General features: G+C 37.1%; 3 protein-coding genes across 3 annotated transcripts; 2 read left to right on the plus strand and 1 right to left on the minus strand.

Moving 5' to 3' along the window:
- The first annotated feature begins 15,022 nt into the window (after positions 1-15,022).
- Positions 15,023-15,556, plus strand: LOC138899344 (uncharacterized). Its single transcript, XM_070185510.1, has 2 exons — positions 15,023-15,138; positions 15,322-15,556. Exons 1-2 carry the CDS (start codon positions 15,023-15,025, stop codon positions 15,554-15,556), a joined length of 351 nt encoding a protein of 116 aa, XP_070041611.1.
- Positions 15,557-28,081: 12,525 nt separating this feature from the next.
- LOC104087396 (ethylene-responsive transcription factor ERF098-like) lies at positions 28,082-28,522 on the minus strand. The gene has a single exon (XM_033653727.2). It carries the CDS (start codon positions 28,520-28,522, stop codon positions 28,082-28,084), a length of 441 nt encoding a protein of 146 aa, XP_033509618.1.
- Positions 28,523-71,166: 42,644 nt separating this feature from the next.
- On the plus strand, positions 71,167-71,664 carry LOC138899345 (secreted RxLR effector protein 161-like). Its single transcript, XM_070185511.1, has one exon. It carries the CDS (start codon positions 71,167-71,169, stop codon positions 71,662-71,664), a length of 498 nt encoding a protein of 165 aa, XP_070041612.1.
- Positions 71,665-72,089: the final 425 nt, after the last annotated feature.

Here is a 72,089-nt window from a genome sequence, read left to right on the forward strand (position 1 = left end):
TAGGTTGGGACAGTCTGTGCATCACGATCGCGTGGCATTGTTTGCGACCGCGTAGGGGAAAATGGAGAGGAAGTTGGGCCACGCGTTTGCTCTATACGATTGCGTGAAGAGGGATGCGATCGCATAGAGTTGGAACCTTGTGCATCGCGATCGCGTAGGGTTATTTTCTGGGCAGAAAAATTTGTGCTACACGATCGTGTGAGGAAGTTCGCGATCGCGTAGAAGGAATCACTGGTCAGAGAGTTTAAGTTCTGAAAATGGGACCATTTTTAACGATTTGGAGCTCGGATTTGGATGATATTTGGGAGATTTTCAGAGAAAACAACAGGGTAAGTGTTCTTAACTCAATATTGGTTAAATTACCCGAATTCATCAATGTTTTTATCATTTAATTGGTGAATTGAGTTAGAAAAGTTTGAAAACCCTCTTGGATAGATTTGAGGATTTGAGAGCCGAATTGTTATCGGAATTTAGTAATTTTGGTATGGGTAGACTCGTGGTTGAGTGGACGTTCATATTTCATAACTTTCGTCAGATTCCGAGACGTGGGCCCCACAGACAAATTTTTAAGTAATTTCGAAATTTTTATTGAAAATGTAATATTTTCTTATAGAATTCCTATAATTTTTAGTGATTGTATCGAATTATTTTGGCTAGATTCGAGCCAGACAGAGTTGGATAATCATGGAAAAGGCCTTCTAGTGGATTAAATTGGAGCAAGACGAGGTAAGTCTCTTGTCTAATCTTGTGAGGGGGAAATTACCCCATAGGTAATTAAAGTAATAATTATTGCTAATTGTGGGGGCTACGTATGCACGAGGTCATGAGAGTCTGTGCGTAACTACTATTAATGCTAAAGTTCGGGTAGTTTAGGACTTAAAGCATAAATTACTTGTGTAAATTTTATTCTTTGTTTAATTAATATTATATATATATATATATATATATATATATATATATATATATATATATTATGAATTGTTAGATAAAAATATTAAAGGATGGAAATCTCATATACTTGATTTTCTGTTTATATTAATTAATTGTTAAAAGAAATTGTTCTTCCTCCCGAATTTATCTTATAATAAATATACTTTCCTTCCAGAGGTACATAAGAAATTGTCCTCCTTTCTTGTGGAGTGGGCCGAACGCCTCGGCAGGATAAATGCATCTATGGACCGCGCCGCACGTCCCTCGGCAATGTACACGATACTCTGGATCGGGCCGTACGACCTCGACAAAAATCGGGCCTAATAATAATAATAATTATACGATACTTTGATAGTTTATTTCAGCTTGTGAAGCTAATTGATATATTAAAAATCTTTGGAATTTGAAGAATTATTATCTCTGCTTGTTAAGGAATTATTGTTATTTCTGTAAATGAGGCTAATTGATAAATTGGAAATTTATTGGAATTGAAGGATTTTAATTAATATATTGAGAATTGTTGCATTTGAAGGTATTTAATTATTTCTACTGGTTAAATAAATTATTGTTATATTATGTGAATCATGCTAATTTAGATATTCTAGTTTTATTTCAAATATTATTATTGACCCATAGTGAGTGTCAAAGTCGGTCATCGCGTCTCTACCACTTCGAGATTAGGCTTGATACTTACTGGGTACGCGTTATTTACGTACTCATACTACCCTTATTGCACTTTTGTGCAGGACCTGAGGCAAGTACTAGTGGGGGACCTATCGTCTTGCACCCACGTTATCCAGAGGTATAGTTGTGAGCTGCCTCTCTGTGCCGTTCTCCAGCTACCAGTGCCTCTTCTTACATTTACATTCTGTCTATTTTATTTTAGACAGTATTTCGAGTTTTGTATAATCTAATAGATGCTCATACACTTGTGACACCAAGTCTTGGCACACACATTGTTAGAATTTGGAATTTGTATTATTTTCTTGAATTAAAATTAATCGATATCTTTTCTATTCTCTTTAATATTGCTGGTAAACGAATAAAATTACTTAGAAATTTTTTCTGAAAATAATTGATATATATTTAACTTATTAGTTGGCTTGCCTAGCTGTAGTGTTGGGCGCCATCACGACCTATAGGTGAAATTGGGTCGTGATAGACCAGGGAGTTGATTTTTTTATATCCGGATTGAAATCCGATTCTAGAAATTGGAATAGCTCCGTTTTGTCATTTATGACTTGTATGCAAAATTTGAGGTAAATCGAACTTGATTTGATAGGTTTTGGCATCGATCGTAGAAGTTGGAATTTCCTTAGTTTTAATAGGCTTGAATTGGAGTGCGATTCGTGTTTTTGATGATGTTTGATGTGATTTGAGGGCTCGACTAAGTTCGTATCGTGTTTTAGGACTTGTTGGTACATTCGGACGGAGTTCCGAGTGGTTCGAATGAGTTCCAAGGTGAGTTTTGAGCGAGTCTGGGAATTTCGGCACTCTGACGATGTTATGGAACAGTTAAAGTGCGGAGGGAACATTTTAGAGTGCAGAAGTGCGACCGCAAGCTCCCAAAGTGCTGGGGAAGTAGGAATTGTGCGGACCGCAGTTGAAATTGAACGGTGCGGCCACATAAAGGTGAGTTCGCAGGTTCGTTCGTTCGTCTTTGGAAGCTTATATCTTTTAATGTATAATGCATTTGGAGATGATTCAAACAAGAAGGTTGTAGCCCTTTGAATCTAGTCTCCAGAAAGATATAGCATAAATCATTTGAATATTCATACAGAAAGTTATGAGTATTTTACTGAAACCTGGTAGTGCAGTCACTGTGAAGTGCGGCCGCAGAACTTGGAAATATGCGGACAACATTTGAAAATATGCGGACCGCACATTGGGAGATTGGACGTAGTACTATATAACCGAGGGTTAGGTTATTAGTTCACATTTGGACGTTGGGAGCTCGGTTTGTGACGATGTTTCGTGGAGTTTTCAAGACATTCATCGGGGTAAGAGATTCTAACTCAGATTTGGTTAATATACATGAATATATCATTGTTTTCATCATTAAATTAGTATTTTGAGATGGAAATTTGGGGGAAATTGTAGAAATTTCATAAAAAAAACTTTGGGGATTTGAATATCGATTCGAAGTCGGATTTGAGTGAAACTAGTATGGTTGGACTCATAATTGAATGGGTTGTGGGATTTTATGAGTTTTGTCAAATTTCGAGATGTGGGCCCCACAGACGATATTTGAGTTAAATTTCAGTTTTTTTGGAAAAATTTATATTTTCATATGGAATTGATTCCTATAATTAGTATTGACTGAAACAAATTAATTGTGGCTAGATACGAGGCTTTCGGAGACCAATTCTCGAGTCAACGACATAGTGGAGTAAGAAATTACACGGTTTGAGGTAAGTAACATTTCTAAACTTAGTTCTGAGGGTATGAATCCCCGAATTTGGTGTTATATAAATTGTTTGGAGGTGATACACACGATGAGTGATGAGTGTGTGGACGTGCACCATAGAAATTGTGATTTGAATAAATCCTGTGAAGTTGTAAAATTAAAGAATCATGTTATTATCTCAACAATTTCAATGTGTTAGCAACATTGAGCTGAGGCTCTTATTATAGATCATGTTTAGGCTACGTGCCGATTTTTTGGGACCCATAAAGTCGTGTTGCTGTTGAATTAATTATTTTAAAAATGTACATTTCACACTCAATCATATTCGTCCATTGTGAGGATATTTATTGGATCCAGTTGCGCGCTGTAGCAGGACATATTGACATTATATATATTATTATCATTATGGGATCGGGCTGCACGCCGCAGCAAGCCTTATAGGCTTTATTATTATGGGATCGGACTGCACGCCACAGCAGGCCTTATAGGCTTTATTGTTCTGGATCGGGGATGCCCGCCTGCAGCAGGTCTTATAGACTTTATTGTTCTGGATCGGGGCTGCCCGCCTGCAGCAGGCCTTATAGGCTTTATTACTATACGGAATAAGACTGTCCACCTGCAGTAGGCCATATTGGCTTTATATCACGCTTGGGCTGAAGGAGCCCCTCTGGAGTCTGTATACACCCCCAATGAGTGTAGATGATTATATATTCGGGATGGACTTCCCAGGGCACGGACTTGCCTTACTTATTGGTATTGTGATGAATTTTTTCCTGGACATGGATCTTGTCCGTATCATTTAGATTTAGGGAATAAATTACCCACGACTGGATTGGCCTTATACGGTACTGAGTGACCGACTGTCAGTCGATGTGTATATATATACGGGATGGAATATCGCTGGGCTAGATTGGCTGAATGATTTGTGACCAGTATTACATGAGGTCTTTCTACTCAGATGACATATTCCTCATATCATGCAGTGCTGATCTATTTCACTTGTATTGAGTTTAACTGTTGAACTTGAAAGCATGCATATATTTTGGTACCATTATTTATACTAGATTGTACCTGCGGAGCTCATCACTACTTTCAACCCAGAGGTTATTCTTGTTACTTATTGAGTTTGTTGTACTCATACTACACTCTGCACCTCGTGTGCAGATCCAGGTACTTTCGGATACGGCAGTTGCCAGATTTGAGGATTTATCTGTTGGAGACTATCAAGGTAGTTGCTTGGCATCCGCAGACCTTGACTCTCTTTCCTTTTAGTTATTGTACTGTTCTATATTTTCAGACAGTGTTCGTATCAGTTAGACTTGGTTATTATTTAGATGCTCATGTACTCAGTGACACCGGGTTTAGGGAGTGTATTTTACATTAGTATGTGGGATTTTTCTATTAAATTTATATATTATGTTTTCAAACTTAAAAGAAATTATGACTTATTAAGGTTGTCGGCTTGATAGTATTGAAATAGGCGCCATCACGACAAGTGGATTTGGGTCGTGATAAGTTGGTATTAGAGCCTAGGTTACATAGGTCTCACGAGTCATTAGGAGGTTTAGTAGAGTCTTGCGGATCGGTACAGAGACGTCTGTACTTATCTTCGAGAGGCTGCCGAATCCTTAGGAAAATTTCACTCTCTTCTATTCTATCTTGCGGAATTGATTCAGCTTGAAACATAACTCTTTGAATTCCTTCCACGCATTCGTCTGTGCATGTGAGCTTTCAGTATCAACTGTGCATCGCTGGCTTGTGATTCCATGAATGAGGTTCGAGATGTGTATTCTATACTTTGGTGATGGACCAGTCTAGAGGACTTGAGGCCAGGTTTAGAACGCAGCTTAGACTCGGTAATTTCGGTTGTGAGAACTTGTAAATTTTGACTCATATGTCTAGTAGTGTGCCCACAATAAGCATTTGTGGCTTGATGATCGGTTAAATTTCTATATTATAAGTATGATGTGATTGCGGATGTGTTAATATGGTTTAAATGTGACGAGAAGTGTTTTCCTTTTGATGAAAAAAAAGGTGCTTGGTGTCTGTCTTGATTTGATGTATAGTCTCGAGTATGAATATGTTGAGGGTTCTTTCACGTTGTTAAATTGTGGGACAAATTAAATTCTCATGTCTTGTTAATGAGTTTGGACTCAGAAAGATTAAGTGATTGCGTAGTAATTATGGCTGCGAAAGGGTATAACAAGATGCCAATTTGAGGCTAAGCAGGTGGGTTATCTCCCGCGGAGTAATCTACGTAGGTGTGTTCCTTATAATGTTGGGTGGAGAGTTTCTTTTCTACCAGCGGAGTGTATGTGTTGAGATTTGAATTTGAATCTGGTTAAGAAAGTTGACTTGACTTCACGAGAATGAAGGCGAGCATAGTAGATGAATTGAAGTATTTTATTATTTGTGTTACCTAAGCTTGTGAAAAATTTTCATTGAACTGACTGCGGTATTATGGCAGTAATAGAGTATGGGTATTGGGAGTTATCAAGTGTTTTAATTTATGGCTTTGAGCCAAGTGGGGGAGCCTGCTATTGACAATTCAATTTCATGGCTATATGTTAAATTTTAGTTTTGGTCTGAGGCATACTTGTGGATTAGTTATGACTTGCATAGGTTGAGATCAAGGATGACTCGAGTACTGAAATTCCAAAATACGGGTTATATTGCGCTTTGTGAGTATATGAAAATCATGGGATGAGTGAATTGTTATTTGTGAAGGATGTAGTGCGCACAGAGTATGAATTTGATATGTGGTGTTAAGGCAGGGTTACCTCTTTGAGTGTTGTTGTACTAATGGGGTACGTGTCTTTCAGCCCGTTTGGGCGGTGTAATTTAGATTTAAGCAAAGTGGGTGACTCCAGAGAAGGTTATATGGGTTCGAGATTTATATATAGCAATCAAGAATTTTTTTGGATTTTTGTATGGATAGAATCTGAGATTTACATTTAATGGTGCCGGGACTTGTGGCAATTCTGTACGACTATGGATTCTACATTTTAGTATAAGAAAGGTAAGAAGAATAATTTTAAATCCACATAAGGTATTTTCAGAGTGAGTGTTACGGTTGTGGTATTTATGGAGGTGCTTAAGATAAATACAATGGATTATGGGCTTTAGGCCGGCGTGGTTTTATGTTAGGATGTTTTGTAGTGAGCTTTGGGTAACGATCGTGCAGTTCTGACAAGGAGAAGTGTCAACTTGAGGGTAATTCAGAAGAAACTCGAAGTAAATAGGACAACTGGGTAGTATGCTAGACCAATATAGTAATGGTATGCTCGGTTCTTTTGGGTAATTATGATGTGGAGTCTTTACAGATGTTTTGGTGGCAATATTCTTGGGTTTGGTGACCTGCGTGGCTTGTTCGAGTTAGAGGAATTCTGTTCTGATAGCTTGGTTATGTGCAAATGGATTTCAAAGTGTTCTTGATGGTTTCTACCATGGTTCGAACTAGATATTTTCTACCGATGTGGGGGACATGTTGTGTATTGTGATTTCCTCCTAGATGAGAGCAAATGAAAGGTTTCTAACTAACCGGGTATGTAATTTGCCAGTGACTCAGAGTTGATAATGAGATTCTCGTGCTTTTCACATGATTGCATGATAGATGCGGTGTGTTGTGCAAGATTAAAATCTACATGTATAGGGTGGCAGTTCAGTCTTGAAGGGAAGGTCCCGAATTTTGGACAACATGGTCAGTTTCAGATATTTAGATGAATGTTATAACTGCTCGGTAATTCCTGAGAAGAGTGCGTATGTCAGAAGGCGCATTGTGTTTTGACTTATATATGTTCATTGGTATTGCAGTACTCACCTAGTTGATAGACTGCTAATATTCAAATTATTACTATATGGCACGGAAGAAATATGGAAATATTCCTAGTGGGATGATCATGCATGAAGTATGTAATAGTCATTCGAGTGCTGGATTTGTGATCAGTTACGATGGTTCATGTGTTCTATAAATTTGGGGGGACTCAGAGTTCCCAAAGGCAAATTGTTTCAGGGTTGCGACCTGTTTGAGGCGAGTATTTTATTTAAACTCAGTGGAGGCACTAATTACGTTAATTATTTGTGATAGTTGGGCACTACGAGTGAGTACATATGTGAGGTTTGAGCCATGTGCGGGCATCAGGGTAAGTATTCATACTCGAAAGAATACTTAGACAAAGATATGCCTAGTGTTGACTGTTAAGCATAAGGTTATTGCATTTCTTGTATTCGTACCTTTGTCGAGAACTATATGGGCTACACTTGAGGTTACAAAGAGGCTAATTCCCTAAATAAATTGGGGCAGTTACTATTTCTGTGTTAACTTGCCGATTTGAGTAGTGATAGCACACTTTGCACCTACTTAATCTATGGCGTGTTATTTAAACCAGTCCAGGAGCATGAGAATCGTAATTTATTTATCATATACATGTGTACTTATATTATTGCTCATGTATGATATGCTTGGACTGGAGTCCTGTGACCATGCCAAGCGGATTATATTATTGGCACGTGAGTTGTCCTTGCAGATCTATATATTGATATTATTGGCACGTGAGTTGTCCATGTGGGTCCAGATATTGATACTATAACTCGTGCGTTGTCCGTGCCAGTGATGTTAATGTGAGCTCTAGAAGAGTTGGTTACTGTTATTAAATTCGTGTGTCTTGGTTCTACTATATATAATGAGCTTATAGCATTGAAGTTATGGTGGTGCTTGTTGAACTTGCAATACGGTTCTCTTCTTTGAGACATTTTCCATTTTTGGGTACACGGATTTCGCAGTTGTGGCTTGAGTTATATTGGTGTGGCATGTTTGTGGGATAGTTGTGTTTAATAATATAAGGTCATTGGACCTAGAATGGTTACTATCAGGTTTGATTACGGTATATTCGGAAGGATAATATTGAATGTCGACTTAGAAAGTGATTATGGTTCTGGTTGGGGCGAGAGAGCTCCATGACTTGTTGATCTGATAAGGGGTCATGAGATTCCGCGTGTTTCTTTCATTATCAGCAGTGTACGAAGGTTTTGGAACGAGGTTTTGTTTGATATGAGGTTTAATACTAGTACCAGGCTGGTTTTGAGTAGTTATTGTGATCGGGAATAGTGCTGTGAGTATGCGAGTTGTGTAGTATGTTATGTGATGAGATGAGTAGTTATGTTTTGGTTATGGCTTGATACAACTTGTTCAAACTTATAGAGTGTGTAGATGTGAGACACGAGTCTTGTAAGAAATTTTGGATATTGGAAATTGGGTTCTAAGTTTTACGGACTAAGGTTAATGTAGTGATCTTCAATTGTGTTGTCTTGTCAGGTCTATGGAATAGGGTGGCGTGGGATCACCCCCGGATATGTGCGTGGTAAGGTGGGATAGTGAACTGATGGCTTGGAAACAATTCTCACCACGTTCGAGGACAAACGTATGTTTAAGTGGGTGAGAATGTAACAACCCGACCGGTCGTTTTGAGTATTTATGCTCGTTTCAACTATTTTAAGTCTTGAATAGCTTCATACAATGTATTATGACTTGTGTGAATTCTCAGTTTGCTTTTTCAGGTGTTTCAGAATTTGTTCGGAAGAATGATTTTTTATGTTAAAGCTTTGAGTGGAAGAGTCGACCAAGTTTGAGTTTTAGTATTCGACCTCGGATTGGAGTTTTGATGATTCCAATAGCCCCGTATGATGATTTTGGACTTAAGAGAGTGTCCGAAAAATTATTTTGAAGTCCGTAGTTGAATTTGGCTTGAAATGGCTAAAATAGAAAGTTAAGTTTGGAAGTTTGACCGAGGAGTTGACTTTTTAATATCGGGGTCGAAATCTGATTCTAGAAATTGGAATAGCTCTGTTATGTCATTTATGACTTGTGTGCAAAATTTGAGGTTAATCGGACTTGATTTGATAGGTTTCGGCATCGATCGTAGAAATTGGAATTTCCTTAGTTTTAATAGGCTTGAATTGGAGTGCGATTCGTATTTTTGATGTTGTTTGATATGATTTGAGGGCCCGACTAAGTTCGTATCGTGTTTTTAGGACTTGTTGGTACATTCAAACGGAGTTCCGAGTGGCTCGAATAAGTTCCCGGGTAAGTTTTGAGCGAGTCCTGGCATTTCGGCACTCTAACGATGTTGTGGAACAGTTGAAGTGCGGAGAGCATATTTTAGAGTGCAGAAGTGCGGCCTCAAACTCCCAAAGTGTTGGGGCAGTAGGAATTGTGCAGACCACACTTGAAGATGTGCGGACTGCAATTGAAATTGTGCGGTCTGCATAATTCTTCTCGCGGTCGCAGAAAGGTAATTTCGTAGGTTCGCTAGTCAAACTTCGGAAGCGTATATCTTTTAATTTACAAGGAATTTGGAGATGATTAAAAAACTAAAGTTGTATCCCTTTTAACTAGTCTCTAGAAATATATAGCATTAATCATTTGGATATTTGTTCAGAAAGTTATTGGCATTTTACATAAGCCTGGTAGTGCACAGTCACTGTGAAGTGCGGCTGCAGAACTTGAAAATGTGCGGACAACACTTGAAACTGTACGGACCGCACATTGGGAGTTCAGACTTGGTACTATATAACCGAGGGTAAGGGTATTACTTCACATTTGGGGTAAGTGATTCTAACTCAGATTTGGTTAATATACATGAATATATCATTATTTTCATCATTCAATTAGTATTTTGAGATGGAAATTTGGGAAAAATTGTAGAAATTTCATAAAATAAATTTTGGGGATTTGAATGTTGATTTGAAGTCGGATTTGAGTGAAACTAGTATGGTTGGACTCGTAATTAAATGAGTTATGGGATTTCATGTTTTTGTCGGATTCCGAGACTTGGGAGTTGGGTCCCACAAATGATTTTTGAGTTAAATTTCAGATTTTTGTGAAAAAGATTATATTTTCATATAGAATTGATTCCTATAATTTGTATTGACTGAAACAGATTAATTGTTGCTAGATACGAGGCTTTCAGAGATCAATTCTCCAGGCAAGGGCATAGCGGAGTAAGAAATTACACGGTTTGAGATAAGTAACATTTCTAAACTTGGTTCTGAGGGTATGAATTTTCGAATTTGGTGTTATATAAATTGGTTGGAGGTGACGCACACGATAGGTGATGAACGTGTTGTGAGCACCTAATCTTTGCCCCACATAGGAAATTACTCCTAAAAATAATCCAAAAATAATTTTTATTATTTTTATGAATTTTAAGAGTTTTTCTTTATTTGTTTTACATTTGTTCGCATTGTTTATGCATGTTAGGAATATCATAAATCATAAAAAATGTTCAAATCTTAATTTCATTGCATTTTAGATTTTAAATTGCATTTTTAGGACTTAGTTACATATTAAGTGCATAATTAATACATGAAATCAAAAAAAAAAATGCATATCAATCACTCTTGCTTTGTTTTTGCATTTTTTTATTCAATTAGTTAAATAGGTCATTTTTGCAAAATCAATTTGAAATTGGGTGTTTTAATTAATGGTTTAGTTTTGAAATACAAAGAAAGAAGGAAATGTGGATGTTTGTTCTTCATTACAACTGGGCCAGGCATTTGCATCAGCCCAATTCTCGCCCCAAAAATCATCCTCCAGCCCAAGCCCATTCACCAAAAACCCTCACAATTCCATACACAAAAAGGGCAGCCTTGCCATCTCTTTCTTCAGAGAACGGACGAGCCCCCATCCCCCCTTCCTCTCAAAAACGGTAGAGATTCCCCCATAGAAGAACCCTAGCTGTCACCTTACAAACCCCTTCTTCTCAAAAACCCAATTCCACACTTTCCTTCTTTTCGCTCCCTTCCTATTCTTTGAATCTATCTTTATCATCTTTTTCGATTAGCCATTCGACTTTGATCAAGCCCTTTTGAATCTTGGCTCTCGACTCGCGCTGCCTCTCTGACTTTGACCAATTGGAAAACGATGTTGAATTTGCTGAACAACCCCATTTTTCTGAAGATATTAAGCCCTTTATTGGTATTTTGCCTTTCAATGTTGACAGTGCTGCTCTTGCTGGCCTTTTCAAACGTGCTGGAAATGTCGAAATGGTTGAGCTGACTTTCAAGGTTAAATTGAGTTTTAAAGGGGTTGTTTGTTGCTGTTGCGTTGCAACTTTGTAGAGGCTATTTGTTGATCTGCTTCATTGTTTGATGTTCAAGTCATAGCTGAGTTTCTACATTCTTCTTGGTCAGACCTTGTTTGATTATTAAGTGCTTGTTTTTCTACTCATTAGGTATGTGAACATTCCCCTATTTTCACTTGTTTGAACTTATGAACGAAATTTGGTTTGCCCGTATTGCATTTATTTTGTTCACTTAGATTCTGATTGTAATGATTTCTTATGAACTAAATATATCTAGGATGAGTTGATATAATGCTAAAAACATAATGTGAAATTTAAGTAGTGAAAAAAAAATATTAATTGTAAAGAGTAATTCCATGGTTTAAAATTAACTGTTTAAATTCTAAATTTTTCTTTTGTTATGTGAAAGTTTGGGTCCGCAAGGATAATCCAGTGGCTACTCTCGCGCAAATTAAATAGGCCCTGCGGCATACTGCCCAGCAGTTTTAAGGCCATAATGGACATGTCCCTTATTTTCGACTTCGATTTTAATTTGTTGAAATCCATAACTGGGATATTTAAGTGCTTATGACTATTTCATCTTGCGGTAATTCAAATGTGTGGATTCTAACAAAGTTTCCCAACAACGATTCAGTGAATTGATCAACATCGTAAAATGCTTTATACGCATTCTAATCTCTTTTCGTGATTGTGTACACGTTCACGAGACATAATTATTGATTTTCAAAATAAATCAAAGTACACGTTCACGCGACTTTGGTCAAACATTCTTAATAATTAATAAAGCGTGATTAATTGTGTACACGTACGTGTGCCATGATTCTTGACATGCCAAATGAGACGAGTACACGTACGCGTGACTCTCTTTCAAGATAATTCCATAATCCAATAATCAGGTAGTTAGAAGCGGCAAAAGGTAAAATACATATAAGTTCTAAAACACATATTTAAACAATAAACTAAGACATGTATGATTAAAAGTGACCCTGCTAAAACCATGGAACCTGGGAATGCCTAACACCTTCTCCCAGGTTAACAGAATTCCTTACCTAGTCTTCTAGTTTTGCAGTCTTTAAACAGAGTCAAATTTCCTCGATTTGGAATTTGAAATAAACCGCTGACTTGGTACACCATAAATTATCCCAAGTGGTGACTCTGAAATTGAATAAAGTAATCTCATTTCGATTAGTGTTACTTAAATTGGAAAAACTCCCTATCCCCTCGGAAAAAAGGAGGTGTGACAGCTCTGGCGACTCTGTTGGGGACAAGAACCCAGAACCTCTAGTTCAGGGTTCAAAATTCGAGTTTGTTAATGTGATATATACTTGGATTTATTGTTTATTGATATTACTATATTTCTGGGCCTAATGTGCTAATTGTCGCTCATTTACCGCTTTGATATTATTTGAATTGTATTAAAATGTCTTCTTAAGCCTCCCTTCTAAGTCTTCTAAAAATATGGTGCACACGTACGCGTGGCCCAATTTTCTGTTAGAGGTCATACCAAATAGAACGAGGCTGGATCAGCAACTAGGCCGGGTATACTTTCGTGCTCCCGATACGTTGCCCCCAGCTCGACTTGAGTTGTCCGTTTGGATAAGCCATGTCTAGAACACACCCCCATGTCGGATCCCTAGTAGGAACATTTATTTGCATCATGTGCATTTGACTTTGGGGACTCAACATAGGAGTTGGGTCCGTCTAGGACAGGTGTACCTAAAATAAAAGACCATCCTGATGCATCTTACGTGCTATTTGTGCATTTATCTGTTTCAGCTTGCATGTTGATCGACTAAGGAAAGAAAATCAATAAAAAAAACCAAGACTGAGGTAGGAGAGAAAATTCATCCGGTTCTGAAAACCCTGGTATTTGGAAACGACTTGAAACCCTGCCGAAAGTTTTATAAAACAAAAAAGAAGATGAAAAATAAATTTCAAAATGAGTAAATATCATGTTCTCCCAGTTATATCAAAATTTTCGAACTACGCAGGTCTGATTCTCACCGGATGTGAAATACGTAGGCAAATCTCATCGGTTCGGGCCCTAATTTTTAAAAATTCAAAAATATTTTTCTTTAATTCTTTCTTTAGAAGTCTTTTCTTAGAAATATAAAAAAACATAAACCCAAAGTATTTTTCTTTCTTTTTTAGAAGTTTTTCATTCGAGAAAAAACAAACAAATCAAATCAGAATCCAAAATAATATTTTCTACCTTTTATTTCTAGAAGTCTCTTTCCCAAATAATTCAAATAAAAAAAATCAAAAATCCAAAAAATATTTTTCTTTCTTCTTTAGAAGTCTTTCTTTTCAAAATTCTCAACAAAAAAAAAAAAGCAAATCAAATTCCAAAAAATATTTTCTTCCTTCTTTATAAGTCTCTATTTCGAAAATTCAAAAGACAAAAAAATAAATTCAAAATCCAAAAAAAAGAGTTAGTTTATTTCCTTTATTCCTAATCTTCCTGAACTACATAATGATCTGAATCATGCGGCATCATGATACGTAGGCAATCCCCATATGATTCAATCATATCCATAAAATTAATTGAGTGAAAATAAAAAAAAGAAAGGAAAAGAAAAATTAAGTGAAAAATAAAGAAAAGAGTGACAAAAACAAAATGAGGAAAAGAGAGTGCCAAAAATAAAAGAGCGACAGATACAAAATGAGAAAATCAAGAGCGATTTAAGGGAGGCAGAAATGAAAGAAAAAAGGTACAAAGTGAAAAGGGGTTAGTTAATGCCGGGATGAAACATGCAATCGTTTAAACACATGGTAGGAGCGTTTAACTATTTAAGTGCATTGCATCCCAACGTGCGATTTTCTATTTGTTAAGCGTCTCAAAACTAACAAGGTTGTTGGATGTCCAAATAGCCAGGTTCAGTTCAAGTGGTTAGTTTGTTGGTATTCTAGCGAGTCATCCATACAACACCAAGTCAAAGCATAAGGCAATCATGACTAGCAAAGAATTGGGCACAGGAGTTGTTGACCCCTCGAGAGAGATTGTGGAGTCGGAATCTGAATTGAAAGAGGAGGTCCAAAGGTTGAAACAACAGATGGCGAAAATGTATCAGGCTTGGATCGGGGGGTATCCTCCACGCTCATTTCCCGCTAACTACACTGAAAACCCTGCCTTTATCCCACCACTGTCACAAGCTCAGGTTCCCACTGCCGGTGATCTTTCCCCTCAACTTGAACCAGGCTTTACCCCTTACCACAACTACCCTAGCACCTCGTCTCAACCTTTCCATGCTCCACCAGCCAAAACAACCTCACACCCTACTCCAACATCCACTCATGTCTTTGTAGCCCCTCCACAATCTACCATCCATCAATCTTCTAGTGCACTAGCGTTCAAAGTTCCAGATGCCCAATACTATGCTCTAGAACCAACCCTCAAGGACCCAGATCCTTATTGTTACACCCCTCACTTATAGCCTCCTGTTGAAATCGAGAAACCATCTAAGAATGTGGAGCAAGATGAGATATTCAGGAAGGTGAAGAGCTTAGAGAAATCTTTGAGGAACATGCAAGGTATAGGAAGCCAAGTAAGTGTGGCTTACAAGGACTTGTGCTTGTTGACGTCCAACTGCCCACCGAGTTCAAAATGCCGAGAGGTTATGACGGACTTGGAGATCCCGTGGCCCATTTGAGAGGTTATTGTAGTAAGATGAGAGGCATTGGTGGGAAGGATGAGTTGTTGATGAACCAATTTCAGCCAGAGTTTGAGTGGGGCAACCTTGGAATGGTACACCCGCCAAGATACTAACAGGTGGTATACATGGGACGATGTGGCTTAGGCCTTTGTCGACATTTTTAGTACAATATAGACATTGTCCCGGATCGCCTATCCCTGACCAATATAGAAAATAAACCTAATGAAAGCTTTTGGGAATACTGGTTCAGATTGAGAGAACAAGTTGCCCAAGTCAATCCGCCGATGAAAGAAGACGAGATGATTGAGTACTTTCTTCAAGCTCAAGAGTCTACTTACTTTGAGCATTTGATCTCAGTCGTGGGTAAGCCTTTTAATGATGTGGTAAAAATGGCAGGAATGGTAGAAGATGGGTTGAAGTCAAGCAAGATCATGAGCTATTCTACCTTAAAAGCCACAACACAAGCAATTCAGAACGACACATGAAGCTTGCTGGGTCAGAAGAAAAAAGATGATGTTGCCATGGTTGTCTCAGGATTACGACATCGCTCAAAGGGTTCGCCTCACCAATATACTCAGCCTTGACCCCAACCCCAACCTCAAACCTATCCCCGAGCTCCATATGATCCTAGCCAGTATTATCCTCTGTATAATGTCCAGTCATTTGTTCAACTACTGGGTCACTCCTTATGGCGAGCACCAGCATCGCAAAATACTTGTTCGCCTTCACAATATTTCCGAGCACCCAATAACCCTAGAAAATAGGGGCATGGAGGGGAACAAAGACAAAGAGATATTTTCATGCCAATCGGGGAATCCTACACAAGCTTGTTTGAAAAGTTAAAACATTCTGGCCTGATTGAGCCGCTCCTAGGCTATGCCCCGGACCCGTATGCAAAAGGTTTTGATCCTACTGTACGGTTCATGTACCATTCTAATGTCCAAGGGCATAGCATTGAAGATTATCGTGCTTTGAAAAGGGAAATAGAAAGAATGATTCAAGAAGGGATAATTGTTATCCAAGACAGTGACACCCAGAATATGGCGCAGAATCCTTTACATGCATATGATGATGCACACTTTGTGGGGATGATGCACGGTGACACGGAGTATGAGAATCCTCTCGGGAACTTGCTGACTAAAGTTAATAATTTTGAAATTGGAGAAGGCCCTGGTGATTCTAATGAGCAAATTTGTGGCTAAGTGTTAAGCTTAGCAATGGAAAGGTCATTCTCTTCTCACTAGGAAGGAATCTTGGTAGTTTGTTTTGATGTTTTTTCTATTATGTAGGTTATTTCAGGGTTGTGATCCATATTTTATTTGTTTTATTGAGTCAAACCCTTCTATCCCTCTATTTGCGTGAGTCTTGTCTGTATGTTCTGTTGTTATTTTCATTATCCGGGTTATTTTAGGGTTGTAACTCGGATTTTAGGTTGTTTGGCTTGTTGTTAAACCCTTTCATCCTTTACTCAGTGAAATACAGTTTGTCCTTTTATGTCATTCTGTGCTTAGTTCTTTTCCCGCTAGTTCTAGTGACATGACATACATGTAGAGTCTTTAGCAAGATCTTGAAAGCCAGTCTAATCATAGAATAATGAAACATAATTTTGAATATGATAAAAAGATACATTTGAGGAAACAATTACAGATTCACGCATTCTAAGATAACCTTAAGCTTGAATTGAGTGAAATTGAGACAGTTAGTCTGGGAAATCAAGAGGTGGATAAGAGCATACAACAAAGAAATGTCTCTCAAGCAGTTTAAGACAGATCAGTCAGTGATGAAATGCATCCTTCCACATCAAGATAAGGTTGAGTCAAGTCTGCTTTGAACTGGCAAAGGTCATTCATTGGGACGAAGGTATTGCCCATTGGCATTTTTTGTTTGTGTTGATGCCATCAATAGATACTATATATGATTTCTTTGCTCATCTTCAATTGCATGTTTGTACTTGGTATTTTTAAAGTTTGGAATGATGAAGGCATTTTATTATGCTACGCCAAACACTTTTATCCTTTGCTACCCCTTTTGTGCCTTATTAATTTTCTTTCATACCCTTTTTTGGAATCAGAAGTAGAGTTAGAAAATAGAAAAGAAAAAGAAAAGAAGAAAAAAAAAAGAAGAAGAGAAAAATAGAAAAAAAAATAAAAAATAAAAATAAAATAAGCAACAAAAACAAAACAACTCTTAGTTTGTAACTACGTTCAACCTGATTCCTTTTAAGGATACGTAGACAGCCTTACTCCGAGGTTCGGTCCCATCAAAATAAAAATTCAAAATTTCCCAGACTCAAATAAACTGGGGCAGAGGTTTTAGTTTTGTAAATAGATCTGATTTCAAAAGTTGTAAGTTAAAACCCCTTTCATTTTAGTTATTTTGAGCCTTTATATCATCCTTTATTTTTAACCCTATCCAAAGCCTGCATTACGGTCCAAAGAAAGACCTTGCGACCAATCTTTGAGGATACCAAATCAAGTGTGTGGTAAAAGTATGATCTTCTTGTATCATGGGTAATACCGTGTTCTCAGCACAAAGAGAGAAAACAATAAAATGAGAGAGTCTTATCGGTGAAAACCCTCATGGGCACTATAAGGCGACAATGAGTTGAGAAAAAGAAAAAAATGAGAGATGCTTGATGGTGAAAACCCTTCAGGGCACTACAAGTCGGCTGAGGGTCGTGAATCATATAGGACAATTGGAGCACTAAAGCCCAATCTCACAGCTTAGAGGTATAAAAAGAGTTGAAGATTAGACTCGTTTGACATATCAGGCTGTATAACAAGAGTTGAAGATTAGACTCGCTTGACAGATCATGCCGCTTAATCCAAAATGCATGTCATGATCAGTGGAGCTGGCTTTCAAATCAGATTAGTTTCTACTTTGTTCTTTTTCCTGGGTAAAATTTTTTCTTCTTAGATACCATCTCTTTTCGTTATTCTCCTTACTTTGTTCCTCTTGTTTTGTTTAAGTCCCTCTTGAGTCTATTTTTGTCGAAACAACTGAGAAATAACTTCAAAATCTGCTACCGGCTTTTTAATCACACAAAGCAGAGTCTGGCAAGCACATCAAAATGGTATAAGACATGGGAGAATTGTGTGTGCACTGAGTTGGCGATAATAGATGTTCTTTGGGATTGATGTAAAATGTAAGGATTTGGTGAATGTTAGAATATGAGTGCAATGCATCGGGTATAAGGTATTAGACTTGAACGAATCAGGACTATTTCTTGTGATAAGGGTTGTCCCGAGAAATGGTTGGCTGATAACAAGCGTTGTCTTCCAAGTTGAAGTCCAAGTTGATCATGACAAGTGCAAGAGAAATCTCCCTCGAAGTCAAAGCCACAAACTAACCACCATGTTTAAAACTCACAGGTTTTCTTTGTCTAAAACAGGGATGAAGGCTATGTTCATATCAAATCTTGGAAGATTGAATGTTTCAGTTGTAATTCCCCAGTTCTGCTAACACAAAGGCTATTGAGAAGATCATACCTCCTAGGCATGTTCCCTAGTTGAAAGCACCATACCTCCTAGGCATATCCCTAGTTGAGAGGAATCTTTGACTTTTCTTAAGTTTTGGAGTCCTTCTTGGAGAATAAGGTTAGTTTTAATTTTCTTAAGTTTTTAATCTTTAGCGTTCCTTAAGTTCAGGGGTCCCGCCTGTAGAATAGGGTCATTTTTAGTAATTTTTAGTTTTCTTAAAGTTTAGGGGTCCCGCCTGAAGAATAGGGTCTACTTTCAATTTCGTTAGGTTGGTAATCGTTAGTTTTTCCTCGAGTCAAGGGGTCCCGCCTGGAGAATAGGGTTAGTTTTTATTTTAGTCAAGCTTAGTTTATAGTTTTCCTCAAGCCCAATCCCACATCCAGGAGACACACTTTCTAGTTTGAGTCATTCAAGTTTTATCACTAGGAGACGCACTTCCTAGTTTGGGTCTTTCAAATTATACTTTTTAGGAGATACACTTCATAGTTTTGGTCGCTTAAGTTCATCCCTAGGAGATGCACTTCCTAGTTTGAGTCATTCAAGTTTTATCCCTAGGAGATGCACTTCCTAGTCTGAGTCTTTCAGGTCATACATTTTAGGAAACCCACTTCCTAATCTTAGGTTACAAGTTTCATCCCTAGGAGACGCACTTCCTAGTTTGAGTCATTAAAGTTTTATCACTAGGAGACGTACTTCCTAGTCTGGGTCTTTCAGATTATACTTTTCACAAGACACACTTCTTAGTTTTGGTCGTTTAAGTTCATCCCTAGGAGACGCACTTCCTAGTTTGAATCATTCAAGTTTTATCCCTAAGAGACGCTCTTCCTAGTCTAAGTCTTTTAGTTCATACTTTTTAGGAAACACACTTCCTAATCTTAGGTTACAAGTTTCATCCCTAGGAGATGCACTTCCTAGTTTGAGTCATTCAAGCTTTATCCCTAGGAGACACTCTTCCTAGTCTAAGTCTTTCAGTTCATACTTTTTAGGAAACACACTTCCTAATCTTAGGTTACAAGTTTCATCCCTAGGAGATGCACTTCCTAGTTTGAGTCATTCAAGTTTTATCACTAGGAGACACATTTCCTAGTCTGGGTATTTCAGATTATACTTTTTAGGAGACGCACTTCCTAGTTTTGGTCGTTTAAGTTCATCCCTAGGAGACGCATTTCCTTGTTTGAGTCATTCAAGTTTTATTCCTAGGAGACACATTTCCTAGTCTGAGCCTTTCAGGTCATACTTTTTAGGAAACACACTTCTTAATCTTAGGTTACAAGTTTCATCCCTAGGAGACACACATCCTAGTTTGAGTCATTCAAGTTTTATTACTAGGAGACGTACTTCCTAGTCTGGGTCTTTCAGATTATACTTTTTAGGAGACGCACTTCCTAGTTTTGGTCGTTTAAGTTCATCCCTAGGAGACGCACTTCCTAGTTTGAGTCATTCAAGTTTTATCCCTAGGAGACGCACTTCCTAGTTTGAGCCTTTGAGGTCATATTTTAGGAAACACACTTCTTAATCTTAGGTTACAAGTTTCATCCCTAGGAGACACACTTCCTAGTTTGAGTCATTCAAGTTTTATCACTAGGATACGTACTTCCTAGTCTGGGTCTCTCAGATTATACTTTTCAAGAGACGCACTTCCTAGTTTTGGTCGTTTAAGTTCATCCTTAGGAGATGCACTACCTAGTTTGAGTCATTCAAGTTTTATCCCTAGGAGACACAATTCCTAGTCTGAGTCTTTCAGGTCATACTTTTAAGGAAACACACTTCCTAATCTTAGGTTACAAGTTTCATCCCTAGGAGTCAGACTTCCTAGTTTGAGTCATTCAAGTTTTATCACTAGCAGACGCACTTCCTAGTCTGGGTCTTTTAGATTATACTTTTCAGGAGACGCACTTCCTAGTTTTGGTCGTTTAAGTTCATCCCTAGGAGACACACTTCCTAGTTTGAGTCATTCAAGTTTTATCCCTAGGAGACGCACTTCCTAGTTTGAGTCATTCAAGTTTTACCTCTAGGAGACGCACTTCCTAGTCTGGGTCTTTCAGGTTATACTTTTAGGAGACACACTTCCCAAATTGAGATTTCACCCCTAGGAGACGCACTTCCTAGTTTGGGTCGTTCGAGTTCATCCCTAGGAGATGCACTTCCTCATTTGGGTCATTCAGGATTTTTTTAGCAGACGCATTTGTTAGTCAAAATTTTCTTGGTTTTACTCGTAGGAGACGGACATCCTAGTCGAGTCTTTAATTTTACTCTCATCATTGAATCCTTCATCAATAACATAGGTGATTTATAGTTCTGCTAACAACTCATAAATCTTCCTAGTGCAAACTGGGGCAGAAAAGTTTCTTTTGTTTTGTTTGTTTTACTGTAGTAGCAGGCGCCCACCTGGAGAACGAGAGAATTCATTTCAGAGTTACTTTAAATTTCAAGTCAGTAGCAGGCGCCCACCTGGAGAACGAGGGAAGTCATTTCGGAATTCACTTCAAATTTCAACTCAGTAGCAGGAGCCCGCCTAAAGAATAAAGTCAATTCAAGTTAGAAGTAGCAGAAGCTCGCCTCAAGAATGCGAGTCGACAGGGTTCGAGATGACCAAAAGAAGTCTCAATCCAAAATAAATAAAAGAAAAGAAAAAGAAGTGAATCCAAAATACAGAAGCGGAGACAAGATGTGGATTGCTCAAGACATTACTGAAGTCACCAGTTCTGCGTGTCCCGTATTAATCCGAAAAGCTGAAGAAGAATGAACTAGCACCTGCAGCTAGCAAGCATCAAGGTTCAGATCAGAGTCGCATGAAGAACCAACCAATACTCAAGATCAAGCTTTAAAAGACTTATAGATAGGAACCTTGTAACTCATAGTTGATAGGCTTTTTTAGTTTCTTTTGACTTTGGTGTAATAAGAAGCTCATCAAGCAGTAACAACAGTGAAATCACAGCTTCTCGGTAGTCCTAGCTACCAAACTTTCCAAAACTACACTGACCTGATTCCTTTATAGCCAAGGATATGTAGGCAACCTTCGAAGCAAGGTTCAGTCAAACCATTTTCAAAACTCTTCTGAATGGAGTGTCAAATGGGGAAAAATTGCTCGTAATTGCTCACTTTATCTTTGCTCGAAAACTTTTCGTGTTTCCGAGCAAAGAGGGGCAGCTGTGAGCACCTAATGTTTGTCCCACATAGGAAATTACTCCTAAATAATAATCCAAAAATAATTTTTATTGTTTTTATAAATTTTAGGAGTTTTTCTTTATTTGTTTTGTATTTGTTCGCATTGTTTATACATGTTAGGAATATCGTAAATCATAAAAAATTATTAAAAAAGTTTAAATCTTAATTTCATAGCATTTTAGATTTTAAATTGTATTTTTAGGACCTAGATACACATTAAGTGCATAATTAATACATGAAATAAATAAAAAAAATACATATCAATCACTCTTGCTTTGTTTTTGCATTTTTAGATTCAATTAGTTAAATAGGTCATTTTTTGCCAAATCAATTTGAAATTGGGTGTTTTAATTAATGGTTTAATTTTGAAATACAAAGAAAGAAAGGGTGATGTTTCTTCTTCATTACAACTCGGCCATGCATTTGTATCGGCCTAATTCTCGCCCCAAAAATCATCCGCCAGCCCAAGCCCATTCACCAAAAACCCCCATTATTCCATACACAAAAAGTGCAGCCTTGCCATCTATGCCTTCAGAGAACGGACAAGCCCCCATTCCCCTATAGAAAAAACCTAGCGCCCCATATTTCCGCCCTTCCTCTCAAAAACAACGGAGATCTCCCAGTAGAAGAACCCTAGCCGTCACCTTACAAACCCTAGCCCTCTCTGACTTCGACCAATTGGAAAACGATGTTAAAGTAGCAGAACAACTCCGTTTTTCTGAAGACCTTAAACCCTTTGTTGGTAATTTGCCTTTCAGTGTTGACAGTGCTGCTCTTGCTGGTCTTTTCGAACGTGCTGGAAATGTCGAAATGGTTGAGTTGGCTTTCAAGGTTAAATTGAGTTTTAAAGGGGTTGTTTGTTGCTACTGCGTTACAACTTTGTAGAGGCTATTTGCTAGTCTCCTGCATTGTTTGATGTTCAAGTCGTAGCTGAGTTTCTGCATTCTTCTTGGTCAGACTTTATTTGGTTATTAAATGCTTGTTTTTCTACTCATTAAGTATGTAAACATTCCCCTATTTTCACTTGTTTGAACTTATGAACGAAATTTGGTTTGCACGTATTAAGTTTATGTTGTTTACTTAGATTCTGATTGTAATGATTTCTTATGAACTGGATATATTTAGGATGAGCTGATATAATGCTAAAAATATAATGTGAAATTTAAGTAGTGAAAAAAATATATTAATTGTAAAGAGTAATCCAATGGTTTAAAATTAACTATTTAAATCCTAATATTCTTCTACTGGTTTGGATTGTTATGTGAAAGTTCGGGTCCGCAAGGATAACTCGGTGGCTACTCTCGCGCAAATTAAATGGGCCCTGCGGCATACTGCCCGACAATTTTAAGGCCATAATAGACTAGTCCCTTATTTTCGACTTCGATTTTAATTTTTTGAAATCCATAACTAGTATACTTAAGTGCTTATGACTGTTTCATCTTGTGGTAATTCAAATATGTGGATTCTAACAAAATTTCCCAACAGTGATTCAGTGAATTGATCAACATCGTAAAATGCTTTATACGCGTTCTAATATCTTATCGTGATTGTATACACGTTCGCGTGACATAATTATTGATTTCCAAAATAAATCAAAGTACGCGTTCGTGCGACTTTGGTCAAACATTCTTAATAATTAATAAAGCATGATAAATTGTGTACACGTACGCGTGACATGATTCTTGACGCACCAAACGAGACGAGTACACGTATGCGTGACTCTTTTTCAAGATAATTCCATAATTCCATAATCCAATAATCAGGTAGTTAGAAGCGCCAAAAGGTAAAATACACATAGGTCTAAAACACGTATTTAAACAATTAACTAAGCCATGTATGATTAAAAGCGATCGTGCTAAAATTACGGAACCTGGGAATGCCTAACACCTTCTCCCGGGTCAATAGAATTCCTTATCCGGTCTTCTAGTTTTGCAGAGTTTAAACAAAGTCAAATTTTCTCAATTTGAGATTTGAAATAAACCGGTGACTTGGGACACCATAAACTATCCCAAGTGGCGACTCTGAAATTGAATAAAGTAATCTCATTTCGATTAGTGTCACTTAAATTAGAAAAACTCCCTATCCCCTCGGGAAAAATGAGGTGTGATACATGTGGACGTGCACCATAGAAATTGTGATTTGAATAAATCTTGTGAAGTTGTAAAATTAAAGAATCATGTTATTATCTGAACATTTTCCACGTGTTAGGAAAATTGAGTTGAGGCTCTTATTAAAGATCATATTTATGCTACGTGACGATTTTTTGGGACCCATGGGGTCGTATTGCTGTTGAATTAATTATTTTAAGAATGTACATTTCATACTCAGTCATATTCGTCCATTGTGAGGATATTTATGGGATCGAGCTGCGCGTCGCAGCATGCCATATTGGCTTTATATATATATTATTATTATTATGGGATCGGGTTGCACGCCGCAACAGACCTTAAAGGCTTTATTGTTCTGGATCGGGGCTGCTCGCCTGCAGCATGCCTTATAGGCTTTATTACTATACGGATCGGGACTACCTGCCTGCAGTAGGCCATATCGGCTATATATCACGCTTGGGCTGAAGGATCCCCTCCGAAGTTTGTACACACCCCTAGTGAGCGTAGATGATTATATATTCGGGATGGACTTACTAGGGCATGGACTTGCCTTATTTATTTGTATTGTGATGAATTTTTCCCTAGACATGGATCTTGTCCGTATCATTTATATTTGGGGAATAAATTATCCCAGGGCTGGATTGACCTTATACGGTACTGAGTGACTGACTGTCAATCGATGTGTATATATATACGGCATGGAATATCCCTGGGATGGATTGGCCATAAATAGTACCGAGTGACCGAATGGATTTGTGACCAGTATTACATGAGGTCTTTCCACTGAGATGACATATTCTTTATATCATGCAGTATTGATCTATTTCACTTGTACTGGGTTTAACTGTTGAACTTGAAAGCATGCCTACATTTCTGTACCATTATTTATGCTGGACTGTACCTGCGGAGCTCGTCACTACTTTCAGTCCAGAGGTTAGTCTTGTTACTTATTGAGTTTGTTGTACTCATACTACACTCTGCACCTCGTGTGCAGATCCAGGTACTTTCGGATACGGCGGTTGCCAAATTTGAGGATTTATCTGTTGAAAACTATCAAGGTAGCTGCTTGCGTCCGCAGACCTTGACTCTCTTTCCTTTTAGTTATTGTACTGTTCTATATTTTCAGATAGTGTTCGTATTAGTCAGACTTGGTTATTATTAAGATGCTCATGTACTTAGTGACACCGGATTTTGGGAGTGTATTTTACATTAGTATGTGGGATTTTTCTATTAAATTTATATATTATGTTTTCAAACTTAAAAGAAATTGTGGCTTATTGAGGTTGTCGGCTTGCCTAGTATTGAGATAGGCGCCATCACGACATATGAATTTGGGTCGTGACACCATATTAGCCATGGCTTCTTGAATATGATCACTTTTGGGAGAATTACTAGTCTTCTAAACTTGAGGAACCCCAATTTAAGACTTTATAAACGTAAAAGTTAAATTTGTTATCCATTTTCTAAGTGGATAATATGGTTCTTAACTCTATTTGATCCGTTTTTAAAAAGTTCTTTATCCAACACATTTTTAATGGATAACATGGGTGAATAACTATTTTCTTTTAACCATTTGGCCACCACTGGACATGACTTAACGGGATCCTTCTTATATAAAAGTTCAGACGAGGACAGGCAAACTTGTTTAACCCTTCCAATTACGGTGTTATTGATGCCAAGGTTTTTAGAATTAGAATCAATGGTCCGAGCCAACTTTTAACCTTAACTTGGAGGAATATATATATATATATATATATATATATATATATATATATATATATATATATATATATATATCCCAACTCCTAAATGAACTTTACACTGAACTATAGGTTTAATACTAGAACGATATATATATCGCAACTCCTAAATGGACTTTACACTGAACGATAGGTTTAATACTAGAACGATATATATTCAGAAATAGCTTGACCATTATTTTCCACCTTCTAAACAAGTAGAAATTCAAAGAAATATATGATGAGAGTACGTGTCTCTTCTGAAGTGAAAATATACAAAGAAGAAGGAGGATCAAGCAAAAGATGGATAACTTTCTGCATACCGGAGGTTCAGCCTCTCTTAAAGAACTGATACCTTTTCGTCAGAAAATTACATGTATAGCTAGAAATATTTTTTTATTTATATATACTAAATACATCCCTTAACTTGTTCATATATTTATTATTTTATATTTTGATATACTTTAGTAAAAATTCTGATTCCGCTAATGCTAGCAAGCTATTAAGTATATGTCACATTATATTATCAGATTTTAGTCAACTTTATTCTTTGTGCAGGAAAATGAGCTGAATAGACCGTTGGTTCACTGTTAAAAATTCGGCAAAAACCGATCACGGTCGACCGATCAACTTTGGTCGGTTTTTCATTTAAAATAAATTAAAATTAATATTTAGAAAAATCGACCGAAATCGGTCGGTTAATTCGGCCGGTCATTTTAAAAAACCGACCGAATTCGATCGGTAATTTTATTTTTTAATAAAATCGACCAACTTTGGTCGGTTATTTTCGTGCGAAAATACAATTAAAGAGTATAAATGAAATAAAAGACAGTCTTAAAATAAAATGCAACAATGGTCTAGTGGTAGAATAGTATTCTGCCATAGTTTACACCCCGGTTTGATTCCCAGATGGTGCATTTTTTAATTACATAATTAAAATACGACCAACTTTAGTCGGTTTTCGGCATTTTTTTTTTGAATTTATTTGACCGACCAAAGTTTGTCGGTAATTTCCGATCAACTTTGGTTGGTATGCTCTTCCGACCTTCAAAATACCGTCCACATGCAAATAGTCGCGTTTTGGACGGTTATTAGCCATTACCGACCCATTGTGATCAGTTTTTTTTGGACGATTTTGCTTGGATATTTAGTAGTGGCTTTTAAGTTGAGGTGTGGATGGACAATGAAATAGAAAAAAGTGGAAGAAAATCAAAAGTTTGAAAAGATTCCATTTTGCTAAGGAATAGATTATTGCAATTATATATAGAATCACTTCTTCTAGTTTTTAAGGAGTCAAAAAGAATGCACGCCTCGCTCGGTTGATCTGATCTATATTATTTCTTGTGGGTGCATATTATCTTTGACCGGCTTTAGTAAATTTGCAAGGCAATTATAAAAATATTTAGACAAATATTAAGTGAACACCCATAACTATAACTTCTTTTTCCTTTTCTTTTAGAATTTTTATCGACGAGCACCCATGACTATAAATTCTAGATCCTCCACTGGTCTCAGTTGTGCTCGAACAGTGCTTAAAAAGAATTTGAATTTTTCTGCCGAAAAGACACCTTTTCTTTGAGAAGTAATTGTTATGTATGATCGGCAGATCATATTCATTATTTATGTTAGTTTCTTTTCCGTTTGATTATTTGGTGAGCACCCTCCATTTCCAACCAAGAGGTTGTGAGTTTGATTCACCCCAAGAGCAAGGTGGGGAGATCTTGGAGGGAAGGAGCCGAGGGTCTATTGAAAACATCTCTTCCACATGGTAGGGGTAAGGTCTGCGTACGCACTACCCTTCCCAGACCCTACAAGTGAGATTATACTGTGTTGTTATTGTTGTACTAGTAGTAGTATTTCCCTTTATCCGATCATCTCCTTTTTATCTTTTCACCTTTCTTTTTTATTTAATTAGTTCAATACTGCATCTTCTTTAATAGTAAGTCAACACAAAAGTATAAATATTCAACTATAACATTTGACCATTTTCTCATTCTAGAAAGATACTAGAACAGTTCAACTTTTACGATCTCTTTCCAAAATGGAATGCAGTATTCGGAACCAATATCTGATATCATTATTAGGGTCCGATTAATCGTGTTTTATTCTTTTCTATAACATAAAGAAGATGGGAACTGAATAAAAAATAAGGTATAAACAGCAGGAAAGTCCTGTTAAATCTCACGAACAAACACCAAAATCAAAACTGCACCAGAAATAGACCACAAATAGCAGAAATTACCAAAAGTGCTCATCCTTCAGATGTGAGTTCGCGTTAAATCTTTTCTTTTTTACAGTTTTCGGTAAATTTAACAACCAGAATTTGTTAAATATTTGAAAAATCTAAAAGTGCTCACTTTTAGCAAACATAAAGGTAAAACTGAAATATATATAAACGACAATTTTAAACTTATCAAATATAACCACTATTTTTTTTTTTTTATCATTTTCTCGAAAATTGGAAAAGCAACAAGTTAAAATGTTACAAAACTTAACCTTTACTTTCTTCTCATCTTTTACTCTTCCGATCCAAGAAGCTCCTCTAATACACTATCATCAAGATATTCAAACTCAATAATTTCTTTATCTTGATTTCCAATTGATGAACTTCCCTTCTCTAAACCTCTTCTAATTGGATTAATTATGTTAAATGAAGTTGTACGATAGTGATAAGGAGGATTAGAAAGCTTAGAATAATACTCATTAGGGAAATTCAAGGTAGCAAGATGTCCTCTTAGGTTAAATGCCGCCTTATCATACGCCCTCGCCGCGTCCTCCGCCTTGTCAAACGTCCCGAGCCACTGTCGGGCGCCTTGCCTCGTCGGATCACGTATCTCCGCCGCAAATTTCCCCCACGGCCGCCTTCGGACGCCTCGGTATTTGATTTCTTCCTTCCCTTTGTTGCCACTTTCCTTCTCTTGCATGGCCTTCTTTCCCTTAGGACTACTACCCTCCATATTAATTACCTAGTTCTAAAAATAATACGAGAAAGGTGAAAGTCTGGGTGGATGGATTTAATGAAAAAAAAAAAACTTAAGTTTGAGGTTTCAAATTTGGAGGAATAAAACAAAGGTCTTTTATTTGGCTGGTGAATTGACATTGTTTGGACATATCGATATCTATTTATATTGAGCAAATAAGATAGTGACTTGTAAGATTGTAGAATGAATGTTACGTTTTCATTTGTCTTTAAATCGAATCGATTATTCTATCAAATCGAGTATGCGCAATATTGAAAGAGATAGTTCAAGCTGCTTTTTACTGCTAAAACTTTATATCTATATAGTGTTTTTGTTTGAAACTTTTTCTTGGAGATAGATTTTGTTGTTCAAACTAAGTAATAGTGAAGTTGCGTGAATATTGTGAGGTGGTAATGAAATATTCCAAATTCAAAAAGATATATGCAGTTTGTGTTTAAGGCCCAAAAAGTTTTTTAAAAAAAAAAATTAAAAAAAAAACTCATAGGAGATTACCTGGCAAGAAATTGGATAAGATTCTCAAAATCTCCTTGGATCTTACTTTAGGAAGATTTGTCCTGCTTAGTTAGAAGACTGATATAAATTAAAGTATAGTTTATACTTTTAGATAAAATTTAACTATGATAAATTTAAATATACATATAATGATTCTTAGGGATGCAAAATTGACACTGTAAAAATAAGATGAAGACATAACTCAAATGAAAGATAAACTAAAACATACATTTGTAGGTTATTTAGAGCCTTAAAATGAAGAAATTACTGTAATCATTGTAAATAATAAGAAGTTGGATTTTTTAGGAAGTAAGTACTAACGAAGATTAGCAAATATTGGTGGGACCATCTATATAATTAAAGTTGTTTCAAATATTTAAGAAATAGGGAAAACTTCGTTAAAAGCAATTTCACCTCGAGAAGGTAATAGATTTGAGGATTATTAAGAGCCAATTTGGATTAGCTGACCGTAAATAGTTGATAAGTTTGAAGTGTTGAAAATTATTTTTAAATGCTGAAACTAATTTTTTAAATAAACATTTAAGCGTTTGGATAGATGTGGTGAAACTGATAATAATTAGTTGATATGTTTGGTAGAAAAGTATTGATAAGTTGTTCTTTTATTAAAATGACTAAAATTTCCTTAACAAATTTACAAAAGATTATATTTAAAAAGTTCCTTTGTAAAGAAAAGGATGAACAACGAATATGGAAGAAAAAGAAAGTTAGAAAATTTATTTAGGAAAAAATATTTTGTGAATTAAAAAATATTATTAAGGATAAACTAGTAAAACCTATGGTCAAGCTAAAAATGCTTATAAGCTGAAAAATCATAAGTTGTGGGTGACCAACTTATGACTTATGGTTGATTTTAGATTATAAGCACTTTAAGTATTTGTCAAACGCGTAGATAAGTCAAAAGGTGCATTTAAGCCAATTTGACTAGCTTATAAGCTTAGCCAAACACTCTCTAATTTGGTCACGGGGATTTACCTTGAGGCAAGCATGTTATAGAACTATCATTTCGTCGATTTTTTTTATTATATATATATAAAACAAGCAAATGAAAATATAAAAATAGATTGAGAAAATGACACAGCTTGAAACAAGATTGCTTGTTGATTTGCTGGTAAAGTTCTTTATTTATATAGAGATCAAGGAATCAAAAACCCTAAGATTTTTTATTTTATTTTAATAAAAATAGAATTAATAAAATAACAAATATGCCCGATCATTTACAAGAATAATAACAACATAGACAATAAAGTAGGTATAGTATAAACATAGTGTGCGGATAACATTTCTTATATGAAATGTATTATACAACAATGTAATATTATTGAAACAATAGAACTACTATAGACATGTTTTATTGAATAAATTAGCTAGCACATCTTGTAACAATTTGTTTTTTTTTTTAATAATCTCTTAAAACAAATACGGCCTGGTTGATTTCGAAATATCATTAATTCTCACATACTTTCCCATGAAAAAAACCTTTTTTTTCTTCTTTTAGTATCAAAGAAGGACAAAGAAAGTGGCATGAGGAAGGATCACATGTTATTTGAATTTGATAAATAATGCAAAAATTAGGGGCCACTAATTTTATATAAGAGATTCTTTGACATTTTTTTGCAAACATTTTGTCCACATGTTAATTGTAAATGAAAAATAATGTAAAAATTAGGGGCCACTAATTTTATATAAGTTACTTCTTAGGCGTTTCTTTAGAATGGAATTGTCAAGTCAAGTAAGAAAAGGAAATTGAATTTGGTTAGTTGTATTAGCAGAATATATAAAGATGCGACAAGATGTTGTTGAACTTTTTTTTTTTTTGTTGGATTTTAAATATTTTTTCTCTATTAGAAATTCTTATGCCAATAATAAATTTAGAGAACTTCTCGTATTTTTTAATTTTTAATTTTATCTGGTAATATGTGGCCTGAATAGAATTTAAATGGTGGGATAATAATATTATCAATAAAAATTCATATAACCCATCCCAATTTATTTAGAAGTAAGGCGTACTTGTTACATTTTGAATATTTTTGTGGAATAATATTATCTAAAACTCCAAGTGTGAGTATGATGATAGTGACGACAATGAGTCAAAGGATCTTGCTTACTATTGGCACGTGATTTTCTCTTTTTATTTTTCTTCCACAAACACGGAGAATAAGAAAATATAGGAATATAATATTTTGGATATAAAGTTATTAAATAGCAAAAAGGATTACAGAGAAAACAGTTATTGTTTATAATTAGAGAATATAACAGCAGTTTCACTAGCAATTTTGTCACTGATTTAAATTTTATTTCGCCCGATGATATCTACATTTTTTAGGATATTTAAAGATGGTTTAAATGTGTGATACTATTGAATTTGGTGAAAATTACAATTTACTTTTCAATTAGTCATATGTTAGAAGAAAAAACATTTCAAGAAGTTGAAAAGTTGATTATTTTGATTATATAGCTTCTTCTTTTTTTGGTAACTAAAATTTTATTAATCACCAACGTATCCTTACAGAATCAAAGCTTGGCCAAAGGAAGCAGTTACATATATTCCTAATACCTCGAGGGCGACATTACTTTGATTATATAGGTTATTGGTATACGATTTGACTTGATCTTTGTGGGTCCTTATTATGGCCTTAAATTAATATATAATAAATAAATAATCATTGGGTTTACAGTAAAAAAATTATAGATATTTAATGAATATTTTTAAATTTATATAGGGTCAGAGCAAAAGTTACTGGATTCACGTGAATCTATATATATAATTCATTATCCGCCCCTGTGAGTTAACCCGATGCTTTATGATTTTGGTAAAAAATTACTTGTATTTAGTATTTACAAAAATTCAACTTAATTAATTCTTAACCTTAAAAATTAAAGTGAGAATATATCACACTTAATCATCATAAAGTATATAATAAAACACTTACATTCTTTAATTTGGTGCAAGTATTGAGAGCGAATGTAAATAAACAAATCTCTGATATTTGCTTTCAAAGGATTGAGGGGATCAAGTTCGTTGTCTTAAGAATCTTAGAAGCAATAGTAAACCGTGAGTTTTCATTCATTAATTTTGTGCATGAAATACAACATCAACCACTGATCTTACTTGTTGTGGATGTTTGAGAGAGCACTTTCACGAGATTATTGTGTTTGTATTATTGTAGATTGTTTATGATACACTCTTGGGGTGCGGTCCTTTTCTGGAACCTACGTAAATGCTGAATACTTTGTGCACGAATTATCCATATATATTAGTCGGTATACATAGATTATCTATCGATTATAGAATAGATAGTTGCGTGATCAACTATTTAGGTTAATTCTTCTCTTTCTCATTGTAGCTGATCTCTTGTACTTCAACGAGCTAATGTCCCCACACAGTGTAAATGGTTAAATAAATATTCAATTATATTTCTGCCTACTCAAAAATATGTTTGCACTTTTTAATTTCTTTTAGTACAAGAAGTCAACCCAATATAGGAAGAAGGAGTTTTAAAGAAATAAGCAGTGAAGAATAATGGGTAATTCCTTTATATGTTATTTTATTGGCTGCTTTTGAGAGCCTTTAAATAGATATGGCTCAGACTGCTTGAAAGAAAATTTAAAAGAAGTGGTTTACATATGAGAATGAACACAACCTTTTGGCTTTTAGAAAGACGCAAGAAATCAGATTAAATTTCTTCCTTATTATTTATATAATATTATTAGATAATACTCATTGTTATTGTTATTGCATTTGAAAGATAGTTGAAAAAAGAGGAATTAATCTAAATAGTCTCCTGCAACTATTTAAATTAAAAATAACCGGTAGATATGTATAATACATGCATAATACGTGTATAATTATCATGTATAATTAGGATATAATCTATGTATACCGATTTTAAAAAATAAACAATTAATCTGGTGGCTATTATTGTAAAGAATAAAAATATAAGCATACAGATGTTCTAGTCATACAAATTGTTTTGGCAAAGCAAATGAAGTCATTAAGATGTTCTAGAATAAGCATCAACAGCCTTCATTCCAGATCAAACCACGACAAAACTAAAACTAATTATATGTCTTAGGTTGACTGGCAGGTAGTTTAAAAAAAGTAAGTAAAATTTTTAAATTTTGTATCTTAAAGTAAAGACGTGTGTAATGTACTAAAATATCTTTGAATCTCGTGATCTTAAATACGTCATATGGAATGTTAAAGAGTTAGTATTAAATATAGAAAGCGTCATTCTCTTTTAAATAGACTAAAAAAGATAGTAAGACATATAATTAAAACGGAGGGAGTACTAGTAATTAGCACATCAATTCGAACAGTCACGTACATAATTTGGAATATATATACATCAAATATGCCATATAAAAGGACTCCTTCTCTTATGTGCATATATAGTTCCATATCATGACATGCACCACCGATATTGTTAAGAGTTGGCCCTTCCAACTCTAATTATAGGCTATGAGAAGGTAAGGTTTTATGTGCCCCTCCTTCGTGCAGAAGGTAGATTTTTATTGAAAATAAAAACCTGATTTGTGGTTTTGCTACCATCCAAACAACGTGTTGACTTTATTAATAAAACCTTTTAAAGTGTAAGTAAGGACGACTAGACTTTACCTTACTAATCCTCATACGTCTAAGGTTTATTAGTAGATGTTACGCGAAATACTTAATTTTATAGTGATACAAGGGATGTTAATGATACTTCATTTTCTCTTGTTTACATGTTGATCACAATCAAGAAGTTCCTCGAGTAACTTATTATCCAGATACTCAAGTTCAAGAACTTGCTCGTTTCTCTCGTGCATTGAAGACGAAGCCATTGACGAACTTGTTGAAATGAGAGGAACTACAAGGCAAATTATACTTCTCTGGAAAATTCAGAATTGCCAAATTTCCTCTCATGGAATAAGCAGCTTTATCACAAGCTCTAGCTGCATCTTCTGCAGTAGTAAATGTCCCTAGCCAAAAGCGAACCCCTCCTTGTCGCGAAGTATCGCGAATTTCAGCAGCAAATTTCCCCCATGGCCTCTTTCTAACACCTCTATATTTCACCTCTTCAGTAATGTCCTTAATTTTCCCTCTTTCGTCCATGTTTAATATTTTATTTTCATGCAATATGGTTTTTTTTTCAAGGTGGCTAACCTATAAAGGGTGCAATTTTGCACAAAAAGTGCTATAGTTTGGCAAAAACCATGGCTTAGAATGAAATGGGTGGAAAAAGAATGAGGGGCCAAATGTGTTCAGAGTGGATAAGAACCTTTTATAGAGACAATGCATTGTATTTGATTGATCATATGACGGCTGTAGAAACTCCATTCTTCTTTCCTTCATCTACTTTAATCTGCATGCTTTTATTTCATGTTTTATTTTGAAAATAAGTTATATACACGAATAGTGTAAAGATTTTTATACTATCAGTATGCTGGGTTAAAACGGCCCGAAGATACTCTTAACATTGTATGATATTGTCCGATTTGGCCCAAACCTACACGGTTTTCCCCAAAAAACCTCACACAATTAAGAGTATCCAACTCCTTATAAGTAGAATCTTTTTCCTTTCTACTTTACATGTGGGACTTTGTTCATATAATAACAACAACCACCCAGTGAAATCCCACATGTGAAGTCTGGAGAGGATAGTGAATACGCAGACCTTATCTCCTCCCCGAGGGAGTAGAGAAGTTGTTTCCGAAAGATCCTCGGCTCAAGAAGACGAAATAGTGTGAACACAACATTAACCACTAGCAATCTAAGACGAAACCCTATAAGACTAGCCTCACACCCGGTACGAAGTAGAAAAATACTCAACTACCTCCTAACTTACAACCCTAAAGCTCGGCCTCCACACATTCCTATCAAGGGCCATGTCCTCGAAAATCTGAAGCCATTTCATGTCATGCCTGATCACCTCTTCCCAATACTTCTTAGGTCACCCTCTACCTCGTATCATACCCACCAAAGCCAACCGCTTACACCTCCTTACCGGGCCATCTGGGCTTCTCCTTCGCACATGCCCGAACCATTTGAGCCTCGCTTCCCGCATCTTGTCATCCATAGGAGCCACGCCCACCTTCCCCCGAATAACTTCATTCTTAATCTTATCCATCCTAGTGTGCCCTCACATCTACCTCAACATCCTCATTTCTGCTACTTTCATCTTCTAGATATGTGAGTTCTTAACTGGCCAACACTTTGTCCCATACAACACGACTGGTCTAACTACCGCTTTAAAAAACTTACCTTTGAGCAACAGTGGCACTTTCTTGTCACACAGGACTCCATATGCTAACCTCCATTTCATCCACCCCACCCCTATACGGTATGCTACATCCTTGTTGATCTCCCCACCCTTAGTTAACTGACCCTAGGTACTTGAAGATGTCTCTCTTGGGGATGATCTATGATTCAAGCCTCACGTCCATGCCTCTTCCCTCGACTAGGCGTTGAACTTACACTCCAGGTAATCTATCTTAGTCCTACTTAACTTGAAACCCTTAGACTCAAGGGTCTTTTCTCCAACCTCTAGCCTCTCATTAAAGTCGTCTCGCGTCTCATCAATTAGAACTATATCGTAAGCGAATAACATACACCATGTCACCTCCCCTAGAATATGGTGTGTCAGTGTGTCCATCACTAGAGAAAATAAGAACGGGATGAGCGCAGATCCTTGGTGCAACCCTATAACAACCGAAAAATGCTCAGAGTCGCCTCCTGTTGTCCTAACTCGAGTCTTAGCTCCATCATACATGTTCTTAATCGCCATAATATAAGCGACTGGCACACCTTTTGCCTCCAAGCATCTCCAAAGAACCTCCCTAGGCACCCCGAGGGAGTAGAGAAATTGTTTCTGAAATACCCTCGGCACAAAAAGACGAAATAGTATGAACACAACATTAACCACTAGCAATCTAAGACGAAACCCTATCAGACTAACCTCACACCTAGTACAAAGTAGAAAAATGCTCAACTACCTCCTAGCCTACAACCCTAATGCTCGGCCTCCGCACCTTCCTATCAAAGGCCATGTCCTCAGAAAGCTAAAGCCACGTCTTGTCCTGCCTGACCACCTCTCCCCAATACTTCTTTGGTCGCCCTTTACCTCGTATTATACCCACCAAAGCTAACTGCTTACACCTCCTTACCGGGGCATTTGGGCTTCTCCTTCGCATGTGCCTGAACCAACTGAGCCTCGCTTCCCATATCTTGGCATCCATAGGAGCCACGCCCAACTTTTCCCAAATAACTTCATTCATAATCTTATCCATCCTAGTGTGCCCTCACATCCATCTCAACATCCTTATTATGCTACTTTTATCTTCTGGATATGTGAGTTCTTAACTGACCAACACTCTGCCACATACAACACGACTGGTCTAACTACTGTTCTATAAAACTTACCTTTGAGCAACAATGGCACTTTCTTGTCATACAGGACTCCAGATGCTAACCTCCATTTCATCCACCTCACCCCTATACGGTGTGCTACATCCTCGTCGATCTCCTCACCCCCTGGATAACCGACCCTAGGTACTTGAAACTGCCTCTCTTAGGGATGACTTATGATTCAAGCCTCACGTCCATGCCCGCTTCCCTCGACTCGACGCTGAACTTGCACTCCAGGTAATCTGTCTTAGTCCTACTTAACTTGAAACCCTTAGACTCAAGGATTTGTTCTCCAAATCTCCAGCCTCTAGTTAACGTCGTCTCGCGTCTCATCAGTTAGAACTATGTCGTCAGCGAATAACATACACCATGTCACCTCCTCTTGAATATGGTGTGTCAGTGCGTCCATCCCCAGAGAAAATAAGAACGGGCTAAGCGTAGATCCTTGGTGCAACCCCATAACAACCGAAAAATGCTCAGAGTCGCCTCCTACTATCCTAACCCGAGTCTTAGCTCCATCATACATGTCCTTAATCGCCCTAATATAAGAGACCGGCACACCTTTTGCCTCCAAGCATCTCCAAAGAACCTCCCTAGGCACCTTGTTGTACGCTTTCTCCAAGTCATAAATACCATATGCAGATCATTCTTCTTATCCCTGTTTTGTTCCACCAATCTCCTAATAAGGTGGATAGCTTCCGTAGTTGAACGACCCGGTATGAACCCAAACTGGTTATCGGATACAGACACTGTCCTCCTCACCCTTACTTCCACCACCCTCTCCCAAACTTTCATGGTATGACTTAGTAACTTGATACACCTATAGTTGTTACAACTCTGGATATCAACTTTGTTCTTGTACAGCGGTACCACCGTACTCCACCTCCACTCCTCCAGCATCCTCTTCGTCCTGAAAATTACATTAAACAGTCTAGTCAACCACTCCAAGCTTGCTCTACCCACACTCCTCCAAAATTTAACCAAAATTTCGTCTGTCCTGGTTGCTCTGCCCTTACTCATCTTTCGCATAGACCAACGATCTCCTCAACCATATTGCGTCTATAATACCCAAAATCTCGGTCACTCTCAGAATGACCCAATTCACCTAGCACAATATCCTTGTCTCCTTCTTCATTCAGAAGTTTATGAAAGTAGGTCTACCATCTCCGCTTAATTTGTGCCTCTCCCATCAAAACTCTACCGTCCTCGTCTCTGATCCACCTCACGTGGTCCATATCCCGAGCCTTCCTCTCTCTCGCCTTTTCTAGTTGGAACAACTTCTTATCCCCCGCCTTTGTCACCCAATTCCTTATACAGATGACCTAACACTACAGTCTTAGCCTCTGTGACCGCCAACTTCGCCTCCTTCCTAGATATCTTCTACCTCTCTCTATTCGCTCTCCTTCTCTCCTGAGCTCCCTACTAACTTCAGGTACGCTGCCTTCTTCGCTTCCACTTTACATTGGACCACTTTATTCCACGACCAGTCACCTTTGTGCCTCCCAGAATAACCCTTCGAGACTCCTAATACCTCTCCCGCCGCCTCCCTTATACAATTCGCCGTCGTCATCCTTGCGTTCCCACTACTTCTCTAGGCTCCCACAGCCGATAACCTCCCCCAACTCCTGAGCTTAATCCTTAGTCAACGCTCCCCACCTGATCCTCGATCGACCTCAAACAGACCTCTCCTTCCTCTTTATTATGATACCGACATCCATCACCAAGAGCCTATGCTGCGTCGCGAGGGTCTCCCTCCGGATAACCTTCCAATCCTTACACAACCCTTTATCACACCTCCTGAGGAGGAGGTGGTCAATTTAAGTCTTCACCACCAACTTTGAAACGTAATCAAATGCCCCTCCCTCTTCAAAAAACTAGAGTTCGCAATCACCAACTCAAATGCTTTAGCGAAATCCAACAACGAAGTTCCTCCTCTGTTTCTATCCCTAAAGTCGAAGCCTCCGTGCACCTCGCCATAGCCACCAGCAGTTGACGAAATATGACTATTGAAATTCCTTCCTATAAAAAGCCTCTCATCAGGTGGAATACTACGAACTATCTCATCCAACCCATCCCAGAAGTGCCTTTTAACCTCCTCATCCAAGCCCTTTTGCGGTGCATCAGCACTAACGACATTTAGAGTGCACTCACCAACCACTAACTTAATAGTCATTAATCTATCATTCACCCGCCTAACCTCTACCACAGACTCTCTAAGTTCCTTATCCACCAAAATACCCACTCCATTCTTACCTTTCGTGACTCCAGAGTACCACAACTTATACCCGTGAGCATCCCTTGCCTTCGATCCTACCTACCTAGTCTCCTAGACACAAGCTATATTGACCTTCTTCTTCCAGAGAATTTTCGCCAACTCTATAGACCTACCCATCAATGTTCATATGTTCCATGACCCAATTCTCAACCTAAAGGCTCCCTTGCTCCCTTTATCCCTCCCCCCCTGCCTCATGCCCCTCCCCCGAGGACATGACCTTACTCTACCATCCTAGACCACAGCCACTATACCTACGACAGACTAAGGAAAATTGCTAACACAAGTTGTAACTACAGGCACGCTAATAGTATGATTAAACTAATGCGAACTATAATGGCAACAATTTAACTAATACAAAGAAAAGAAACAGGAAAGCGGGAGGTACCAACTCCCGAGAATAGAACCTGGATACTCGACTTGTGCACACCCAATGTCGCTAAAAATGACGTTTTTCCTTCTGACTCCCGACGCCTTTGCAAATTCCAATCGGGGATGCTCCGCACTACTTGCTTGTATGCCCCACGCTCCTTCACACACACCCAATAATTTCTCCCTTAAACTAAGTTTCACATATCGAAACTCAAAGGTTGTGTATGCGTCTTCAAAGCTATGGGTAAAGGTCGTAAACCACGTAGACGGGAAAAGGTACTAAGTCGGGTCCCCACGCCACACTCTGCCATCTTCATAGTTCCTCCAAACTATTGGCTCTGATACTAGTTGTTGGGCTAAAACGGCCCGAAGATACTCTTAATATGGTATGATATTGTCTTCTTTCGGCCAAGCCCGCATGGTTTTCCCCAAAAAGCCTCAAACCATTAAGAGTATTCAACTCGTTATTAGTAGAATACTTTTCCTTTCTTCCATGTGGGACTTTGTTCACACACCCAATACAGTATAGTTTATTGTTAATCTATATTTTATAGTAGTTGTTAGCAAGTGCTTACAATTTTCATGAGGTTAGCAATTAATGCTTATTATATAGATTTATCTTTTAAGTGATCTGATTATGCAAATACTTTTTAAACGATTAGTGCATAAAACTTAAACCCTTTTAATTTTTTTTTTGGATAGAATTGGTTTGATACAAAGTGTTCCCTCTGTTTCACTTTATGTGACGGTCTTTTCTTTTTAGTTTGCTCCAAGTAGAATGACACATTTTTATATTTAAATATAGTATAATTTTAAATTTTTTATTTTATTTTTACTGACATGATTTTATAGAAGAAAAAAAATGTACTATAAGTTTTAGCAACAAAAAAATATTGTACTATAAGTTTTAAAAGTCTTTTTTTAAATACTTTTACGCCTAGTCAAACAGGTTGATCATCACATATAGATGAAAGAAGAGGAATATTTTAAAACTCACACTACAAGAAAAGTGTGGATTACATGGGGATTTTTCTGGGGATTATACTGAATAATTCACAGGTAATTTAGTTTCCTATGGATTTTCCTACCAAAAAGAATCCGATGGAAAAACCTTCATAGGTAATTATTACATGCGAAATTTAAAATCCTCAGGTACATTACCTAGGGATTATTAATCCGCATGTAAATTACATGCGGATGTTTTCGCACAAAATACTAAAAATTCGCAAGAAAGTTTTGGTAAAAGTTCGTGAAAAAAAGAAATTTCTTGCGGATTTTCCACAAGTAATTCCCCATGAAAAGTTTCCACGAATTTTTGGCAAATATTTATGAAAAAAAGATTTATTATTTTGTTTTCATAATTTAATTTATTCATATTTATTCTTTTGTTACTACAATATTTCCTGGATATATTAACACCAACATTCTCTTAATCACTTCTCAATTAGTTTCTGTAATTCTCTTGTAATTATAATATGTAGGATTTAATAACACTAACATATCTTTCTTTTAACAAACCCACCTTACGGAAAGAAACCATGGCCCATGATATTTCATCCCCAAATTCACAAACTCAGAGCCCGTTAGGACATATAATTTGATGGAAAAATTTTTAAAAAAAAATTCACTTTTTTTCGAAATCAGCGTTTGTTCATAAAAGTTCCAATTTTCACTTGAAGATGCATTTTAAAAATTTTTAAAAATTTAAAAAATCTGCAAAAAACTATTTTTTAAAATTTTCACTCAAATCATATACAAAACTTCAAAAATAACCCAAACTGAAATTTATATTCAAAGATAACTCTAAATTTCAAATACCATTTTCACAACAAAAAAATCTTCACCATTTTTTTGAATTTTATAATTCTTATGCGAAACGCCTACTCAATTGCCCAAGTTTAAATGCCGGAAGATCCGCTCTACCCAACACTAAGTTGCCTACTGTAAAGGGCGAAATAGAGTTTTCTTTATCCGATGTAGTAAAAAAGAGAGGCTAAGTTGCTGGCAGCCATATCTCTTCCAAAATCAGGATGTATAATTATTCTTTTCTCTATCTTTTCTTTGTTTGAATAAAGATAAGAATGAATTTTTCAAGTATAACCAAATGGAACAAATTGAGATACTTTTTAATGATTAATTGACAGTTCATACCATGTGTAATTGTTTTCCTTCGAGGAACACAATTTTGGATATTAGAGGTCTTATATAAGAAAAAATTGATAATGGTACACTTATATACCTTGAATAACAGATTAAATTTTTTATATAATAATTTCCTTAAACAAGAGGTAAACACACTTTACATGGTTAAGTAATTGATAAAGATTATTAGCTAATTCTAACCATGTATACAAGATCCACTTATTTCAATAATATTAGAAGTTAATCAAGAGGATATTTAGAAGTAAAATTAGTATGTTACTCCATACTTAAGTCACACCTATAATATGTACAAATAAATAATTAGTATGTTACTCCATACTTAAGTCACACCTATAATATGTACAAATAAATATCATCTAAGTAGCATTCTATGGTTAAATTACATTATTTTTAATACATGTAATAATAAGATAACATATAAGTAAGATATACAGCAAAAATATTAGTAGTATTTTCCCTTGTACATATTGTCTATTCGAAGAGACAATTAAACTTCATGCAATGATAACATAGCTGGATATTTTTTCTACTTAAAATTATTCAACAATGCCAAATTAAGTATATTTTCTAATGATATTAGCTCAACAATAGCTGGATTTAGGATAATTAGATTGTTACTCAATTAGTAACTGGCGTCGTTCTTTTGAAATATTCAATCCAAAAAAAAGTACATCTATGATCCTTGTATGAGATTAAGTTCTAACTACATTTATCTTTAGAAAAGAATGATATATATATATATATATATATATATATATATATATATATATATATATATATATAGCCAACAATAAATAAATTAACTAAATATGATAATTTTATTAACAATTCTATCAATATTGTTGCTTTAATCCTTTTTCTTTTCAAAACCTTTTTAGAGTTAGATTATTGCATAATAATTTATTTGACTTGATAAAGGAACTAAATGCTTAAAAATAACACCCATTTGTGATATCAGTAGTATTTTCTATATTATTATAATTTTAGTTTCTTTAATATATTTTAAAAAATTATTTCCAGCATAATCTCCAGCTAAGTAAATCCTTAAGTCAATCCCCAATAAATAATCTTCAGCTAAACTTGTAGCAGCAAAATCCCCGCCTAAATCCTCCAAAAAAAAGATTTCTCAAGTAAATCCGGAATAATAAAATCCCCAAATATTTTCCCAGATAAAAAATACCCAAGTAAATCCTCAAGTGTAACGACCCGACTTGTCATTTTAAGAATTTACGCCTCGTACATCGACTTAAGGTCCCGAACAATTTCGTAATACGTAGTATGACTTGCATGTGTGGTTGAGTTTGATTTTCGGACGATTTGGGATTAAATTGGGAGAATAATTCTTAATTAAGAAGCTTGAAGAAAAGAGTTGACCAGAGAGTCGACTTTTGAGCAAACAACTCTGGAATGAAATTTTTATGATTCTAGTAGCTCTGTATGGTAATTTTGGATTTAGGAGTGTGTCCGGATATTTATTTGGAAGTTCGTAGTTGATTTTGGCTTGAAATAGCGAAAGTTGGAAATTGAAGGTTTGGAAGTTTGACCGGGAGTCGACTTTATTGATATCAGGGTCGGAATCCGGTGATGAAAATTTTGATAGGTTCGTTATGTCATTTATGACTTGTGTGCAAACTTTGAGGTCAATCGGACTTGATTTGCTATGTTTCGACATCGATTCTTCAAGAATATATGGTATCACACTATGCAAATGAGCTCCAAATTCAGTTTTGATTGAAGCATTAGATCCGTATTGAAATTTCTGAGCCATAGCAAAATGAATCGTCGAATTCGCAAATCGTATGAGAGAGTTATGCCTATTTCTGTGTCAGGAAAGATTTTTGGTCGCCGCCAACGCCCAGGGTAGCGTGGGGCGCTAGCCCTGGCACTCGGAATTATTGGAGTTCTGGAAACAGCGCCACAGGCAGCGCCCCATGCTACATGTGGCGCTCGAAACAGCTGAGGCCCTATAAACGGGGGTTTTCTACCATTTTTGACAAAAATAGAGTTGGGAAGCTCGGTTTGGACAATATTTGGGCGATTTTCACGGGTAAACATTGGGGTAAGTGTTCTTTATCCTATATTGATTATATTTCATGATTCCATACTCATTTACATCATGAATCCGTAAATTTATGAAAGAAAAATTATATTTTTTGTAAAATCTTCCAAAAATATAAAATGAAGATTTGAAGGTCAATCCGATATCGGAATTTGATAAAACTGGTATGGGTGGACTCGTAATTGAATGGGTTATTGGATTTTATGAGTTTTATCGGGTTCCGAGACGTGGGTCCACTGTAAAGTTTTGAGTTAATTTCGGATTTATATTGTGAAATTTAGCAAATTCATATGGAATTAATTCCTACGATTCGTGTTGAGTATATTGAATTGTTGTTACTAAATTTGAAGCTTTCGGACACGAATTCGCGAGGCAAAGGCTTATTGAAATCTTGAAATTTATTGTGAAATGAGATAATTATCTTACCTAACCTTGAGTGGGGGAATTACTCCTTAGGCATTGAGTCTTATGTGGAAATTGTGTAATTAAAAACTATGTACGCAAAGTGATGAGTACGTACTTGATTTATATGTGCAGATTATATTGGTTGAAATTCGTAGACGCCCTTATGTATTAAATTGGAAAATTGTTGGAACTTAGTAAATCCTTGAATTGTCATGCCTCATTCCTTGCTTGTCGAAATTGTATTTTATATGATAATTTGGTGTTATTGTCACTTGGATTATTATGTGAATTCCGTGTGTTGTTGATTTGATATTTCTTGAAAATAATCACATTATGAATTTTTCATCGGCAAATAATTAATTAAATAAGTTTAAATGGAGGCGTTTATATATTTATCAAAAAGTTAGATTAAAGAAGGCGTTGTCCTGTGATGAATTATTTTCCCATTCTTGTGGTTGTTTTTGAGATTTAATATACGTTGTGTGGAGCCTTGGGCTATTTGTTGAAAAATTTATTGATTCTGCTACATATTTGAAATTTGGTTGTGGTCACTGGCAAATTATGATATGAATTATTGTATTGTGTTGTGGTTTAAACACTCTCCTTGATGTATTTATACTTCCTACCTTGCTTGTTAATGATATACATATGCTTGGTAAGGAAGAGTGTAAAGCACGAAGAGTGATGTCGTGCCATTTGAGAGTGTAAAGCACGAAGGGTGATGCCATGCCATTTGAATTATATTATCATGTGAGAGAGAGTGTAAAGCACGAAGGGTGATGTCGTTCTATTTGAGGGAGTAAAGCACGAAGGGTGATGCCATTTGAGAGTGTAAAGCACGAAGGGTGATGCCATGCCATTGAGACTGTAAAGCACGAAGGGTGATGCCGTGTAATTTCAATTATATTATCACGTGAGGATGAGAGTAAAAGCACGAAGGGTGATGTCATGCCATTATTTTTATATTATCATATGTTCATGGCACGAAGGGTGTTTTCGTGCAGGCAAGGATAAGAGACATACATTATATTGTGATATCTTTTCATTGTGTATGCATTCATGCCTTTATCTTGAGATGTTATTGTACACCTATATTTTCTATGTGATTTGTAGTCGTTGTTACTGCCTATGTACCTCCCACTTTATTTCTTTTATCGTTATTGGCATTAAAATGAATATATTGGAAGATCGGGTTGCACGCCGCAACAGAACTGAATGTGAATATATTGTGAGAGCGGGTTGCACGCTGCAACAGAATTCAATGTGGATATATTGTGAGAGCGGGTTGCACGCTGCAACAGAATTGATGGAAATGATAATTGGTTATGCCTGCTGAGTTGGCTTCAATTATTATAAATGAGTCACCTGATTTATTTCTATTATTGTTGTTGTTACTAATATTGCATACAGGTAATGTAAGTGACCCGCCTTAACCTCGTCACTACTTTGTCGAGGTTAGGCTCAGCACTTACCAGTATATGGGGCAGTTGTACTGATACTACACTCTGCACTTCTTGTGCAGATTTCGGAGTTGGTCCCAGCGGCGTGCCATAGACTTGCTCGGATTTCAGCTACTCAGAGGAGACTTGAGGTATAACTACATGGCATCCGCAGTTCTGTAGTCCCCGTCTATTTTACTTTAGCTGTGTGTTTATTTCCACACAACTTTATTTTATTCAAACCTTTATTTGTATTATTCTAGAAGCTCGTGCACTTGTGACACCAATTCTGGGATGGTATTTAGAAACCGTTATTTTTATGGATTATTCACTACATTTCAGACTTTACTTCCGTATTTGTTCTTTGATTATTAATAAATTTAAAAATTATTTTAAAAATAGATAATATTATTCTAACGTTGGCTTGCCTAGCAAGTGAAATGTTAGGCGTCGTAACGGTCCGGAGGTGGGAATTTCGGGTCGTGACAGTTGGTATCAGAGCACTAGGTTACATAGGTCTCACGAGTCAAGAGCAAACTTAGTAGAGTCTGAAGGATCGGTACAGAGACGTCTGTACTTATCTCTCAGAAGCTATGAAGTTTAGGAACAATATCACTTCTTTCTTATTCTGTCGTGCGATTTTATTCTATCATCAATGATTGAACCATTATACTCTTATTCTCTCGCAGATGGTGAGAACACATAATACCTCTACCGATGGACAGGGACCAGAACACCCGATGGCAACTATGGCTAGGGGTAGAGGTCGAGGTCGAGGTCGTGCTAGAGGCCGAGGAAGAGCTCAATCTGGAGCTCGAGCAGCTGCACCTGTTGTAGAACCTCAGATGGACTTTCAGAAGGAGGTTCAAGTTCAGAATGTACCAGCTGGACCAGTTCAGGTCCCGGAAGGATTCATAGCTACTCCAGTGCTTCAGGATGCTCTAGTCCGTTTGGTGAGTCTTATGAAGGGCGTGGCCCAGAATAGTACATTTCTAATGGCACTAGCCGTTTCACGTGCTGGGGGAGAGCACAAACTCCTACTACTCCCGCTCCGGAGCAGATGGCTCCCCAAAATCAGGCTCCAGCAGCCCCGCCAGTTGGGGTAGTTCAGCCAGTTATTGCGGCACAGACCGGTGATAGGCCCGCCATGTCTTTTGAGGCCTTATTGAGACTGGATAAGTTTACTAAGCTCTTTCCAGTTCACTTCAGTGGTACACCTTCTAAGGACCCACAGGATTATCTTGAGCACTGCCACGAGGTGCTGCGGAACATGGGTATAGTTGAGACCAATGGGGTTGATTTTGCTGTATTTCAGATGACGGGTTCCGCCAAGAGGTAGTGGAGAGATTATACATTGACCCGACCAGTAGGATCGCCTGCACTTACCTGGGAGCAGTTCTCTCAGCTATTTCTGGAGAAGTTCCTCCCTATCACACTAAGAGAGGAATTCCGCAAGTAATTTGAGCGTCTACAGCAGGGTAGTATGACTGTTACTCAGTATGAGTCCCGTTTTGTGGATTTGGCTCGTCATGCTCTCCTTTTACTACCTACGGAGGGAGAGAGAGTGAGGCGGTTTATTGAGGGACTCACTCACCCTATCAGACTTCAGATGGCCAAGGAGACCGGAAGTGAGATTTCTTTTCAGGCGACTGCTAATGTCGCAAGGAGGATCGAGATGGTTCTTACACAAGAGAGAGAGCAGAGGTCCGTTAAGAGGCCTCGTCAGTTCGGTTGTTTCAGTGGTGCCTCGTCTGGAGGAAGGGGTAATTTTGGTAGGGGTCATCCTCCCAGACCGTTTCATTCAGCACTTCATGCATCTCTTGGTGCTTCAGGGAGTCACGGTCCTATTATGCATTACTCTAGGCAGCCAGCATTTAGTGCATATTCAGCTCCTATCAGTGCACCACCACTCCAGAGTTACTACAGGGGTTATCCGGCCCATTTGGGTCAGCTTCAGTAGCCACGACATCAGGATGGGTGTTATGAGTGTGGGAACATTGGTCACATCAGGAGGTATTGCCCTAGATTGGCGAGTAACAGATCTCGGCAGGATTCGCGTGCCATCATACCGACACCGGTTGCTTCACCGCCTGCTCAGTCAGGTAGAGGTAGGGGTCAGGCAGCTAGAGGTGGAGGTCAGGCCATTAAAGGTGGAGGTCAGATTGTTAGAGGTGGAGGCCAGTCAGTTAGAGGCTGTCCCAGGGACGCAGTTCAGAGTGGTGGGGCCCAGCCCCGATTTTATACTTTTCCAGTTAGGCCTGAGGCCGAGTCATCTGATGTTGTGATCACAGGTATTATTCTAGTTTGCCATAGAGATGCTTCAGTTCTATATTATCCAGGATCTACTTATTCCTATGTGTCCTCCTATTTTGCTTCATATTTGGTTGTGCCTTGTGATTCTCTGAGTACTTCTGTGTGTGTATCTACACCGCTGGGAGACTCTGTTGTGGTAGGTCATGTCTATCGTTCGTGTGTGATTACTATTGGTAATCTTGAGACTAGTGTGGAACTTCTACTTCTTGATATGGTAGATTTTGATGTCATCTTGGGTATGGATTGGCTGTCACCTTATCATACTATATTGGATTATCATGCCAAGACAGTGACTCTAGCCATGCCACGGTTACCTTGGTTAGAGTGGAAAGGAACTCCTAGTCATTCTGCCAGCAGGGTTATTTCTTATATGAAAGCTCGACGTATGGTAGAGAAAGGGTGTCTAGCCTATTTGGCTTATATTCATGATCCGAGTGCGGATGTTCCTTCTATGGACTCAATACCAGTTGTTCGTGAATTTCCAGAAGTATTTCCTGCAGATTTGCTGGGGATGCCACCCGACAGAGATATTGACTACTGTATAGATTTGGCTCCGGGCACTCAGCACATTTCTATTCCACCATACCGTATGGCCCCGCCGGAGTTGAAAGAATTGAAAGAGTAGTTACAAGACTTGCTTGATCGGGGATTCATTAGACCCAGTGTCTCGCCCTGGGGTGCACCAATATTATTTGTAAAGAAGAAAGATGGCTCTATACAGATGTGTATAGATTATCGGCAGTTGAACAAGGCCACTATCAAAAATAAATATCTGTTGCCAAGAATTGATGACTTATTTGATCAGCTTCAGGGTACCAAGGTATTTTCGAAGATTGATTTGAGGTCTGATTACCATCAGTTGAAGATTAGGGCATCTAATATCCCTAAAACAGCTTTTCAAACTCGATATGGGCATTACGAATTCTTAGTGATGTCATTTGGATTGACAAATGCCCCAGCAGCATTTATGGATTTGATGAATCGGGTGTTCAAGCCTTATTTGGACTCTTTTGTGGTTGTATTCATTGATGATATCTTAATTTACTCCAGCAGTCGAGAGGAGCATGAGCAGCATCTTCGAAGTGTGCTTCACACTTTGAAGAATAATCAGTTATATGCCAAGTTTTCAAAATGTGAGTTTTGGTTAGACTCAGTTGCCTTTTTAGGGCATGTGGTATCGGCAGAAGGCATAAAGGTGGATCCTAAGAAGATAGAGGTTATTCAGAATTGTCCTAGACCTACTTTAGTTACAGAGATCCGGAGTTTTCTGGGTTTGGCAGGTTATTATCGTCGGTTCTGGAAGGGTTTTCATCTATAGCAAGCACATTGACCAGACTAACCCAGAAGGGTGTCCCATTCAGATGGTCAGACGAGTGTGAGTTGATCTTTCAGAAGCTCAAGACCGTTTTGACTACGGCGCCAGTGTTGGTATTACCCACAGGTTCAGGATCGTATACTGTATATTGTGATGCATCTCACACTGGGCTTGGTGCAGTATTAATGTAAGATGATAGGGTGATTGCATATGCATTGCAGTAGTTGAAAGTTCACGAGAAGAATTATCCTGTTCATGACTTAGAACTGGCAGCCATTGTTCATTTGCTGAAAATTTGGAGACATTACCTCTACGGTATCTCGTGTGAGGTATTTACTGATCATCGTAGCCTTCAGTACCTGTTCAAACAAAAAGATCTTAATTCGAGGCAGAGAATATGGTTAGAGTTGTTGAAAGACTATGATATCACCATTTTGTATCACCCCGAAAAGGCCAATGTGGTGGCCGATGCTTTGAGTAGAAAGGCTGTGAGTATGGGCAGTTTTGCGTATATTCCGGTTGGTGAGAGGCCATTAGTTACAGATGTTCATACTATGGCTAATCAGTTCGTGAGGTTAGATGTTTCAAAACCCAGTTGGGTTCTAGCTTGCACAATCGTTTGGTCTTCTTTATATGAGCGCATCAGAGAGAGGCAGTATGATGATCCTCATTTACTTGTCCTTAAGGACACTGTGCGGCACGGTGATGCCAAACAGGTTGCTGTGGGGGAAGATGGGGTTCTGCGAATGCAGGGTCGTATTTGTGTGCCTAAGGTGGATGGGCTTCGTGAATTAATTCTTAAAGAGGCACACAGTTCCAGGTATTCAATTCATCCAGGTACCGCCAAAATGTATCCAGATTTTCGGCAACATTATTGGTGGAGGAGAATGAAAAAGGATATAGTTGCATATGTAGCTCGGTGTCTGAATTGCCAGCAAGTTAAGTACGAGCATCAGAGACCTGGTGGTTTGCTTCAGAAGTTAGAAATTCCTGAGTGGAAGTGAGAGCGTATCACTATGGATTTTGTTGTTGGGCTCCCACGGACTCAGAGAAAATTTGACGCAGTTTGGGTCATTGCGGACAGGTTGACCAAGTCAGCACATTTCATTCCAGTGGAAGTTACCTATTCTTCAGAGAGGTTAGCTAAAATTTACATTCGTGAGATTGTCCGCCTTCACGGTGCGCCCGTGTCTATTATTTCAGATCGAGGTACGCAGTTTACCTCATATTTTCGGAGGGTTGTACAGCGTGAGTTAGGCACGCAGGTGGAGTTGAGTACAACATTTCATCTACAGACAGACGGATAGTCAGAGCGCACTATTCAGATATTGGAAGATATGCTTCGCACTTGTGTTATAGACTTTGGAGATTCTTGGGATCATTTCTTGCCACTTGCAGAGTTTGCTTATAATAATAGCTACCAGTCGAGCATTCAGATGGCTCCATATGAGGCATTATACGAAAGGCGATGCCGATCGCCAGTTGGTTGGTTTAAACCGGGAGAGGCTCGGTTGTTGGGTACCGATTTGGTACAGGATGCCTTGGATAAGGTCAAGATTATTCAGAATCGACTTCGCACAGCTCAATCTAGGCAAAAGAGTTATGCCGACCAAAAGTTCGTGATATTGTATTCATGGTTGGAGAAAGAATATTGCTCCGGGTTTCACCTATGAAAGGTGTAATGAGGTTCGGAAAGAAGGGCAGGTTGAGCCCTAGGTATATCGGACCCTTTGAAATTCTTGAAAGGGTGGGTGAAATACCCTACAGGCTTGCATTACCACCTAGTTTATCAGCAGTTCATCTGGTGTTCCATGTGTCTATGCTCCGTAAATATCATGTTGATCCATCCCATGTGTTAGATTTCAGCTCAGTCCAATTGGACAAAGATTTGACTTACGAGGAGGAGCTGGGGGCTATTCTAGCTCGGCAGGTCCGACAGTTGAGGTCTAAGAGTTATCCTTCAATTCGGGTGCAATGGAGAGGTCAGCTGGTAGAGGCATCTACCTGGGAGTCCGAGTTGGACATGCGGAGTAAATATCCACACTTATTCACCAACTCAGGTACTTTTTTTTCTAACTCCGTTCGAGGACGAACGCTTTTTTTAGAGTTGGAGAATATGATGACCCAAAATGTCATCTTTAAATTTAATAAGTAATTCTGTGTTTTAAGACCTCGAAAATAACCATTTATCATTCTTTGACTTGCATGCGCAGTCCTTACAATTTTTCGGAAAGTCTTTATGTGAAAAATGGATTAAAATGTAAAATAGAGCTTTAAAACTCAACTAAGTTGACTTTGGTCAACATTTTGAGCAAACGGATCCGGATCAGTATTTTGACAATTCCGGTAGGTCCGTATCGTAATTTGGGACTTGGGCGTATGCCCGGAATCAAATTCCGAGGTCCCTAGCCCGATATATATGAATTTTGATGAAAAATTTAAAACTTGAAAGCTTAATGATTTCTCTGACATTACTGATGTTGGATTTATTGACCTCAGGTCCGTATTTTGGTTTTGGAGCCTGGTATAGGTCCACTATAATATTTGTGACTTGTCTGCCGAATTTGGTGAGAATCGGAGTTGATTTGACGTGATTCGGACGTCCGATTGTAAAAATATAAGATTTAAAGTTTTCTTGAAAATTTCCTTTGAATTGGTGTCCGATTCATAGTTTTTGGTGTTATTTTGGCGGTTTGATCGCGCGAGCAAGTTCGTATGATATTTTAGGACTTGGGTGCATGTTTGATTTGGAGCCCCGAGAGCTCGGGTTGGTTTCGGGTGGTTAACGGATCATTTTTGGACTTGAGAAAACTGCAGAAACCTGCTTCTGGTTTTCTTCTTCGCGTTCGCGACAAAGAGAACGCGTTCGCGAAGGCTTGAGGTGCGAAGCTTTGCGTTCGCGATCGAAGCCTCACGTTCGCGAAGGGAAAGGGGCTGGCCAGGATAATTGTCTTCGCGTTCATGACGGCCAAGCCAGGCAAGCTTCGCGTTCGCGAAGTAGCCCTCGCGTTCGCGAAGAGTAAAATTGGGCAGTAGGAATTTGTGCTTCGCAAACGCGAGGCACTGACCTCGTTCGCGAAGGGTAAAAATCCCAGAAACAGAACTTAAGTTCTAGAAATGGGGTTTCGACCCATTTTCAACTCTTTTCCATTTTTGAGCTCGGGTAAGGCAATTTTTGGGAGATTTTCACGGAAAAATATTGGGGTAAGTGTTCCTTATCCTATATTGATTATATTTCATGATTTCATACTCATTTATATCATAAATCCGTGAATTTATCGAAGAAAAAATCAGATTTTTGTAAAATCTTCCAAAAATAAAAATTTAAGATTTGAAGGTTCCTTTGACATCAGAATTGAATAATTTTTATATGGTTGGACTTGTCTCGGAATGGGTGTTCGTATTTCGTAAGTTTTTCTGAGATTTGAGACGTGGGTCCCACTGCCGAATATTTTAATGAATTTCGGATTTTATCCAGAAAATTAGTAAATTCATATGGAATTAATTCCTATGTTTCGTATTGAGTATATTGAATTGTTTGTGAATAGATTTGAAGCTTTCAGAGACAAATTTAAAAGAAAAAGTTGTGGTTGAGTAATTGATTGGAATTTGCAAAGCGAGGTAAGTATCGTGATTAACCTTGACTTGAAGGAATAGAACCCTCAAATTATTTGTTATGTGAATTGCATATAAACGACGTATAGGCGAGGTGACGAGTATCTATACGTCGTCAAATTAATTATTTTCCTGCTTACTTGAAAAATCATAAATTATTTTAAATCATGAATTAATTATTATAATAATTGTTTCTCTCCTATTCTTTATCAAATATTAATTTTTGAATTCCTGCATTAATTGTTATATGATATTTGAATTATGTGCCTTAATTGTTATTTGACATTTAGCATATTAAATATTAAACTGCATATTTTCTCTCTGATTTCCATAATAATTTTCTATTTGCCTTTATTTGTTTCATAATTAAATCATAATTATTGCATGTTTGTTGTCTTATAATTTTATATTAATTATTGCATTTATTGGAAAATTTTCTTCTATAAGAATTGGTAAATGAATACATTGGAGGAGCGGGTTGCACGCCGCAACAAAATTAATTATAATAAATATATTGGAGGATCGGGTTGCACGCCGCAACAGACTTATTAAAAGTCCATATTGGAGGATCGGGTTGCACGCCGCAACAGACTTATTTAAAAGTCGACATACATATATATATATTGGGGGATCGGGTTGCACGCCGCAATAGACTTGATTAAAATAAATATATTGGAGGAGCGGGTTGCACGCCGCAGCAGAACTGAATGTGAATATATTGTGAGAGTGGGTTGCAAGCTGCAACAGAATTGATGGAAATGATAATTGGTTATGTCTGCTGAGTTGGCTTCAATTATTATAAATAAGTTACCTGATTTATTTCTATTATTGTTGTTGTTACTAATATTGCGTACAGGTAATGTAAGTAACCCGCCTTAGCCACATAACTACTTCATCGAGGTTAGGCTCAGCACTTACCAGTACATGGGGTCGGTCATACTGGTACTATACTCTGCATTTCTTGTGCAAATTTCGGAGTTGGTCCCAGCGGCGTGTCATAGACTTGCTCGAATTTTAGCTACTCGGAGGAGACTTGAGGTATAACTGTATGGCGTCCGCAGTTCTGAAGTCCCCGTCTATTTTACTTTAGCTCTGTGTTTATTTTCAGACAGCTTTATTTTATTCAAACCTTTATTTGTATTATTCTAGAAGCTCGTGCACTTGTGACACCAATTCTGGGATGGTATTTAGACACCATTATTTTTATGGATTATTCCTACATTTCAGACTTTACTTCCGTATTTATTCTTTGATTATTAATAAATTTAAAAATTATTTTAAAAATAGATAATATTATTCTAACGTTGGCTTGCCTAGCAAGTGAAATGTTAGGCGCCATCACGGTCCGAAGGTGGGAATTTCGGGTCATGACAAGTAATATCTTATAGTACACCACCGACACGAAATTCTTACAATGGTTATTCCAATTATCCTGCATAGACTCAGCACTAGCAGCCGCGACCTCAGAGGGGTTGTTTTGAGTATGGTGATACTAGGCACATCATGAGAGATTGTCCCAGACTTGGGAGGGGCCAATTTCATCAGAACACTCGGGCTACAGGCCCCAATCTAGCTACTACCCCACGTGCACAACCAGTTAGAGGTGGAGGATAGGCGGGTAAAGGGCGCCCTAGAGGGGGAGACCCATCCCGTTGATATGTTTACTATGGTGTGGCCGAGGCCACCACACCAGATGGTGTCGTTACAGGTACGATCCCTAATTGTTATAAAGGGATATCTCTCCTTAATTTGATTCGGTTCTGAATATTGAGGCAAGTCCTCCTATTATGCTCCGCTTATGGGTGAGCTTCGTAATTTTGTGACCCACTTATATGTTTATCCATGTCAGGAGATTCGATGATATTAGCCCGTGTCTATCATTTTTATTTGTTTTGTTTTACCCTATTGAGGACTATAAGTCCAAAAGTGACTTTCTATTACTCTCTACAGTGGGTTTTGATGTAATTTCGAAATAATTAATTTCAACTTTATGAATTATATGCCCTATTATTATGGGGATTCATTATGTGTTGTGAAGATTGTTTACAAAATTTATTAAACAGAAGAAAGAAAGGAAATAAAAACTTTTTGTAGGCACAATGTGCAAAATACTTTTGATTCAGAACTGAGGACGAGATCCTCGCATTTTAATATGATTTGATATTTTTAAATCGGGCTACGAGCTACGGTGGAAGTTATATAAGGACGATATCTTTGTGATAAAAATTGATGTGTTTAAATTCTCCCTTGTGAAATTAAATTTGTACTATAGTACTTATAGGGAGTCATGCCTATTAGGCTTATTTGAAAAATTCTTGTATGAATTTCTCTATGCATATTTTGCCATATTCGTGTTGTAATTATTGAATTTTAGCCTACGAGGTGAGTGCCCAGGTGGCGTTAAATATGACTCGTTAATTTGGATAAATAATTATGAGGTCTTCATGCCTCGTGTCTCGTTGTTAGTAAAGTGGAGATTTGAAACGAGATTTTGTAAACATGAGATTAATTAGCGATGTTGTAATCGATTATGAACAACTATTAAGACCAGAGTTGTGGTGATGTGCATACATATGATATGCTTCATGTCCTGATGTCATTATGATAATGCAGTGCTTGTAATGCTAAGATTAGGGTTATTGATATATACATTGTGGTGCTTTGTTGGGTTATGGATGTATTGTTAGGAGTTGTTTTGGTGTTACTCTGCAGGTGGATAGGCCCAATTACAGGGGAGACTCTGCCAAAATTTCTAAAAAATTTGGGAGTTAGTAAAATTTGGGGGATTGAGACGTACGAAAGAAGAGATAAGTTAAGTTATGTATTTGAGGACGGACTCTACTTCTCATTCAAGTGCGAATGATCCTAAGTGGGGGAGAATGTAATATCCCGAAAAATTTCGAAGTACTTCAGCACTATCAAGAAAGTTGATGTGTGCGTAGGCACGAGTTGCTATAGCCAGTTGAGACTAATACCGTGCGTTGATGTGAAAATCAGGCCTTTTGAAAATGTTTGGAGTGTAAGAAATTGGTTTTAAAGTTTATAAGTATGGATGAAAGAAGTAATCTTTAACTGAGATGGCGTTGTCGGATCCATGTTAAATTTGCGGTGACGTAGAATCACCCGCAAGTTATGTGTGTAAGAATGCACTTAGTAATTTAATGTTCTCAGAATAATTCTTGGCACGTTCGAGGACGAATATATGTTTAAGAGGGGGTGAATGTAACGATCCGACTTGTCGTTTTAATAATTTACGCCTAGTACATCAACTTAAGGTCCCGAACAACTTCGTAATATGTATTATGACTTGCATGTGTGGTTGAGTTTGGTTTTCGGACGATTTGGGATCAAATTAGGAGAACAATTCTTAATTAAGAAGCTTAGAAGAAAAGAGTTGACCAGAGAGTCATCTTTTGAGCAAACGAATCCGGAATGGAATTTTTATTATTTCAATAGCTCTGTATGATGATTTTGAACTTAGGAGTATTTTCGGATATTTATTTGAAAGTCTGTAGTTGATTTTGGCTTGAAATGACGAAAGTTGGAAATGAAAGGTTTGGAAGTTTGACCGCGAGTCAAATTTATTGATATCGGGGTCGGAATCCAGTGATGGAAATTTTGATAGATCTGTTATATCATTTATGACTTGTGTGCAAACTTTGAGGTCAATCGGACTTGATTTGCTATGTTTCGGTATCGAACCTAGAATGTTTTAACATCGATTCTTGAAGAATACATGGTATCACATTAAGCAAATGAGCTCCAAATTCAGTTTTTATTGAAGCATTAGATCCATATTGAAATTTCTGATCCATAGCAAAATGAATCGTCGAATTCGTATGAGAGAGTTATGCCCATTTCCGTGCCAGAAAAGATTTTCGGTCGCCGCCAGCGCCCAAGTTAGCGTGGGGCGCTAGCACTGGCGCTTAGAATTATTGGAGTTCTGGAAACTGCACCACAGGAAATGCCCCATGCTACCTGTGGCGCTCGAAACAGCTGAGGCCCTATAAACGGGGGTTTTCTACCATTTTTTGATAAAAATAGAGTTGGGGAGCTCAGTTTGGGCGATTTTCACGGGTAAATATTGGGGTAAGTGTTCCTTATCCTATATTGATTATATTTCATGATTCCATACTCATTTACATCATGAATCCGTAAATATATGGAAGAAAAAACAAATTTTTGTAAAATCTTCCAAAAATATAAAATGAAGATTTGAAGGTCAATCCGATATCGAAATTTGATAAAATTGGTATGGATTGACTCATAATTGAATGGGTTATCGGATATTTTGAGTTTTATCGGGTTCTGAGACGTGGGTCACACTGTTGATTTTTGAGTTAATTTCGAATTTATATTGTGAAATTTAGCAAATTCATATGGAATTAATTCCTACGATTCGTGTTGAGTATATTGAATTGTTGTGACTAGATTTGAAGCTTTCGAACACGAATTCGCGAGGCAAAGGTTTATTGGAATCTTAAAATTGGTTGCGAAACGAGGTAAGTATCTTGCTTAACCTTAAGTGGGGGAATTACCCCTAGACATTGAGTCTTATGTGAAAATTGTGCAATTAAAAACTATGTACGCAAAGTGATGAGTACGTACTTGGTTTATATGTGCAAATTATATCGGTTGAAATTCGTAGACGACCTTATGTATTAAATTGAAAAATTGTTGGAACTTAGTAAATCCTTGAATTGTCATGCCTCATTCCTCATTTGTCGAAATTGTATTTTATATGATAATTTGGTGCTATTGTCAGTTGGATATTTATGTGAATTCCGTGTGTTTTTGATTTGATATTTCTTGGAAATAATCACATTATGGATTTTTCATCATCAAATAATTAAATAAATAAGTTTAAATTGAGGCATTTATATATTTATCAAAAAATTGGATTAAAGAATGTGTTGTCCTATGATGAGTTATTTTCCCATCCTTGTGGTTGTTTTTGAGATTTTATATACGTTGTGTGGAGCCTTGGGCTATTTATTGAGAAATTTATTGATTCTGCTACATATTTGGAATTTGGTTGTGGTTAGTGAAAAATTGTGATCTGAATTGTTGTATTGTGTTGCGGTTTAAACACTCTCCTTGATGTTATTTATACTTCCTACCTTGCTTGTTAATGATATACATGTGCTTGGTAAGGAAGAGTGTAAAGCACAAAGGGTGATGCCGTGCCATTTGAGAGTGTAAAGCATGAAGGGCGATACCGTGCCATTTGAATTATATTATCATGTGAGGGAGAGTGTAAAGCACGAAGGGTGATGTCGTTCCATTTGAGAGAGTAAATCATGAAGGGTGATGTCGTGCCATTTGAGAGTGTAAAGCACGAAGGGTGATATCGTGCCATTGAGACTGTAAAGCACGAAGGGTGATGCCGTGCCATTTTAATTATATTATCACGTGAGGATGAGAGTAAAAGCACGAAAGGTGATGACATGCCATTATTTTTATATTATCATATATTCATGGAACAAAGGGTGTTTTCGTGCAGGCGAGGATAAGAGACATATATTATATTGTGATATCATTTCGTTGTGTATGCATTCATGCCTTTATCTTGAGATGTTATTGTACACCTATATTTTCTATGTGACTTGTAGTCGTTGTTGCTGCCTATATACCTCCCACTTTATTTCTTTTATCGTTATTGGCATTTCTCCCAGCTAGTTGGTACTGTTATATGTATGCTCTGTGAGAAAGAGATAAATGCACGAAGGGTGTTGTCATGCCAATTGATTTAATCTACATATATATATCTGGTGAGAATGAGACAAGTGCATGAAGGTATTACCGTACCATTTGATGTGATATGTTTAATATACATATATATATCGGGTGAGAATGAGAAAAGTGCACGAAGGTATTATCGTACCATTTGATGTGATATATTGAATATACTTCTCACGCCAGAAAAGTTAAATGAGGTGTCATATGGTGACTTTTACTTTAAAGAATTATATTCGAAAGGAATTTACTTGAAAAAATTATATTCGAAAGATATTTACTTGAAAGAATTATATTTGAAGATATTTATTCGAAAGAATTATATTCGTAAGATATTTATTTGAAAGAAGTATATTCAAGATACATTTAATTGTACGGATTACATTCTACAGATTTTTATTTGAAAAAAAAACTTATAGATAAAAGATGTATATTTTGAAGGACTTGATTAATTGAATGTACTTGTATTTACTATCCGTTTGAGCAATATTTATGGTGTTCTTGTTGCCTTGCTGTTTACATCACTAGTTGATTATGGTTGCTATCACTACTATTTGTTTTCTATTATTTTTATATACTATATTGTACAGGTTATTTGACTAGTGAGTATCTTGACTGTATCTCGTCACTACTCCACCGAGGTTAGTCTTGATACTTGCTGGGTACCGACTCTGGTGTACTCATACTACACTTCTGTACATTTTTGTGCAGAGCCAGGTATTGGAGATATCGAATTCGGACAGAGATTAGAGTGTGATCGCAAGAATTCAAGGTAGAGACGCTTGGTTGTCGCAGTTCCTTGGAGTCTTTTTATTTTTATTGTACTGTTAATTTCTTATTCGAACAGTATTGTACATTCAGTCCTCGAGATCATTCCATGTATTCAGTTAGAGTTCGTGACTCAGTATTATCAGTCTTGGGAGGTTGTTTGAATATTTTCGATGTTGGTTTCGACACTTGTCTATATTAAAAAAAAAATGGCTTGAATTGTTATTATAATCGGCTTACCTAGTCTTAGAGGTTAAGTGCCATCACGACGCCTGTGGTGGGATTTTGCATCGTGACATCAAGAAATAAATCCCCTACTAAATTCGCATAATAAAAATCCCCAGGCAATACTATAGGTAAGTATATTCCCAGGGAAATACCTAAGTAAGTATCCCTAGCTAAATCCGCAGGTAACTTTTCCAAGGCATTTTCTTGCGAATTAACAATGGAATTTATTTTTGTTCGTTACTTGCGGATTTACCTATGAAAACGGTACTTGCAGATTAAATTTTCAAATAATTCCCTAGGTAAAGTTTTGTGCGTAATGGCGCCAAATTTACCTACGGATATTCCTGGGGAAAACTTTTTCGCATGTGAAATATTCTAAAATTTAGGAATTTTATATTTTCGCATGAAAATCCATAGGAAATATCTGCGGAAAAAATTTCCAGGTAATTCACACTTTTCTTGTAGTGTTAAAAGAATTGATTTTAACTAGGGGTGGCAATTTGAGCCCAAATTCATCCAACCTGTCCAGAGATTAATGGTTTGGGCTAGAAATATTTTAGCTTATGGGTCTATTTGAGCTGAGTCCAAGTTAACCTATCATTTTTTATAGCCCATTCTGACTCATGAAATAGCCCAAATACAACTCATGAAACTCACCCAAAACAAAGGGATCTCAGCTCAACTGAAGGCTTGTCTGATAATTTACTTGGTTGCCCCATCGTTAATTTTTGTAGCTAAGTTTAAAAATGAGAATCAAGGTATCTACGTTTTAATGTAAATATGAATAATTTTGTAACTGAGTTATGCTGAAATTTACTTATTTAGAATTAACATAAAAGATATTTTTCAACTTACAAATCTTAAATACTAATTTGTTATTTAAGTCAATATATTTGATTCTCAAAATACTAAATAGTATTTTTTTTTTTTTTGGAAAGGAGTGAGTACTTCTTAAGAGGTGAGTAGGGTTTTTTGTGTTAAATTGTAAAGAACAAATAATAACTACATAAATACTGAATAGATATAAATCAAAGTTTGTACAGAAAATTGTGTGGGTTGTTTTTCCCTAAAAGATTTTATCAACAAAGTTTTCTGAAAATTTCGTGTGGCCGGAAGGCTCTTTTCTAAATGAATTCTTTTTGGAACAATTCGAACATTAGAAAAACAAAAAAACAAAAAAAAAAAATCAACTAGCCAAACATTTATCTTGCACAAAAATTTGCTTCAAAAAATTTTCTGAAACATTATCTTTTTTTTCAACCGCTATTTTCTTTCCTTTTTTTTTCTTTCTTCTTTTACACTTTTAAATATTTATTTAGTTTTAGAAATTAAAGTTATAAAAGCTCATAAACAGTTAAGTATAAGATTAATCCATATGTATTTTTTAGCTAAAAATTAAAAATTAGATATATAGAAATTCATCGCCAGTGCAAGGAATGGATAAATTATGAGGAAGCTAATTAAGAAAGTAGGGAACACACATAAGTGTATATGTCACGACCTGAAATTTTCCACTGACGGGACCGTGATGGCGCCTAACATTTCACTTGCTAGGCAAACCAACGTTAGAGAATCATTAACCAATTCCTTATTTTCATTCAGTAATTAACAATAATTAACTATGATAAAATATAATAAGTGTAAAATATCATAAATCTGTATTAACTACTACCACCCGGATATGGAGTCACAATTCACGAGCATTTTAGAATTTACAACAAGTAATAGTCTGAAAAAAATACAACTGTCTGAATGAAAGAAAACAGTAGGATATAAAGGATAGACGGGGACTTCAAGGTCTGTGAACGCCGACAGATCTATCTTGAGTCTTCGGACAGCGAACCAGTAGCAAATCTCGATCAACCTGAGCTGGTATCAAAATCTGCATAGAAAGTGCAGAGTGCAGCATCAGTACAACCGACCCCATGTACTGGTAAGTGTCGAACCTAATCTCGGCGAAGTAGTGACGACGCTAGGACAAGATACCCACATATAGCCTGAACATTATAATCATGCTAGTGGCAACAACTATAAATAAAGCAATAACACAGAAATAATGGGAGGGGAACATACAGTGGGGGAATACAACATAAAGAGTGAGAATAATAAAAAGACAGAATTAAACCGGAAATCCTTAAACGAATTGAGCAATTAAGACAACAAGGAAAACTGTACGGCATCACCCTTCGTGCTTTTACTTTCAACCTCACCAAATAACAAATAAGACTTCACGGCATCACCCTTCGTGCTTTTACTCTCTTCCTCACAATTTAAATAAATTATGCACGGCATCACCCTTCGTGCTTTACATTCTTCCTCACAATATAAATAAATTATGCATGGTATCACCCTTCGGGCTTCACACTCTTCCTCACAATATAAATGAATTATGCACGGCATCACCCTTCGTGCTTTACACTCTTCCTCAAAATATAATAAATTATGCACAGCATCATCCTTCGTGCTTTACACTCTTCCTTACAATTCACAGAATCAATAATAACGGATAGAGAGAAGTTTCACAAGAAATCAATATTTCATAAATGATTACTTTCACAATTTAACATCTCAACCTCGAATCAATATTCACAATTTTATCGACCTTGGTGGAACCAGATACAAGTCTTCCAACATTTCAACAACAACAATAAGCATGGATAACAAGATTTAAGATTACAAATTTGCAAGAAATAGAATTTCACTCGCATGCTATGACTCGACCACAACGTATAGATGCTCGTTACCTCAACTATACGTCGTATTCAACAACAAAACACGAGCAAATACTCACACAATACCTATTCCCTCAAGCCAAAGTTAGACACAACACTTACCTCGCTGCGAAGGCCACTTAATTCTCAATCACATCTTTTCCTTTGGAATTTACCTCCAAACCACTCGTATCTATTCAAAAATGACTCAATAATATCAATTTTGCTAAAGGAATCAATTATATTTCATAAATTAAATTTCCCAAAATTTCCTCCAAAAAGTCAAAAATTGACCTCGGGCCCGCTTGGTCAAAACCCGAGGTTCGGACCAAAATCCATTGATCCATTCGTTCCCGAGCCCGAATATATAATTGGTTTTGGAATTCGACCCCAAATTGAGGTCTAAATCCCCAAATTCCCAAAATTCCTAGTTTCTACCCTAACCCCTAATTCTACCATGAAAACTCTAGATTTTAGGTTGAAAATTCAAGAAATATAATGGGTAATTAAAAAAAAATGGTTTAGAATCACTTACCAACAATTTGGGGAAGAAAATGACTCTTTAAAATCGCCTCTACCTGTTTGGTTCTTGAAAAATGTTGAAGAAATGCCTTAAACCCGTGTTTGGAGTCTGTTTTAAGTCACTAGACAGGCCTTCATCGCGTCCGCGAGAGGCCTGTCGCGTTCGCGATGCACAGCGGCCTAAGGCCTTCGCGTTCGCATAAGGTAGCTCCCGCCAAGCATTCGCATTCACGACCCCGTGGACGCGCTCGCGTAGAAGAACATGACGACCCCCTCCCCCAGGTCCCTTAAACTATCGCGTTCACGTGAGACAGATCGCGTTCGCGAAGGGTACCACCCCCAACGCTTCGCGTTCGTGACCAGTCCTATGCGTTCGCGAAGAAGAAAATTCTCCTACCCCATTTAACCTTTCGCGTTCGCGACACTACCAACGCGAACACGAAGAAGGGCACACCAGAACAGCTGCTGCAGCAAAAATCTCAGATTTTCTAAGTGCAAATCACCCCGTAGCCTATCCGAAACTCACCCGAGCCCTCGGGGCTCCAAACCAAATATGCACACAATCTAAAAACGTTATATGAACTTGCTCGCGCGATCAAATCGCCAAAATAACACCTAGAACTACGAATTTAGCACCAAATCAAATGAAATTCTCAAGAACACTTTAAAATTTCTATTTTCTCAACTGGACGTCTGAATCACATCAAATCAACTACGTTTCTCACCAAATTTCGCAGACAAGTCTTAAATATCATAATGAACTTGTACCGAGCTGCAGAACCAGAATACGGACCCGATACTAACAATGCCAAACATCAATCAATTTTTAAAAATAATTAATTTTCAGACTTTTAATTTTCATCAAAAATTCATAACTTGAGCTAGGGACTTCCGAATTCGATTCCAGGCATACGCCCAGGTCCCATAAATCGATACGGACCCACTAGGATCGTCAAAACACAGATCTGGGTCCGTTTACCAAAAGTATTGATCGAAATTAACTAAAATTAACTTTTAAGGCATAAATTCTTATTTTCATCAATTTTCAACATCAAAGCTTTCCGGAAACCTGTCCGGACTGTGCACGCAAATCGAAGAGGATAAAAAATGAGATTTTTAAAGCTTAAGAGCACAGATTCGAGTTCTAAAGTATAAGATGACCTTTTGGGTCATCATAGTATAAAAGGTCAAAGGCTTTGTTTGTGCAAGATGGAGCATGGTTCTAAAACATGGGTCAAGTTGGGCGGGTTGGGCTATGACCCATTGTTTAGCCCATCTTGACCCAGCCCATCTTAGCCCAAGTACACTTTGAGCTGGGTTGGGCAATGACTTATTTATTGACTCAACCCATCTTACTTCGCCCAAATTCAGCCCAACCCGCCAATTTGTCACCCCTAGTTTTAATATTGTTCAATTAATTAGAATTTGATGCACATTTAGGTTAATTATACATTGTATTGATGGTGAGGTCATATGATTATGCTCTAAGCTCTTACGCATAGTGAAAAAACAAAAAACTAGCCTCCCTCCCCCCCCCCCCCCCACGAAAAGCAAAAAAAAATTTAACTATTGTGCGTATATACTTATAGACTGTATAGTGAGCTAAAATGTGGAAAAGATCAAATGGGGTGCATTTTAGTTTTCTATAGTGGAACTAGGAACGTGCACGGAATAAGAGTAATTAGTATAAATGCTACACTAATATATAATCAAATATTAAAAGAAAATTAGATTCGTTTTGATAAAAGCTACTATATGAAGTACTAGCTTCAGAGGCGGAGTTAGATCACTAGCTACGAGTTTGTACAACCTCAGTAACTTTTACTTAGATATTATATTTGTATATAGTTATGAGTTCTGTAATAAGTTCAGAACTCATAAAATTCAAATATTGGTATCTGGCTTACACGAATGATATGAAAGAGTAAGAATTAACGTACTACAAAATCAAAGCGATTTACTTGGTTCTACAAGCTATTTAAGAATATGTGTAAATTTATCAAACATTTTCATGAAATTGTTGGGAAACTAGTAACTTGTTATTTTATTAGAAAATGTTATAACCACAAACTATATAGTACTAAATTCAGACCAATCTGCCAAATGTATCCCGGACAAAAGTTTATGTTTTCTAGAAGCATTCATAGGTCGATAAAATACTCTAGTTATTAAAACCACAAACATTATATATTTCTCTAGAAGTATTCACAGGTATAAAAATTCTAAACTGGAAAAATCATGTGTACCACATGGGTATATATAAAGTTCATCTGGCCACAATGAACAAATATTACATTAAATACTTCACATCCTGCCTTGGCCGAAAATGTTGCCTACACTCCCCAAGAAGCCTTTTGTGGCGTTTTGAATGAGAAATAAAGTGAACTTGACCAACAAGGTGGGAATGTATTAGTAAAGGACCGGAGAGAACTCGAATTTTTGAAAACTATGTATGTATTGTATAACCGCCGCTTCAAATCAATTGAATCAATGCAAGCAGTATTGTCCCTACATGCCTATTCATTCATATTTGGTTGGATTCCTTGGTTCCTTATTCCAGGTTGGATAAATCACTTTCTTTATAAATGTCATAAAAGACAGGGGCTTTCTTGCTTCAGCATGTGAGAAAAATGCCCTGAGTATCGCAGGACATAGACTCTGAGTAAGTTGTTCTTTAAATTGTAGATTTAACAAGAAGCTAGGGCAACAATAATGATTGACCAACCCACCTCTGAAATATCAAATTTAGGCTGAATCTGGGCGTTCTAACTTTCCAATTTATCTATCCTAACAACGTCCGAAGCCTATATTCTTGCAAGCATTGGAATGGCAATATGCTTATCTTGTGCTACAACACCACTATAGAAGCATTAAGAAACTTTGAGTGTATTTTGCAGAAAATGCAAAAATAAAAAATAAAAAATAAATAGAATATTTGTACAAAAACTATGCAAACAAAGTTTATGTGGTGGGAATGAAAAACTTCTTGTAGAAAATGTTTTCGTTTTTTATGGGTCTGACATGGTGCGAATCCGAATTAGTCAGAGGGTAATATAGATATCGAATATCGGATGAAAAATAAATTTTAAAAAACTCCTAGCTAAGCAAATTACGCTAATATATTTATTTACCCGAAAAATAGATAACAATTGAATTTGTACGTGTTTTAAGGATATGTGATATAGCTTGGTACGAAATGAGAAAATATAACTATAAGAGTTATAAACGAAATAAATGCAAATCGAATGAATGAATTAGCCTTGACCCTCATGTTTGATCACCCTCAAACTAAATGGAGGGTAAACTGATACAATAACAAAATGAATGAATATTGAAAACCAGAAGAAATGCAGTATATTGTTTTATATAGCATGAATGAATCCCCTCTACAAATGATTAGACTCCCTTTATATAGTAGGGAAGTCCTACTTTTAATATAATTCTAAATACAATAAGGAATCCCATGATAGATTAATTAATTGGCCGCTCCTTGATGTGCGGCAGAATTTCCGCCGAGATTCTTGTCCAGTTGCGGATATTCCGGCTTTTTGTCTTTTAGTTCGATAAGCTTTCCTGGATCTTGGCCGATCTCGATCTTGATCGGTCTTTATTTTGTTTGATCTCGATCTTGACCGATCTCGATCTTGATCGGTCTCTATTTTGCTCGATCTCGATCTCAGCCGATCTCGATCTTGATCGGTCTCTGGGTCACGAGCCCGGCAACCTAACTGTTGGCCCAAGTAAAGAATAGTTTTGAAGATTGACAAAAGAACTCAGGGATGAACCAGGTCCATCACTGGTAGGTATAGACACGGGCAGATTCAAAGCACGTGAGATGCACATGCAGGAGATAAACGAAATCTGGCATAATAATAGATATCTCTTGATCGAAAAGATTGCATAATTAATAAGGAGAAGGACTCTAGGATGTTCTCATTCCACAGGTAACGCACAAAAACAGAAGTTAAACGTGAATTGAGAGCAAAGTAGCAAGGCATTTTGCAAGCAGTTCGTGTGTGATTCAAGTGTGCGAACCTGAAGCTACATGAACCAGATAGAAGATCCAGCTCCAAGTGTTTGTCTGTCTTTTATTCTAATTCAATTGTAGTAGGTGTTTTCATATTGTACCTTTCAGCTTTATCTAGAGGCAATTGTAATAGGTACTCAGAGTATTCAAGTTAGAGTTAACTTGAAGTTGTCGCAGCAGTTAGAGGTTGGTTGCCACAACGGGAGTAGAGTTAATCCTAGGTTTACAAAAGTATTTTGTAAATATAGTTTTTGGCTCAGTGATTTAGTGAAGAGTTTTGGAAAAATCCTACTGGGAAGTAGGTCGTGGTTTTTTCACCTTTTGAGCCAGGTGTTTTCCACGTAAAAATCTCTGTGTTCTTTATTTTCTGTACTTATTATTCCAAAACAGTAGTAGTTGGAACACATAGAAGAACCAGGTCCTTTCATAATCTGTGCACGCAAAAATTGGACACCACACAAATTACCCCCTCCACCCCTTTTTGTGTGGTATTGACATATAAAACATCAATTGATATAAGAGCAGGTTATCCTTGAAGAGGCTAACACCTTAGGAGAAGATCAAGATGAGTGCACTGCCTGAAAACTGGGAAGGGCAATCCACTGCTAGTCCACCACTCTTCAATGGCCAGTACTACTCCTGGTAGAAAAACAGAATGAGAGACCACATCATAAGAGAAGACTATGAGCTATGGGACATTTTCACAGATGGTCCATTGGCTACCATGAAGATAAATGCCGAAGGAGAAGAGGTGCAAAAAACAAGAGCTCACTGCAGTGCTGACGACTTGAGGAAATGGGAGAAGAATTCTAAAGCCATGAAATGGCTTGTTTGTGGACTCGGTCCAGACAAGTACAGCAGAATTCAAAGTTGTTCTACTGCTAAGAAAACTTGGGATACTTTGCAAGTGGCTCATGAAGGAACACCTCAGGTGAAGAGGTCCAGAGGAACATTACTATATTCTCAATATGAGAATTTTACTATGAAGGAAGGAGAAACCATCCAAGAGATGTATACAAGGTTCACCACTCTAACAAATGAACTTAAGTCTCTTGGAAGGGTTATTCTTGAATAAGACAAAGTTGAGAAGATTTTGACAAGGGTTCTGCCAGTCTCATGGGAGAGCAAAATCACTGCTATTCAGGAATCAAAGAACATTGCCACTCTTATATTGGATAAGCTAATTGGAAATCTCACTGCTTATGAACTTAGAAGGCAAACCATGAAGATGGATGTACCCAAGAAGGAAAGGATCCTGGCACTCAGAATCACTGAAGGTGCTGATCTGGAGGAAGATGAAATGGCTATGATCATCAAGGACTTCAATAAATACCTTATGAGAGGAAAAAGTTCTTCAAGAGGTGGAAATTACAACAAAGCAAGGGTTCCTGAAAAAATGACCAATGAGGGCTGCTACAAGTGTGGGAAGACTGATCATCACATCAACAACAGCCCTCAATGGAAAATTGAATGGAAGAAGGAAAGATCTGAACGAAGGAACAGGAAGAAGGAACAGGTTCATCCCAAGAAGAACAAAGGATCAACAAAGGTTATGGTTGCTGCTTGGGGAGAAAGTTCAGATGAGGAATCAGATGATGAAAATGGAGATGAACAAGCACTTATGGCAATTGGAGAATCAGATGGGGAATCTCATGAGGAATCTGAGGTAAGTATAATTCATCTCAAAAACAAGATTAAGTTTTTGTCTAAAGAAAAACTCTCTGAATTATTGCTAGATTTCATTGATGAATCTGAGGTAATAAATAAAGAAAAGGAACAGTTGTCTAAGGATTGTGTGATTTTAAAAGCAAAGTATAAGAACCTGGAACTCAGAGTTAGTGAGACTGTGAGTGAAAATATTGCTCTGAAGAACCAGGTTCATACATTTAAAGCAAATGTTCTTGAGTTAAAATCTGAAAATCTAAAATTGAAACTAGGAACCAGTAAGAAGACAGTTGATTGCACACAACTCACTTTAGAAGAAAATATAGGCAAACTAAAAGATGAGTTGTATAGGAAGGATGAGCAGGTAAGAGTGCTAACGGAGGATCTAGGCAAGATCAAGCATGAACTAGACAGAACTAGTAAATGAAACAGGTCCTTCGATGCTTTGTCATGGCTACAGAAACATCACAGTAGCAATAGAAGAGGACTTAGCTTTGGGAATCAGCTACCTAAGTGGGATCTTAAAAGCAAGTACATCACTCTTCCTGAGAACAAGATTTGTACTCACTGTGGTAAGACTGGTCACTATAAAAGTGAATGTAACGCAAAAGAAAGGGCCAGTCAAAAGAACAAAAAATTTGTTCAAGGGAAGAATTGGTTACAAGTTGGGCTAAAAAGAATTTAATTCATTCTTTTACTTATAGAAAGGGACCCAAACTAGTTTGGGTTCCTAAGACTAACCCCTAATTTCCTTTTGCAGGTCCAAGTGAAGGGGAGCAGCCAAATATGGTACATAGATAGTGGCTGCTCAAAGCACATGATAGGAAGCAAGAACCAGTTCCTTACACTTGAGGACCTCAAAGGAGGTAATGTCTCCTTTGGAAATGGGAAGAAAGGTGAGATCATTGGGGTTGGTAAGGTAGGTAAGACTGACTCTCACTCGATTGAGAATTTCTATTTGATAGACGGCCTAAAATACAGTCTAATTAGTGTATCACAACTGTGTGAAAGAGGTAACTTGGTAGCATTCACCTCTAATAAATGCTTTGTGATTAATCCTATCACTGGCAAGATTGTTTTGCAGGGAAAAAGAGTGAACAATATATATATTGTAGATCTATCCACACTGTCAGAAAATGAACTCACTTGCTTAAGTGTGTTGGACAATGATCCCCTCCTTTGGCACAAGAGACTTGGACATGCAAGTCTGAGTCAACCCAACAAATTAGTCTCTAAGGACTTGGTGATAGGACTGCCTAACATCAAGTTCAAGGAAGAAAAAGTTTGTAAGGCTTGTGCAAGGGGGAATCAGGTAAGATCCTCTTTTAAATGCAAGAAAGTGGTAAATACCACCAGAACAATGGAACTGGTCCATATGGATCTCTGTGGTCCAATGAGAACATTAAGCAGAGGTGGTCAAAGATACGTGATGGTGCTTGTTGATGATTACTCTAGATTTACTTGGACACTATTTTTAACATCTAAAGATGAAGTATTTGACATGTTCACTTCCTTTGTTAGAAAAACTCATAAACAATTAGGAAATCAACTTGCATCAATTAGGTCTGATTATGGTACTGAATTTAAAAATGCTAAATTTGCTGAATTTTGTGATGTGCATGGCATATATCATAATTTTTCTGCCCCTAGAACTCCACAACAAAATGGAGTAGTTGAAAGAAAAAATAGGACTCTTGAAGATATGGCTAGGACTATGCTTCTTTCTAGTAAGCTGCCACATAGCTTCTGGGCAGAAGCTGTAAATACTGCATGTTATATCATAAATAGGTGCATGACAAGACCTCTAGTATAGAAGACTGCCTATGAGTTACTTAAAGGGAGAAAACCAAACATATCCCATCGTAAGGCATTTGGATGCAAGTGCTTTGTGCACAATAATGGTAAGGACTCCCTAGTTAAGTTTGATCCCAGAAGTGATGAGGGAGTATTCTTGGGATATTCTTCATATAGTAAAGCTTATAAAGTTTATAACAAAAGAACTATGTGTGTTGAAGAAAGTGTTCATGTGATTTTTGATGAAACTAACATTCTTTCTGAGAGACAGGAACATGATGATGAAGCAATTGGGCTGGTAAGAAACTTAAATGAAACCACTGCCCAGACTGAAGCTGCACTGGAAGAAGGAACGGGTGATGGAACAGGTCCTTCTACCCACGACAACCTGACAAGGGGAATAGAACAAAGAGGAAATGATTCTCAAACTTCAAGGGAACTTGTCCATGAACCTGTTCCACAGTAACAAAGCATTGAAGGAACATCAAGGGGAAACCAGTTGGTTGTAAAACCTTACAAGTATCAAAGTTCTCATCCCATTGAGAATATAATTACTGATCCAACCTCTAAAATCAAAACCAGATCTTCATTAAAGAATCTTTGTGTTTTTAATGCTTTCTTATCTCTTATTGAACCTAAAAATGTTGCTGAGGCTTTTCAGGATGTAGACTGGGTAAATGCAATGCAAGATGAACTCAACCAATTTGAAAGGAGTCAAGTTTGGCATCTGGTGCCAAGAACCTTGGACAGATCAGTAATTGGCACAAAATGGGTCTTCAGAAATAAACTTGATGAAGATGGAACTGTTATAAGGAACAAGGCAAGATTGGTGGTTCAAGGATATAGCCAAGAAGAGGGCATAGACTATGATTAAACATTTGCTCCAGTTGCAAGGTTAGAAGCAATAAGACTCCTTATAGCCTTTGCTGCTTACATCTAAAGATGGATGTCAAGAGTGCCTTCCTCAATGGCTATCTAAAGGAAGAAGTGTTTGTCAAGAAACCTCCAGGGTTTGAAAGCAAGGAGAGTCCTGATCATGTGTACAAACTTGACAAAGCACTTTATGGGTTCAAGCAGGCACCAAGAGCATGGTATGAAAGATTATCAAAGTTTTTGCTTGAGCATGACTACAAGAGAGGTAAAATTGACAATACTTTATTCTTAAAAGAAAAGGGTAAAGATCTCTTGGTAGTTCAGATATATGTTGATGATATATGGGTAAGCTTAATTTCTTTTTAGGCTTACAAATTAAACAAAATTCAAATGGAACTATGATCCATCAGCAGAAGTATGTAAAAGAGTTGCTTAAAAGGTTTGAAATGGAAGATTCCAAAGAAATTGATACTCTTATTGCAACAGCTACAAAGTTGTATATGGATGAACTTGATTCATCTGTCGATCAGAAGTTGTATAAGGGAATGATTGGCTCATTTTTATATCTCACTACTAGTAGATCTGACATTATTTTCAGTGTAGGCCTTTGTGTAAGATTTCAGGCAAATCCGAAGGAGTCTCACTTGACTGATAACAAAAGAATTTTGAGATATCTAAAAGGCACCACTGATCTTTATCTTTGGTATCCAAAAGGTAGTAATTTCAATCTTGTGGGATATGCTGATGTTGATTATGCAGGCTTTCTTATGGATAGAAAGAGCACCTCAGGTATGGCACACTTTCTTGGCTCATGTCTTGTGTCTTGGGCCACCAAAAAGCAAAATCCAGTGGCCTTATCTACTGCTAAAGCTGAGTATGTTATTGCTGCTTCATGTTGTGCTCAATTGTTGTGGATCAAACAGTTTAAAGGACTTTGGAATTGATGTTGGTTGTATTCCCATTTTTTGTGACAACACTAGTGCTATTAGTATGACCAAGAACCGGTTCACCACAAGAGAACTAAGCACATAGATGTTAGGCATCACTTTTTGAGGGATAACTATGAAAAGGGGTTGATCACTGTGGAATTTTGTGCTATTGACAAGCAAATAGCTGACATCTTCACAAAAGCCCTAAGTGGAGATCACTTTGAAAGGAACAGATTAGAATTAGGGATGATTAAGAGCACCTAAAAGGACCAGTTTAGAGTACACACCGAAAAAACAAATTGGTTAGAAAATCTAAAAATTGTGTACACAATTAGATTAATTTTTACTTAGTCTCATACTTTCAATAGTATACTCTTGTACCATGTGTTAAAATGACTCATTAATCTCTAATGATATTTTCTCTATTTTGGCAAATTTAG

This window comes from Nicotiana tomentosiformis, chromosome 9, assembly GCF_000390325.3.
Source record: "Nicotiana tomentosiformis chromosome 9, ASM39032v3, whole genome shotgun sequence".
NCBI classification, from domain to species: Eukaryota; Viridiplantae; Streptophyta; class Magnoliopsida; order Solanales; family Solanaceae; genus Nicotiana; species Nicotiana tomentosiformis.

Excerpts from the sequence above, each read along its gene's own strand:
- LOC138899344 (XM_070185510.1), top strand. The coding sequence starts at position 15,023 with ATGCCGAGAGGTTATGACGGACTTGGAGATCCCGTGGCCCATTTGAGA. Across the intron at positions 15,139-15,321 it reads ATGAACCAATTTCAGCCAGA|ATTGAGAGAACAAGTTGCCC; the intron begins GTTTGAGTGGGG and ends ATACTGGTTCAG.
- LOC104087396 (XM_033653727.2), bottom strand. The coding sequence starts at position 28,522 with ATGGAGGGTAGTAGTCCTAAGGGAAAGAAGGCCATGCAAGAGAAGGAA.
- LOC138899345 (XM_070185511.1), top strand. The coding sequence starts at position 71,167 with ATGGAAGATTCCAAAGAAATTGATACTCTTATTGCAACAGCTACAAAG.